Source organism: Lethenteron reissneri, chromosome 4 (assembly GCF_015708825.2).
Source record: "Lethenteron reissneri isolate LAM-NWPU_2019-01 chromosome 4, ASM1570882v1, whole genome shotgun sequence".
Lineage (NCBI taxonomy): Eukaryota > Metazoa > Chordata > Hyperoartia > Petromyzontiformes > Petromyzontidae > Lethenteron > Lethenteron reissneri.
In genome coordinates, this window is record NC_083782.1 from 7,508,042 (window position 1) to 7,580,130 (window position 72,089).

Below are 72,089 nucleotides of genomic sequence, written 5' to 3' on the forward strand. Positions count from 1 at the left end.
AATCACTCTACAGCGATTTAAAGCTTTCGTGACTGCAGGGATTAATCTTCTTGGTTCTTTCGGTAAAGTCACGTAGAATGGAAATAATAAAATAATAAAAATAAAACATAATAAAATAATTCTCACGACGAATGGAAATAATAAAATAATTTTTAAAAACGTCGTGAGAATAATTTTATAATGTTTTATTTTTATTATTTTATTATTTCCATTCTACGTGACTTTACCGAAAGAACCAAGAACATGCTACAACAATTAATACAAATACTCCCAGATTTGCATTAACCGTACAAATTCACGTTTTAGTGGCCGAGTCTTATCTTCCGTAAAATATAAAATAAAAACAGGGCAGCAAGGAAATGTACAACAAAGGTCACAATCCGCGATCCTCAGCGCGGTTCATTGTGTTTCATATCTCATTTTCCGCAGTGTGAACCCATCCATCACCGAGTGATAGGTTGTGATTAAAGGCGTCGTCTTACCCAGCCGAGATGCTATCTGCATGCGGGATTTCTGCGGTCAAGGCCAAATCCACCACGTGCCTTTCCAAACCCGGTGTGTGGTCGGTCTGTTAGCCACGGCTAAACACAAATTAGCCAGCTCGCTCGCCATCCCATCCACTAGCCACAGCTAAAACAGGCGAACTAGCGATCGATCCAGTCATGAACTACCATTGACCAGCATTCGATGACATTGTGCGTGTACCGTGCCTGGCACTCAGCACGTGTCTGGCGTCCTCGCAAAGGAACAACACAATGATAAAAATAGGAAACGGGTGTTTATTTTTTTTCTCTTTGTACCTTTGCGCCACGTGCCAACGCAATGTCGCCAATAACGAGATCGTGCGAGAATAGTTTAGAATAGGTGAGAATAGGTGACCGTGAGCCCGAACCATCAATATTGACGCGAAGCCCTGGGCGGCTTTGTCCTCATGGGACGGTCGCGCTTACAGCTCCCTTGCGCTGGTGGATTGGGCAAGGCTGGGAGAGCCTTGCGCGTGGCGTACGGGTGTGGGGCGTCTTTGCCGTGCTGTCGTTTGTGAGCAGCGCAGCCTTTTTCTTTGCGTTAAATCCCATTGCGCTGGTGCCGCATGGGCGGAGTTTGACTTCTATATTTGGGGGTTCGGCAGGGGAGGGGCAGGGGGGCAGGGGGGTGGGGCAGGGGTTCGCTTTGTCCCTCAAATTAGGAACAGCGGGTGCGTAAAATTAATTCGTATTTTCTTGATTGTAAAGTACTGAAAATAAATTAATTAAGGTGGCCAGCTTGGGGGTGGGGTGGGGGCACTGACACCCCCCTCCCCCCCGTGGCTGGTGGTCTAGACAAGGCTGAGAGATTAGTCCACGCAATGTGTTTGTCACATGACATGGGGGCGAGGCATACGAACGGGAGTCGTGTTGCCCCTGTTCAGCAACAGCAGCGGCGACTCACACATTTATTTGGGAGGAGGGGAGAGGGGGGGGGGAGTTGGCCGCGTGAAATAACATCACGGGACTGGCAACACGCAGTCGTGAGCGGCAAAGTGCACGGGCGGTCATAGGAATCAGGGGCGGACTAGGGGCGAGCCGGATGACCACCCTCAAAGGACCGCACCCGGGCGCAGAGAGGGGGAGAGGACCTGGGGACTGCAGGAGACGGAGGATGTGGAGGAGGAGGAGGAGGGATCGCTGTGCCATGCATCTCCTGCACCCCGAGGGCCGACACGGCTGCGGAATTGATTGACACGTTTTTTTTCTTCCCCAAAACTACGATACCATCAAGAAAGGGGGTGGTGGGGGGCAGGCGTGGGGTGTAGGGTGGGGGGTCAAAGAATAACCACCGACATCGAGTACACAACGTAGAATGTTTTGGTTTCCGTCGTCGTATTACATCGCTCTCATAATTAATGTTACAGGCAACCGTCTTGGCAGGACTATGAGCTCGTACGGCGATCTCGTGCGAGTGGAGGTGGGGGGGGGGGCAGGGTGGCAGGAGGGGGCGGGGGGGTTGGGCAGGGTGGCAGGGGGATGGGGCAGGGTGGCAGGGTGGCAGGGTGGCAGGAGGGGGCGAGGGGGATGGGCAGGGTGGCAGGGGAGGGGGCAGGGTGGCAGGAGGGGGCGAGGGGGATGGGGCAGGGTGGCAGGGGTGGCAGGGGGGATGGAGCAGGGTGGCAGGGGGGGGGGGGCGGGGGGGGTGGGGCAGGGGGGCGGGGGGCAGGGGGGGATGGGGCAGGAGGGCGGGAGGGCAGGGGGGGATGGGGCAGGGGGGGGCAGGGGGGTTGGGCGGGGGGGGCAGGGGGGAATGGGGCAGGGGGGCGGGGGGGATGGGGCAGGGGGGCGGGCGGCTTCGTGAGCTCACAGGGCCCGCACCAAGCCTACGTTCTGGCAGCAGTAATTGTTTTGCATCAAGTCGCGAGGAAATTACTTCTTCAGCCCTTTTAGGGCCTACACCGATTTTTGTTTGTTTGTTGTTGTTGTTGTTGTGGCATCGAACCCGCGCCCGCCGAGTCCGCGCACTGGCGACCGAGTCCATCTGTCGTCTCGCCGCCCACCCCGTTGAAGGAAGGGGGGATTCACAAACAAAAAATAAAGTCCCCGGTCTCTCCCCGGTCTCTCCCCGGGCTCTCCCCGGGCTCTCCCCGGTCTCTCCCCGGTCTCTCCCCGGTCTCTCCCCGGTCTCTCCCCGGTCTCTCCCCGGTCTCTCCCCGGTCTCTCTCCGGTCTCTCCCCGGTCTCTCCCCGGTCTCTCCCCGGTCTCTCCCCGGGCTCTCCCCGGGCTCTCTCCCGGTCTCTCCCCGGTCTCTCCCCGGTCTCTCCCCGGTCTCTCCCCGGTCTCTCCCCGGTCTCTCCCCGGTCTCTCCCCGGTCTCTCCCCGGGCTCTCCCCGGGCTCTCCCCGGGCTCTCTCCGGTCTCTCCCCGGTCTCTCCCCGGTCTCTCCCCGGTCTCTCCCCGGTCTCTCCCCGGGCTCTCTCCGGTCTCTCCCCGGTCTCTCCCCGGTCTCTCCCCGGTCTCTCCCCGGTCTCTCCCCGGTCTCTCCCCGGTCTCTCCCCGGGCTCTCCCCGGTCTTTCCGTGCTCTTTCTCACCGTCAAATAAACGGCCTGAAGGAAAAAAGAGAGAAAAAAAAGAAACCGCGTCCCAAAGTCGCACGCCCTCCTTCCTATTCGTGAGAATTTGTATTTCCCGCACGACCCTTGGGGTGACCACGTGGGTGCGTCGACTAATGCGTTCCAACGATATCATCGCTCCAGCGGAATACGTCGAAAAAAAAAATTTATATCGCGAAAGTCGACCATATATTTTTCACCCTTCGCTCCGCTCCGATTTGCGAGCGCCACACAACACGCTTTGATGACAGAGGAGGTTCAAGGATATATTTGTCTGCTTTGCCCCTTAACTACCGGCGAGCAACAGCAAACAAAAAGATCCCCCGCGTAGCCTCAACAGACTGTCGGGGCAAGTGCTGTTAGCGAGCACTTTAAAGGCAAGCACGGCACACGAGGGAGTGGGTGGCCAACATCACGCCCGGCCGCCTTTGTCTCCCCAGTGGCAATGTTTACGCACCGCATCAGGTACTCATTGGAGGCTGAGTCAACCTAGGGGAGGCCCAGGACCGGTTCGGATAATCGTCACTGGTGTTGGCCGTGAGCGGGAATCCAACTCTGGCGGGCGGGTTTCACAGAGCAACGCGCTAACCGCTACACTACCCCCCCCCCCCATCACTTTGATAACAGCGTAGAGATTCAAGGATATGTTTATTCGCCCCCTTAACTACCGGCGAGCAACAACAAACACACATACAACATGAGGGCGCACGCGGGAGAAGATGAGAGGCGAGCGTCTGCCTCCAAGACGTGATGCATGACATTAACGCTGCCGTTTGTGCAGAGGTGAACCTTGGTCAATGCCAATGGCTCTCTCTCTCTCTCTCCCCATCCCCGCCGCACCCCACTCGGCCACAGACAGCCTCAACCTCCTCCTCCTACTCCTCATCTCCTGCCCTCTTGGATCGATACCCATTTGTGGGAGCGGCAGTTGAAAATAGTTTCGTGTGGCCGCACGGACGGCCCCCCGTCATCACAAACGCCCCGTCATCACAAACCGCCAGGCTGACTAACGCCGCCCTTGTTGACCATGTGTTGTTGTTGTTGCTGCTGAAAAAGTGAAGCGAGACAGCGGGTTTTTTTTGTTGTTGTGTGCCCGGTACACGTAACGGCCCTTTGGGCCAATCCACTGCTGTATGAGGGCCTCCCCATGCCCTGCACATTGTGAGAGTTGTTTGAACATCTTACCGGACATCTGATGAAGCTAGTTGTAATTACTGGCGAAACGTCGTACTCAGATTGTAAATGTTGTGGCTTGGCTCTCCAACACACCGGTGTGCTGTACTAGTAAGGAATTGGTTTACGTTACAACCCTTACTATTCGGCTGTGTCGGGTGGTAGCGGGTAAACGACACATTTATATATTTACACGATCTAACCCAAAAAAAAACCTGTATTGTGGATGATATTGGTCGCGAAAGCCGCCTACGTGTTAAAAAAAGCCATTCTCTGTTAGGTATTCCTCTCTTTCCGGTCACTTCAATTTTTCTGAACAACACATTTTTTATTTCCCTGTTTTGTCCATCCTGCATGTGTCCAAAAAATTTACGAACTTACCTTCATAACCTTTTTTTTTCCACAGGTAATCCATATTGTTGTTTTTTTCGTTAAAGTCACGTAGAAGAGAAACAATAAAATAATATAAATATAAAACAATAACATTCTCACGACGTTTCGACTGCAACACAAGCAATCATCATCAGGTGTGAAAAACACAGCAAGAAAATTTTAAAAAAGTGGCGGTTTTTTCTAACGTCAGCACCACGGACAGCGATTTTGGGAGTTGGTCACATGGACGAGTCCATCTATGTTCGGAAAAGAGGAGGGGGGAGAGGAAGAGAATGGAATGCGGTCTGAAAGTCACCGTAAGCGTGAACACAATCAGTCAATGATTGCTAAGCCAGAATCCATCTTCTCGGTTAAAATTGTCTCTATGTTTATATATGTGGATAGCCTCATGAACGAATCTCTCATGGTAGCCAGATGACTTGCAGAGAACCTCTGTCTTGGAGAAGTCAATGTCATGTGAGCCCACTGAATTATAACAGTGATCTGCCACGGCCGAGGTGTTGGTCCTACCGTGTTTTAGGTCTGCTTTGTGTTAATGGGTACGGTCTGATACATGTCGTTTGGTTTCTCCAATGAAACTACTACCACAGAGGAAACTCAGTTTGTAGACACCAGGGTACTGTATGTCCGGAATCACATCTTTTACAGACGGAACCAGATCACGGATTTTATCTACTGTGTTGAATCGGACCTGGATCTTGTGTTTATTCAAGATTGTGGAGATATTTTTTGTGATCCCCGAAAGGTAGGGTAAGGTTATGGTTTTGAATGGCTCCTCAAGAGGGTCCTTCTTCATGGTTGGAGTGATGGCTTTGCGGATTGTGTAGACTACACAATCCGTCACCGCCACTTAGCGGCGAATGGCGGTTGCTGTTGTTGTTGTTACACCACGATGGTACTACTAGCAGCGTTGCGTCACGGGATAAATAATTCATTGGGATCTCTCGCAGAGTCGTACGAATCTCTGTGTTAGAGAACTGCCCACGGAAGTGGAGACCACAGAGCTACCCCTGAGATCTCTTCACGTCACTTCCGGTCCACACAGTAGGGAGCAGCTTTTCCTACCCTGCCGCCACAACCACATGCCAATATCGTTTGCCTCGTGGCAGACCTATTTATAAAAAAAAATCACAGGTGTTTAATTTAAGTGTAAACCCAAATTTAATGTGATGGATTTTTTTTTTGGGTTCATTTTTTGTTCTTCCGTGCAGTCCTCCTTGCGCGAGAGCTGATGCCATAAACTCGCTACACTCGGCAATCCGGTTTCGCCGCGAGCGTCCACAAGAAAAACCCTCGATTCGAAGCCAGGGACACTGCGAACCCTGCTCAGCTCTCCGACTTCTGAGCCAGTCCCGGGAGTGCTGTCTGGAAGCTCAAAATGTTTCTTTGGCACCAAAAAAAACTCAACCCTCTTGCAGGCTCCAGCACTCAAACACGCTCCGCTCAGATTTCTCCCCCAAAACAAATATCAGTGTGGCAAGTCGTATATATATTTTTTCTTTTGCATACCGGCAAAAGTAAGAGCGAGCGACGTGTATTTATCTATTTATTTATATATTTACTCAGACAAAAACATTTATTCATTTTTTTTGGGGGGGAGGGTGGGTGGGGGTGGGCACACGCGCGCGCTCGCATCGGGGCTTTAAAAGCAATTTTGTAAAAAAAAAGGAAGCGAGCGAGAGAGAGAGAGAAAGAAAGAGCAGGGTGGTGATGGTTGGTGGAGTCACCCCCCCTCCTCCTCCTCCCGGTGCGTCTGGCTGGAGCAATCGGACGCCCTTTGAAGTCCGCGGGACAGAAGCAGTGGCATGAAAAATGAGTCTCCGCAGAGTCACGTCGGGGCATTTTTCACCCGTGACGGCCAGAGTTGATTTCTTTTGACTCTTTTTTTATTCCTCCATAACAAAAAAAAATGCCAAGAGTTTGCGCTGGATGACACCAGCAGGGAGTTATTGTGGGGGGGGGGGGGGGGGGTGCAGGGGTGGATGATGACGGGGGAGGGGGTTGGTTGGCCACGATGGATGAGGTGAGGTTGCATGCGCAGCGAGAGGGTAAAGAAACGTGTACCGGAGATGGACGCTGACAATGACAGCGGCACTTGGCGGAGTTGCGCGCCTGAAACCCAGTTGCGATGAGACAGTTGAGAAGGAAGGCCATCGGTGATGTGAGATAATCGATTGTAAAAACCGTTGGCCATCGCATACTGGACTCCAGCTGAGCATGGCTTTGCCAATGGTGGGACACGTGGCACCCCCCCCCTGTTGACTCTTCGGCCCGTTTCCTTTGTCACGACTCCGGCACAAGCTTGGCCCCGGCTCAGAGGCGCGTTTAACTCGAGCCGGCTCTCCCAGCCCACGCTCAGGATTTCCACGAGCCGAGCCAGAGCCGAGCCGCTCGCGAATTTTTAGCGGACATCGTGCGAACAAAGAACTTCATAGCTCGTCAGATTCCTCCAGTCTAAATTAATAATCTGATCTCTGATCGTTGAAGGCAGCTGAGCGGCGCGCGCCGTGGCATGGGCCGCGTTGGAGCCGAGCCACGACTTCCGTGTTCAACCCTTTCCCGAACGTGCTGTTTGCCAAATTGATCAGAGATCTGAGCAAGTGTCTGGCGCAGTCATCTATGCATTACACGATGGGTCTCCCCCAAACCACCTGGGTGGTATCAGCATCCTGCCCTCTAATCCCAGGGCATGCTCCCGAAGCACACGCGCTGGTTGAATTTGGCGGAACCATCGGCTGTGAGTTGTATGAATTGTGATTATTCTTTGGGTCTTTCGGTAAAGTCACGTAGATAGGTTCAAAATGATAAAAGAAACAAATTGTATTGAACCTATCTATGTGACTTTACCGAAAGACCCAAAGAAGATGAATTCCTGCAGTCACGAAAGCTTTAAGTCGAGATTGAATTGTGATTGTCTTGATCTACGTATGAATCGTGATTGCGCTGTTGTTGTTTGTTTGTTCTTCATACCGTCGTTGTGTAGCAGCAGGCAAGCAGCATTAGCCACGCTTTAACCTGAACGGTGTCTCCCGCGAGCGTTGGGTTATTTGTCGGCGGTGAGAGCTGCAGAATTATGGGAAATCGTGGACAACAATGCGGGGGGGGGGGGGGTAAATAAATCAGCGGACAGACAATGCGCGCACAAATTCCTCGCGGCGTGCGCTTCTCTCTCCCCTTCCTGCACAATTTTATTTTCTTCGGAGCAGCGGGTGGGCTCGTTGGGACACGCACGCGGGCGCGTAACACAAATAATAAAATAAAAAGTGCTGCAGTTTTATTTTATCTTCCCCCCCCCCCCTCTCTCACCACCACCAATCCCTCCCTTTTCTTGTTTTGATGAATCACACCTCACTCTCTTCCAGTCATCTCATTCGCGTGCTGCCTCGGCTCGAGCGTTCAGGCAAAAGCAGAAAAAAAAGCTGCGTCCACGATCTCTGATGGCGCAAAGGCGCTTCAGCAATAGAGGGAGGGCAGCTTTCTCGCGCTCCGAAATTTTTTTAAAAAACGTGCACATCCGCTGCCACCGTGGTTAAGAGTTTCGGGACATGAAATAAAATCTCACGTAGACATATAAAAGTAACAGCTGGCTCGATCCCAGCGCAACGCCGTGTGCGTTGGGCCCACGTGTGTGTCGCGTACAGCAAGTTCCCAGCGACGCAGCCAGCGCCCACCAAATTGCTTTTGCCTCCCCCCCCCTCCCCCCCTGTCGCCAGACCTCCCCCGCCACCCTCCCCCAGAACTCCCCCGCATCAACCCCCCCCCCCCCCCGCTTCTCTAGTGCCCACAACCCCCAGTGGGTGACACGGTCGTATTTCATCGAAAATATTCTTGTAGAAAAATGACTGATTTATAGCAAAATCATCGTGGGGGGCGGGGGGCTGGGGGGGGGGCTGCCCGGCCGTTGTGGTGGTGGGGGAAGAGGGGGGCGGGTCTGTGTAAGTGTGGCCCTGACATTTGGCGACGTTTGTCGCAGCAGCTGAGCCGTGGGAGGGTGAACAAGCGGACGGGTGGATGAATGACTGAGTGGGCAAGTGAGGTAGTGAGTGAGTGAGTGGGCGAGTGAACGGGTGGGCGAGTGAGTGGGTGAGCGACGGAGTGAGTGGGCGAGCGAGAGAGTGAGTGAGTGAGTGGGCGAGTGAACGGGTGGGCGAGTGAGTGGGTGAGTGACGGAGTGAGCGGGCGAGCGAGAGAGTGAGTGAGTGAGCGGTTGTGTGAGCGGGCGGGTGGGTGACCAAGCTGCCTCGATTACCCATCCCAGTTTCACGGAAACGTTTGAACAACTCACATGCAGAGTTGCCACCTCTTCCAGGTTGTCCTGGGATCGGCCTCTTATTGAGTTAGCTGTTTTAGAGAATAAATACATCTTTAAAGTCCCGCTTGTTGCCAGCTGCGTAATAATATGCCCCTCGAGACGTTGCATTCACATGCATATCTGGCCTCCGCAGGTGTTGTGAGATATTCTTACGCCCATGATATGTCACAGTTTGTTTGTACCTCGAAGGTGGCAACCCAACTCGCACAACACGGAATTGCCCTCCCCCCCCTCCCCCCACCTCCGGGTTCCGAGTGGAAATTTCCATCGCCACGCATTTAGTCAAAGCCGCCAATGAATGCACGCGTGAAATGACCGCAATACTGTTGCGACCTCAATTGTATTCCATTTAGTTTTTTTTGCCGTTTTCAAAAGTGATAATGGCCAGGTGTTGTAGTATTGTTATACCGAGCGCCAAGCCTCTGCACCAGGTGGTTCCTGCTACATTTGTAGGTTTGGTCGATGCCATTCGCGTCGAGGATTGCGCGTGGCGGAGAAAACGAGAGAAGCCGAGGACGTGATCTCACGGGGATGGGAGGCGTGACGAGATGAGCAAAGGAGAGACACAGATGAGAAAGATATGTAAGTGACATTAGAAAGTCGTAGACATGAGACACATCAAGGAAGTTGAGAACATACATATCAGCATTTGTATTGATACTCTTAGTTCTTTCGGTAAAGTCACGTAGGTAAAAAATGAAATAAAAATTAATAAAAATAAAACAATAAAAATCACGACGTTTCGGAGGCAACACAAGTCTCCGTCATCAGGTGGTACCGTCATAGCCAGATTTGCTGCATCAAGTGAGGGAGAGATTCAAGGTGTAAGCTCTTAAGTACACTTGATGCAGCAAATCTGGCTGTGACGGTCCCACCTGATGACGGAGACTTGTGTTGCCTCCGAAACGTCGTGAGTTTTATTTTTATTCATTTTAATTTCATTTTTTTACCTACGTGACTTTACCGAAAGAACTAAGAGTATGAATCCTTGCAGTCACGAAAGCTTCAAATCTAGAAATATGTATTGATACTGAAGGAATCCGATGAGCTATGAAGCTCTTTTTAACGGATGTCCAGTAGGAGCGGCTCAGAACGTTACAAGCGTAGTGACGTTAAAGGGATCACTACGGCGCGTAGAGCAAAGTGCAATTTAAACAGGCGCAAAAGTCAAACACACCGTACAGTACCGTTCAGTGGGCCACTAGGGGCATGGCACTGGGTGCTAGCAGGAAGAAGCTTGATAATTGGTTTTTTACCCTTCTATCTGGCAACAAAACTGACACCTTTTTACAAGGAGTCATGTTTGCATAGACCGCAATACCTGCAGTCATAATACAAACAAAAGACATAACTCTGATAATGTATGCACTGTCCTTGAAGTTGATTGGTCCACACCCGAGACAGCTTTCCTTAGAGCCTAGTCTCACATGGGTTGGACCAGATGACGCCTTTTGGCGTATTGCGGTCTATGCAAACATGACTCCTTGTAAAAAGGTGTCAGTTTTGTTGCCAGACAGAAGGGTAAAAAACCAATTATCATATTTTTACTGGCAAATGAGGTTCCCATAGGAAGAAGCTTGACGAGTCCTCTGGACAGAGTTGGGGGGATTGTAGCCTCCACCAGCGTCGCTGGAAATCACCACAGAGTGCGCCACTGGAAGTGGTAGCGGCGGCTGGTGTTAGGGGCCATGTGAGGACGAGTCACCCCGGCACCGGGTTAAGCACGTGATGGGCCGGGGTGAGTAATGTGGGCCAAATGTGAACGAGAGGGCACGGGGGGAGGAGTAGTTGAAAACGTCTAGAAATCTTCTTGGTTCTTTCGGTAAAGTCATCACGTAGAATGGACAGAGACTCTGTCTTCTCGACAGACCTGTTCTCCACCTGAGGACGGCTGCTTGCTTTGTGGCCGAAACGTCGTGAGAATTATTTTATTATGTTTTATTTTTATTATTTGATTATTTCCGTTCTACGTGACTTTACCGAAAGAACCAAGAAGATGAATCCCTGCAGTCACTAAAGCTTTAAATCGAAACGTCTAGAGAGATCACAAAAGAGGCGTGGTTAAGGGAGGAGCCAGAGAGGGGACAGGTGCGGTGTAACCTGGAACCGTCGGGAATATTCTGGACGTAGGGCGTGGCCAAGGGTGGAGACAGGCCACGCCGAGGAGGATAAAAGGGAAGCCCCGTTCACAGATCAAGGCTGTCTGCAGGTGAAGTATAACCCAAGTGCTACGTCTACGTCTTCGACATCGTGGGTCAGGCAACACGTTCTCTGCTCTGACCCGATTATAGTTATCCCGTATGCAAGAGAAATAGGTGTATTGTGGTCCTATGCGTGACAAGAGTGAGAATATGTGTATTTAGTCCCGTGTGTAACGGCGTTGCGTAAAGCGTAGAATAAACGTTGTTGCCTCCTAAATAGTGTCTCTGAATGACTCACTACACAAGTAAGAACGTTGTAAAGGCTACACAGTTGAGCTGGAGATGATAGGAGATTAATGAGCTCGTTTGTGGTCATGGCCTTTTATGATGTATTCTCATATGGATTTGAGCTGCCCTTTGGTGACTCCATATGCGGTCATTGTTTATGAGTTGGAGTCCTTTCGAGCCGCTTGGAGCGCGACGCGCTATGCTTGGCTTTACCTCTGCCTGGCGCCACCCACTGCATGACGGGACGAAAGACGTTCCACCTGCTTCCAGAAATCGGGGTGCCGTTCAAATGCCAACGCTGATGGCGTATCAGCCGTCGCGGAGTGCCACGTCGCGTGCCAAGATAATAATTGTGTTACAAGGCCACATTTTGCAGCTCAAGGTGCGAAACTTAAAAGATTAACATTTTGTGAGTGTGTGTGTGTGAATAGAAGCACTCTGAAGGGGGAGAAAGAGAAAAAGAGACAGAAAGAAGCGGGGGGGGGGGGGGGGCAGAGAGAGAGAGAGAGTGAGAGAGAGCTTGAAGGTGAGTGGGTGTAGAGATTGGCGAAATGAAATATAAAAACGTTAAACATTTGAATTCATGGGAGGCATGCAATTCCATGTCTCCATTTCAATTCAGTGTCCCCATGGAAGCCATTTGAGATTCATTATCTTTTTTTTTCACCACGAAAACCTGGGTAACCGTCATTGTCTGAAGACAGCTTTCTTCTTTGAAATATATAGTGCGTAATTTTGTTTAAAAAAAATTTGGTTTGTGGATAATTATCACAATTGTATATTGTGTAGGCTGCGTCCCCTTGACTTAGGGCGTCTTTCCCCTTTAATTTCACTCGGATGAGCTGCGGAGGAGTAAGAAGACCCACGCGGCAGATGATGACTGCAGCAGAGCCAACGATGTGTTTGGCAGCCCGGTCACAACAAATCCTTCCACTCCGCGGTGAACCCACGCTCGCTCGCGATAACGTTACGCAGAGGGCACGCGTCCGTTCATGCAAAAAGGGAGGGAGTGGAGATTTGCGTGATCTACAGAAGATTAACAAGACTTCAAATCCAAGGTTAACCTTTGTCGTGGCATGTATTACGATTTGGTAAAATGCTACTTTCTAAATCTGCTGGGTTTTCATTTGCTCTCTGACATTAGGGAGATGTTTGACCAATTTGCTCATTTACTTCAAACAATTGGCGGAGGGAAAACGTGGCAAGGGAATTGCTATTTTAAAGCAACTCAACTCACGCTTGCAACCTCAGCTTTTCACATTGGAATTGTCGGATTACGGTACACCAATGAATTATTGAATCCATCCGTGAGGAGCTCTCGGTGTTACCATCCCTGGCATTGATGTAATCCCCCCCCCCCCCACCCTTCGCGTATGAGTGGGGTTTCTCAGGGTTCTATGGCGTTTTCCCAAGTGCCAATCGTTTATTTTTTTGGAATTGGCCAAACATCGCCTTGGAGGACCCTCCAGAAATGATCTTGAGACTTAGTGAGGCAAACATTTGCCATTGTCATATTATCAGCAGCGCCACGGTAGCCAAGATGTTAAATAACTCGCCTGGTATACAGGAGCTCGTGGGTTTGTGTCCCAACCCTGGGTTTCTCCGGCTATTCCCTCTACATTTAGAAGCATGCGTTTGGTGAATGTGGCTGCTATACATTCCCACAAGATGAGCCACTTCGTTGAGCTATAATTTGTGGCCAGGTCGCTTTTGAAAAATATCTACAATGGCTCAGTGGGCCTTACCTGGTAAAAAAAAAATATTTTAGTTTTCTGTATATAGTTCATAAATACGCATCATTGGCCACTGCCTCATGGCATTTGCCAACGTTTCCTGTGGCGGAATAATCCAACTCAAGTTGCTGGGTTCAGAGGGCATCGGTCCACCTCGCTCCAGTAGCGTCCTTCACGAGCCTCCTCCAGGGAGTAGTCCAATAATCTCCAGGTCCCTCGGCACCGCCTCTGCCCATCTCTCCCGTAGTCCATGCTGTGCCCGTTTATTCCCCTCTATCCAGTCAAACAGAAGTTGCTTGGGCATGCAGTGGCCGTGCAAGGCTAGGTGCACTTTGAGGGCATATTAAGTGCCCAAGGCTTGCTGGCAGCTCACAGGACAAATTCAGCCAAGTGTTATGGGTTGACTGATATGATTGGCAAATGCACCACCTGTTCTCTCCATCCTGTCACCTCGCCGCGTTGAAGCTGCCCGGCGCTCTGCTCGTTATTGTGAGCGACGTTGCTTCACCCTCCGTTGTTTGAGGGCGACTGCCTTCAACTGTCTGTAAGTGTGTTTAACACGTAGGCTTTCGCGACCAATGTTATTCATAATCAACGTTTTTGGATTTAGATCGCGTTATTTATAAATGTGTCGTAACCCTCCACCACCCGACACGGCCAATCAGTAAAAATGTGTCACGTTGACAAAGACAAATAGTTCACTGCTTGCGAATTGCCCGATGATGCTGGTTGCAATTACCAGCGAAACGTCGTACTACTCAAAAATTGTAAATGTTGTGGCTTCAACACACCGGTGGGCTAAAGCAGTGAACTATTTGTCTTTGTCAACGTGACACATTTTTACTGATTGGCCGTGTCGGGTGGTGGAGGGTTACGACACATTTATAAATAACGCGATCTAAACCCAAAAACGTTGATTATGAATGCCTGTAAGTGTGTTGAACGTCTGTCGCACCGCACATAGCCAACCGTGCTAATCGGAGGTGTGTGTTGAAGGGCAACAAACTAAACACTAAAAAACATTAGGGTCCTTCACGAGCTTCCTCTACTTGCACACACACAAAATACAAAGATCACCCACGTAGCCTTAACAGACAGTTGGGGCAAGTGCTGTTCGCAAACGCTTATGAAGGCCAACAACCCTATACGAAGGCGTGGGTGGCCAGCACCAAGGCTGACGGTTGTGGTCTCCCAGGTTCGTATTTGAGGCTGAGTCGACCTAGGGGAGGCCCAATACCGGTTCAGATAATCGTCACTGGTGTTGGCCGTGAGTTGGAATAGAGCTCGTGTCGCCGGGTTCGTAAGCGCAGCGCGCCAACCGCGACACCACCACTCCTCCGCTTGCACACACAATCACGCACAAACGCAGGGTCTGTACGATAATCGCCCAGCCCTGTTGCGATACACGAGTTCCCCATCCACCCACCCACCCACCACTCACCCCCCTCCTGCAATTGAACCGCTGATGGTGAAGCTTCAGAGTTATGAACGCTTTGTTAAAGGGCAGCTGGGCCGTGTCTCCACCACGCTCGGGCGTTGGGGAGTCGCGAGCCGACGGACTAGCGCCGGCTTTGGCTGTTCATCTGCCGAGGCTAACACAACACCGGGATGCACCGGGGGAGCCGTAAAAGTCAAGCATTATCGATTTCCCCTGAACCATGCATCTTATATCTAGGCTTTAACCCATCCGTTATTGGCTCCCCCCCTTGTCCTGCCAGCCGCAACAATTAACCTCATCATCGCTGCCTCGTGCGGTGACGGCTCCACCGAGCTGCACGTGGCCCGATTTGGTTTGTACTTCTCTTTTGATTGCCTCCCCCCACGTCGCTCTTTTACATGCACGTTGTTATTAAGGCGCACGCGGAAATTAATTTCAGCCGGAACAGCCCAGAACACCGTTCTGGGAATTACTTTGGGACGCCACATCCATCTCGCGTTAATTTGCGAGTCAACGCATCGAATTTCTATAAACCTTTTCATACGATTATATGAAACATCGGCTGCAATGATGCGATACTCTATAGGGCTATTATGGATGGACGTACCTTGCACTCTAGCCAGAGCCGTCCCTACGTTACGGTGAATCGGTGCGGCTGCCCCGGGCCCCGCGCTTTGGGGAGCCCCGCGCTTCCACGTCACGGTGTCAGATGTAATACCTCCGGTTTAGTTTGATGGCATGGGGGAGTCGACACAGTGTGACTTGCCCCGGGCCCCGCAACCTCCTATGAACGGCCCTGACTCTCGTGGTAGTGCCTTACGTTGAATAATCCCTACTCCAAGCTAGCCACGAGCAGCAGTGGTTCGTAAAAAAACACCAGTGGTCCGATTTGCGGTTGCGAAACTGCCGTTTGCCACCGCTCGGCCGGTGATCTGTTGTGGCGGGGAAATATTTTTGGAGACACTTTCCACTCAACAGCAGCGGCGAGAGGCCTGGGCCATCAAGGAGTTGTGGATGTAAAAGTTTCCCAGTCACCCACTCCGTCGATAGTTTCCGCCACATACATCTGGAACTCAACCGTTTCAGGTGAGCCTTCGGAAGCCCCAGAACATTATGAAACGTCGAAGGTTTGAACGGAGAGAGAGACTAAGCAAATATTAACCAGACGGGAATTCACGAACGCGCCTTGCCTCGTCTCTCCGTACTCTCGGTCATCCGTCTGAGTGGGCCATCATGGCTTGTGCCCTCGACGTAACCTAAAGAATACAAATCAATGTTTAGGGGTGTGGGAGGTGGCCGGGGTGGGGGGGGGGCAGAGCGGCTGGAGGGAAGGATGAAAACAAAACAAAAAACGCAATGTGTAAAAATAATTTTTTTGTTGGCAAATTGCTCGACAAAACATGTTTGATTTTTCCGCATCGGAACTCTAGACAACCAGCAGGAGACCTCACGAGCGGACTAATAACGCTTTTGATGGATTTTTTCCCCTCCTTTTTAAATGTCGATACTAAAAGAAAAGAGAAAAAGAGGGGAGGGGTAAGGGGGGCGGGGGCACGTATTGATGGAGTCCAGTTTGCTGAATTAGCCCCCAGTCGCCGCCACTAATCCCGCCACTCAATACGCAATTACAACTGTCGGCCATAATCCAGTGCACTGGCACTCAGAATCAGAAGCCCCCGAGCGCAATTCGCACAGTGCCAGGTGAGAGCCGGCGTGCAGCGCGGACAATGAAGGAACGAGCGGGGCACTGTGTTGTGCAGTTATCTCATTATTATGACTACGACTATTATTTGTGTAGAGATTTCTGAACCGATCTCCTGGACCATTTGTGAAAACTAATTGGACATCTGTAAAAGAAAGAGCTTCATAGCTCATCGGATTCCTCCAAGGAAGTGTTATTGACAATTGTCAGTCGACAGTCGTCAATAACACAGTCGTCAATAACACTGCCTTCCTTGCTGTGAAGAAAGGGTCATTGCCCGAAACGTCACCTATTAAGACATATTTTCCTTCTTTAAGGCCGCAGTGTTATTGACGATATGGGTTGTGTTGTTTTTTTGTTCACATCGAAAAGCTGCAGTGATTGCTTTTGCAGCCTAATCCGGCAATTTCAGAGGTGAGTGTTGGTGGATCCCGTAGATTTAAGAAAGGAGGAAAAAAACTCGCAAAACCCAGCCCCCCTCCGATAGGGCTGTGACGTCGTCACGAGATGGAGATAAAGGCGGATTTGTGAAAAGGTCAGTTTTTGCCAACGTGTATCGGAACCGACGGTTACACCACCACTAAGGCACGCGTACTGCTTCTGGGTGTGGGCGGTGAAACGGTCGGGGCGGATATGTGGCGTTCGGAAATGCGACGTTGAACTCGTATCTGTTGTTGTTGTTATTGTTATAGAGTCGCGAACCAGAAATAAGTATAACCCGTAAAAACAAAGTTTTTCACTCTAAATCCTTTATATGCGTGGCGGCTAGAGTCCTCTCGTCCTCTGGCTTGAGATGGCTGCCACCTATGGGTCAGATGATTGTCTGCAGTATTAAACAATTGGTAATTAAATATTTAATTTGTTTTCCCTAAACAGTGTAAAATTTTGGAAAAACATTTTCACGAACATTATTTGTCTCGCACAACGAGTCTGTGTGCAAAATGTCAGCTCGATTGGATCACGGGAAGTGGGTTTAAAAACGACCAAAAGGTTTGCACAGTCGTAAGCAAGCAAGCAAGCAAGCACGCAAGCAAGCAAGCACGCAAGCAAGCAAGCGAACTTAATATAAAGGATTTAAAAAGGGGCAGCGTTCCACGGTTGCTGGGGTCTCTTGTGGTGGACCGCTCGCAATAAAACGAAGGTTTGGTCACCGCAGGAGACCTACAAATTTCACGAAATATTCCACGATGCCCAGGCCGGACAAGGATCAGCGGAATATGTTGAGCAGGGAGCCGCGTCGAATGAGCACACCAATGAGTTTGCGAGATGGCGGGTTTATAAATAATAGAACAACATAGTTTTTCTCCAAATTATCTTCCCATTATTCCAGCAGCACGAGATCGCGAGACGCAGCGTCAGATTGCTTCATCCCTGTGTGTCGGAGAACGGCCACTGGAAGGCGACATCACAGAACCGCTTCCGAGATCCTTGCGAGTGGCCTGATACCCTGCACGAGAGGGCGCTGAAATTGACCACATTCCGGCCACAAAGAAGTTGTTCAGCGCATGGCAGTCCAAACCAATATTGTTAAATTCTCCCAACGAAAATCCATCCAACACGCCTCACACTCCAGAACCCAGGTCTTGGAGCGCGGCCGAGACGTGAATTCGAAACCCAGGATAACTACGTCGCCGGCTGAGCGTCTCCAAACCTTCCCGGCCACCTCTTTGCGAGGAGATTTTAACAGCGTGGATTGAGGCGGAGAGACTGCGTCTCCATCGCCTTCTGCGCTCATCCCGCCGGGCTCAACGCTGACAGTGGCCGTGATCCGATCTGCAAACCGCACGCGACTCCTCGCGCTCACGCAGCCGAGCCTGAGTCACCTTGACCCCGTTTTGTCTTCACCCCCCCCCCCCCACACGCTCCCCCCCCCCCTCCAACGCCATTTGTTGCCTCGAAAGCCCCAATGAAATTCTAATAAAGGCTCAGGCAAAGGGGGCTCGGAAGAAATGTCAGTATTTAATATTTTAATTTACCCTTTATTGCTCGGCCTTAGCCAAATCTGGCGGAGACGTATTCTGTCCATTTGCACAGAAATGTCAGGCGCAGAAAAAAAATTAAATAAAAAAAGTCGGGGTTGTAGCCTCTGCTTGGGCTCAGAATGAATTCGAGGGCCATTGAGATGCAGTGAAGGGTGCAGGGAGGGTATTGGGGATTCTTTTTTTTTGTTTTGTCTTCAAGAAATGTCGGCGCTATTACTGCATAGACGCACACTGGGATTGTATTGTATAATCACGTGTACGTGTGAGATTATTATTGCAGCGCACGATATGTGAATGTTATTCACCCTGCTGTATGCCATTCTGTATTGGGGCAATGTCAATTGCGAAGTTGGCGGTGATTGTGGTTTTCTTTGTACTTTTCTGTAGTGTACATACGTTTGCTCTGTTTGGTTGAGAACTAAAGAGACCGCAGGAGAAAGTCTCACTGGCAAGCGTGACCTGGGGCATTAGGCTGCCAATAGGGAGTGATGATTGCTATGTATAGTCCCAATTGAGTAATGTGCGGATATTTTTTGGTCATTTGATAAATGTCCCAGTATTGTGAATGACGTTCAGCGATCTTTAGCGACCACTTTTGAAGCCAGGCGGCGCGTGGTTATTATTACGGTCACTCCACTCACAGCGATAACCAGGGCGGCCGCTGGATTCAAACCGTGAACCTCTGCAGCGAGCGGTGACCACGCTACGGCTGGGCCGCCTCACCGCGCGTCTCGCCGAACACGGACACGTCGTGCGGTGCTGGCGCTGGCGGTTACGAACTTCGTGGCCTGAGTTAAATTCCCGGCCGCGGCGAACATAAGTGGCAACTGATTTATGGACCAGACCCAACGGTTTACTGACCGGCAGGGCGTGGATGAGGTGGGGGGGGGGCGTGGGTTGGATGGCATAACGCTGGCCCCGGCCAGGATATCCATCGCGGGGAGGGGCGGGTGGGGGGGGTGTGATGCCGACTCTGCGTTTTATCATTATTAGTAATGACTGCACATCAACGGCAATGTTCGGGTCCTGCCACGCGCAGCATGAACGCCGGTGACGTTTAATTAGCGAAGCCGCACGTTCGCGATGCGCGCTCGCCGCCTCTCCCAAAGCTCCAGTCACCACATTGCGCGGGCAGCATCACGAACGCGCGTTTTTGTTTCTTCGTTAATTTTATGTTTATTTCATTTTCTTCACGATATTTTGTGGCCAACATTTATTGCAATTGCGCTATACCAGTTGAAGGGGCGGCCCTGCAATTTCCCTATCACGCTCCTGCTAACGGGCGGGCCCCTTTCACGACTGAGTTCACTCTTACTGGGCGACTTCAATGCTCACGTGGGAAACGATGGAGATATCTGGAGACGCGTGATTGGGAGGAATGCCCACCCCCCCCCCCCCTGATCTGAACCCAAACGGAGAGATGTTATTGGAATTCTGCACTCGTCAATAACAACACCATGTTCGAAACAAGGATGCTCGTACGTGTACTGGGTACCAGAGCATCTTGGCCCGAAGGCCAATGATTGACTTTATAGTTGTATCATCGGACCTAAGGTCGTATGTTCTGGACACTCGAGTGAAAAGAGGGGCAGAACTATCAACTGATCACCACCTGATGGTAAGTTGGATCTGACGTTTGGGGCGCCAACCAGACAAACGTGGAAGGCCCAAACAAGTAGTGCGGGTTTTATTGGAACATCTGGCAGAAGACCCAGTGAAGAAAGATTTCAACTTCCACCTCCAGGAAACTTCTCCTGCAGTCCAGGGGAGGTCGCGGACATTGAGTCCGAGTGGACAATGTTCAGGACCTCGATTGTGGATGCAGCTGCCAAAAGCTGTGGCCTGAACGCAGTTGGTGCCTGTCATGGCGGCAACCCTAGGGCCCGCTGGTGAACACCAGTGGTGAGGCAAGCTGTCAAGTCGAAGGAGGAAGCTTTCCCCGAGCTATGCTCGGAAAAAAGTTTCCCAACTTGAGTGAGAGATACTGTCTTGCTAAGAGAGCGGCAGCTGCAGCAGTCAATTGAATTGAAAGCCCGGGCATGGGATGAGTTTGGACAGGCCATGAGAGGGACGACGAGGCAGCCTCAAAGATGTTCTGGCAAACCATCCGACGCCTTAGGAGGGGTCGACGGGACATGGCCCAGGCTGTTCTCAGTAAGGGTGGTGAAACATTGACCTCAACGAAGGAGATAGTTGAGAGGTGGAAGGAACACTTTGAGGAGCTCCTCAACCCGGTGGACATGCCCTCGTCTCAGGAGGCAGCCCTGGAAACAGTCGGGGGTGGGGGGGGGGGGGGGTCGGATCCATCACGACTGCTGAAGTCGCTGCGGTGGTCGAGAGCCTTCGCAGTGGTAAAGTTTCTTGGGTGAACGAGATTCGCCCAGAGTTGTTGAAAGCACTGGACAGTGTATGAGTGTCGTGGTTAACGCGCCTCTTCAACGTTGCATGGAAGGCGGGTACAGTACATCTGGATTGGCAAACACGGGGTCGTGGTTCCCATATTTAAGAAAAGAGATCAGAGGGTGTGCTCCAACTACAGAGGAATCACACTCTTCAGCGTCCCAGGTAAAGCCTATGCCAGAGTGCTGGAGCGGAGGCTCCACCCGGTGATGGAGCCTCAGATTCAGGAGGAACAATGGTCATGGAACGATGGACCAGCGCTGGAGTCTGTCGCCAGGTAAAAGGAAGCTCTGGACCGTCACGACTCAACACGCCGCTGCCGCCGTGACCCTCACCAGGACAAGCGGTTTGAGAAACGAACTCACGAACGAGCATCGTTCGTGCGTTACAAGCGTCCCCAGAGTTTGCGTTTAAAGTCCGTAGTCGTGGGAACTCGCGTGCAAATAAGAAAACGCAATTGTTGTCAATATGTTAGCAAAAAAATCACAAGCAATGAGTAATGTCAATACTGTAGTAGTAGTAGTAGTTATAATAACACGATGAACGAGTTAAACAATAGCAACCGCCCCCGTCGACAGTGCAGCGTTCTGCCATTATACATCAACGCACGCTCAAGAAACGCTTTGTCCGGATAGATTCATTTATTTCTCGGGCAGGCAGGCACGGTGGGTGGGGGGGGGTCAAGGGAACATTCCAATTGGGCGACTCCAACGTGAAATTAAGAAGAGCAATTAAAGAGCAAGTCGGAAACGCTGCGAGAGGATCGGGCGGCACTCAAGAATTAAACGGTGACACCACGCGACGCACGCGAGCCCTCCGCTGAACAGGGTCAAGGATAATTGACTCACGAGTCGCGAGGAAATCGCGAAAGTGCGCCTGGCGTTTTTCCTCTTCTTCTTCTTTCCCAGGCACTCGTTTAAACACCGTAATTAACTTTGATTACCGTTATTATGAGAGAGATGTTTTTTTTATACTGTAGACCAGATTTGAATTTTGAATGTAACAATCCCCTGCGTTTTTTTTTATCAACGGAAAAATATCGCTGTTCACAAAACCACACGAAATAATTAGAGACATACTCTTGAGAGGTTGTAACAATTCTACCCCCCCCCACCACCCCTCTCCCACCATTTTGCCATTGCTTTGACTATTATCCAAAACTAAGGTCACCATTCAATCGCTCTTTAGATTTTTTTTTTGACGATGAAACTGGCAATCGATGGTGGCGGCGGCGGCGAGTTGCGTGCAATGACGGTCATCGTACCGCACAACGCGCGTTACAACGCGCGGGGCACGTGCTCCAACAGCCAATCGACAAGTCGATGCAGGCCGACACGAACCGACATTGACGGCACGTGTTGTTGCACGCGCAACGGAGGAGCTGCAGTGGCGGCGAGCGACTTGTCTCATCACAATTCAACTTATTGGCACGTGAAACGCGACGTTCGGTTTGCTGCGCGTTCTGCTTGGTGCCATCTGCGCTCGTTTCCACCGCGGGCACCTCGCACGCCCCTCTGGCCTCGTTGACAACTTACACGCAAAGGTGTCGCAGAAGACCCATAACCCTCTTTGTTTGTGCGCGCTAATCACTCTCGAAGTAACGACGGCCATCGGCGCTTTACGCGCTCTGGCAGCCGAGCGGCCAGCCTGTGCCCGGCATCTCCCGCACTTCTCCGACAACGGCGCGGAGATTAACAACAACAACAACAAACAAACTTTTCACGACGCCGACTAAATTAGTGATTAGCCGGCAAATTAAATGTGCATCAGCACCACGTAACGGAGCGTCGCAAACAAAGTGCAGTTACACGCGGGCAGGGAGACGAGTGGCTGGGGGGGGTGGGGGGGCTCGGGCATCACAGCGTGTGTGAGTCGTTTGTAAAAGAGGAAAATAAACTAAGTAATAATAATAACAGCCATGCTGTCAAGCAGCATGTGATGTGCGCCTGAGATTAGTGCACAGCTCACATTAATGGCCACTTACAATGACAACAAGACATCTACCGCATAAGCCGTCCAGACTACTGCGGCGAGCGCTTGTTAGCGAGCACCTATTAATGCCAGCGCACGTCAGAGGTCGCAAACGGATTTTGATTCCTTACCCGTTCCCGTACCCGGCCGCACCAGGGTCGCAAATGGGTACCCGTACCCGTACCCGGCCGGGTACGGGTTCCCGTTCCCTACCCGTACCCTACCCGAAATGAGTGACAAACGGTTACTCACCAGTGACTCACGGCCTACCCGTACCCGTACCCGGCCGCACCAGGGTCGCAAACGGCTACCCGTACCCATACCCGGCCGGGTACGGGTAGCCGGGTATCGGGTAGGGTACTGGTATCGGGTACCCGATTGCGACCTCTGGCGCACGTGCCCGAGGGTGCCGTGGCGCCAGCATCGCCATCGGCCGCCTTTGTCTCCCCGGTGCCCTGATGCTCACGCAGGATGCCAACGTGCAACATTTTCAAGTGGAACCTCGGGGAGGCCCAGAAGCCGTTCGGGGTAGTCGCCGCCGACGTCAACCACGACCGGGAGTTGAACTCGTGGCCTCGCCGCGTTCGTAGCGCAGCACGGCGAGATCGTCGCCTGTCCCGGCGCTACGCGCGTCCGCACGCAACAAATACGCAACGTCTTCTTGGTTTTGTCGGTAAAGTCACGTAGAAGGGAAGTAATAAAATAATAAAAATAAAACATAATAAAATAATTCTCACGACGTTTCGGCTACAACGCAAGCAGCCGTCTTCAGGTGAAGAATGAAACACTGCCAAGCTAGGAGCTTATATATAAGCTGAGTTGGAGGTGGAAGAAGAAGAGAGCCTTAACCAAAAATGTGCATATCAAGAGGAATTTAGCATATTCATGGGGAATGCGTAGGAGGTGAATATGCTAAATTCCTCTTGATATGCACATTCTTTTTTGTTAAGGCGCTCCTCTTACACCTCCAACCCAGCTTATATATAAGCTCCTAGCTTGGCAGTGTCTCATTCTTCACCTGAGGACGGCTGCTTGCGTTGTAGCCGAAACGTCGTGAGAATTATTTTATTATGTTTTATTTTTATTATTTTATTACTTCCCTTATACGTGACTTTACCGAAAAAAACCAAGAAGATGAATCCCTGCAGTCACGAAAGCTTTAAATCGAAAAATACGCAACGGTAAAGCGCGGCGGCTTCGACTCCTCCGCTTGCCCCGACTGCGTCGTTGCCGCCTTCAAGGGCACCGGCGACGTTTCGCTTGCCGGCTCTTCCCACACCTCTGGCCCCTGACGTGGATGTGAAGCTTATTCGGTGAAACACATAGAGAGGGGCGCGCAAAGTGAATTAAGACGTGAAGTAACACGACCCTTTTCGGAGAATGTTACGCGGCAAACATGAGCCTTGGCATTTACAGAATAGAGATGACACGTTGAGCGCCGACACTCGGATTTCATGTTTTCCGGAGATTATTTCGAAGATGCGTTTTAATCAACGGGGCTGAGTCTTGAATTGAAAATATTTTTTTTGGGGGGAGAGGAGGGTAAGTGTGCCCCCCGGGGATTCCTGTGCAGACCCCCTCCCACTGCCCCCCACTGCCTTCCACTGCCCCCTAATGCCCCCAGGTACATTGATGCCTCTGATCTTGGGCAGCATACAGAGAGAGAGAAAGAGCGAGAGAGAGGAGGTGTTGAGTTTATTCTGTTGTAACCAGGGCGAGAGCTCAAGAGACCAGGATAAGTCTCATTTGCAAGAGTGACCCGCATCACCGAATTGGAAAAGGCAGCAACAAAAATCAATGAAGCAAAATACGGCAAAGAAAATACCGCAAAAGCAAAAACAACCGCGCTTCGTAGAAAACAAATTTATATTGACGATACGCATCAGTATTACGTGGACAAATATATATATATATATATCCTGTAACATAAGTTGTGTCGGGCAAATTAATTGTAAAGCATTTAAGAATATACATTTAAAAAATAAAACAGGGAGACACTTAGAGAGATAGAGAGAAAGACAGTCAGACACGGAGTGAGACACACGAGACACTGAGAGAGACAGAAAGAGACAGAGAGAGAGAGAGAGAGACACGCAGAGAACGACAGTGAAGGAGTGAGGCCAGAAAAGACGTGGAGAGAGACAAAGACAAATCCCTGCCTTTCTCTCCACCTGCCACAACCCCAGCTGACGACACCCCCCCCCTTCCCCCGTGCCGAGCTGAAGCACAGAGCTGGCCTACAAAGTGGCCCCCGAAATCCTGTTCATTACAACAGGCTGAGTGACATCTAAAATATGTGCCTTCGTGTTGAGATGCGGGCCCATTCGTATCACCGCCGACACATGCAGCACTTCGTGTTAATCTATACTGCTGGATGAAGGCCTACTCGCGCCGCGCGGGTGACAAGCGGTTGTTTGCCCATACCCCTTCCACGCCGGTGAGTGCGGGTTGGTGACAGAGGGCAGCATGGACATGCAGTGCAACAATGGCTTTTGCTGCTGCTGCTGCTGCTGCTGCCCACATAGCCTAATATAACCTCTTCTTGGTTCTTTCGGTAAAGTCACGTAGAAGGAAAGTAATAAAATAATAACAAAAAAACATAATAAAATAATTCTCACGACGTTTCGGCCACAACGTAAGCAGTCGTCCTCAGGTGAAGAACAGCGTCTGTCGGGAAGACAGCGTCTGAATGAAACACCACCAGGCTTGGAGCGTATTTTTAAGCTGGGTTGGAGGGGGGAAGAGCGCCTTGACAAAAAAAATTGCATCTCAAGAGAAATTTTGCATATTTATGGGAAATGCAAAAGTCGTGAGAATTATTTTATTATGTTTTATTTTAATTATGTTATTATTTTCCTTCTCCGTGACTTTACCGAAAGAATCAAGAAGATGAATCCCTGCAGTCACGAAAGCTTTAAATCGAAAACTAATAGAACCTGTGTTGTTTTTTCCCTTTGCCCGATGCTCAGCCAGGATGAACGCCGCTTAGCCTCCGAGATCTGACGATATCGAGGGCGCTCCAGCTAGTTTGCTCCACGGCGGTGATGCTGGATCATTCCAAATTGCATTGCGCTGTTTTAACGTAACCGCCATCGCTCATGCTACCAAGGTGCAAGTGATGGCAATGCAGGGTACGAGAGCAGCAACATCAACGATTTCAATTGACATTGGCATCGAAGAGCAACTGCATCTCAAAAACACTTTACTTTAAGAAGGTGAAATGAAGATGGCTGGCGGGGGTGGTGGGGGAGGGTGCAGACACACGTGGTAGAGAGGGGGAAAGAGCAACTCCATCCTTCAGTTATCCACCAACACCCCGCCACCCAGCATCGCGGATAATCACTCGGCTGATCAGTGAAATACATGATGTATTAAACAAAAACAAATATCCCCCATATAGCCTTCACAGACTATCGGGGCAAGTGCTGTTAGCGAGCACCTATGACACACGAGGGGGTGGGTAGCCAGCACCACGCCGGGCCGCCTTTGTCTCCCCAGTGGCGATGTTTACACACCGCACCAGGTACATATTTGAGGATGAGTCGACCGAACGAAGGCCCGTGACCGGCTCATACAATCGTCACTGGTGTCAACACAAAGACAAAGATCCCCCGTATAGCCTTAACAGACTGTAGGGGCAAGTGCTGTTAGCGAGCACCTATGAAGGCCGGCACGACACACGAGGGGGTGAGTGGCCAACACCACGCCCGGTCGCCTTTGTCTCCCTAGTAGCGATGTTTACACATCGCACCAGGTACTCATTTGAGGCTGAGTCGACCTAGGGGAGGCCCAGGACTATTGTGGCAATTGCTGTTAGCGAGCACCTATGACACACGAGGGGGTGGGTGTCAACACACACACACACAAGCACTCGCACGGTGTGTGTCAACGTTTAGTCCGCCAATAACCGTGCCTGTGATGTCCAATGGCGCGACTTGTGAGCGGGCTCTTGCAGCATGAAACATCGTCACCAAGGTTCACCGCATCGGATGATGAAAGAGGGCCCAGAGACCCGGGCAGTTCGAGTCGAACGTGGCCCACACGCCTCGCGTGCGCAGGCCACGTGGTTTGTTGCGTCGCGGGCAGCACTCGCGAGGGCTTTTGGGAGGCATTCATGGGGCGCTGGATTGATCGCGAGTTGACGACGACGACGAGACGTCCCTGGCGGTGTCGGTTGTCTCAAGCGAGTCGGAGACGGCATTGAAGACGAGCAAATACGCGATACAGTTCAACCCTTACCAGTTGGCTGTGTCGGGTGGTGGCGGGTTTAAACGACACATTATACCTTTAAGCGAATCTAACCCCCAAAAAACCTCTGTTATGGATTATATTGGTCGGAACGCATACAGGGTCTAATGCGACTGTAATCTCAGGACGCCGTACGGAGAGACAGAGAGAGAGGCAATCAGAGGCACAAGAGGACGGTTTTGAGACTGAACTAAAATGGGGGGGGGGGGGTAGATAGTCTATAGCAGGGACGGTTGGTGGAAGGAAAGGAGTTCCAGACAATGGGCACAGCAGAAGAGAATGGGCGACCTCTAACTGACCCAAATATCGCTGTGCCATCAGCGGCGCCGATTTTAATTTTTTTGGCGATTAAAAGTATCATTTTTGTTAACAATTATTATTGTTTGCATACAGCGTCTTGAGTAGCAGTGGCCCAATCCTGGATTGCTGTTGTGTGTGTATGCGTGTATCGTGATTGTACTCGGGGCTTCTTAATTCCAGGCGCTTCTGTCTGGGTCAGCACCCGGCACCCCACGACCAATCACGCCTCTCGCTCTGCCCGTGGACACGCAGTCACGTGTCTGGTTGATATCCCACGAGGAGTTATAAGCCCCCTTAGGGAAAATGATGTTGGCAAGCCTCACGCCTCGCTAGGAGTTGTGCAGTTTTTTTTAAAAACACACACACATGACCGCGAGTTCTGGCTTTTCTTGAGTCGCCGTGAATATGAATAAGTGAAATAGCAGCGGTAAATAAAAATCAATAAATGACGACAGTGGAAATTTATTGAATAACCCAGGCTATTGGAAAACCCATCAGTAAACAACAGTTGAAATGCCAAAAAAACTGTTGTGATAGAGCACACACACACAGAGAGAAAACTACCAAGAACGCTGCTAAACAAAACAGAGGCAGGGTTTAGAGAGTAAATCCACACTCGAGAAGTACTGTACAGTGGACTATTGGTAAACAATGCAAGTAAACAAAACAAACACAATAGAAGACTGCGCGGTGTACTCAGGAGAAAACCGAGGCTGTAGAAGTCGTGTCAGCGTGAACAAAAACTTCAATCGGACTCAGCCAGCGGTCGCGTACAAGTGCACAGGCGGTGCAACTGCGCCGGGACCCACGGGGGCAGGAGGAGGCACTGGCGTCGGGCTACGAAGAGGACCAACAGTGGATACGGGGGAAATGGGGGGTGGAATGGGGGGAGGGGGGGTCAAGGGGGGGGGGTTAAGGGGGTGGGGGGATTTCAGTCATGCACCACCGGTCAAAGTTACAGCGATCGAGCCGAAGTAACCAAAAGCATAAACATCTTCTTGGTTCTTTCGGTAAAGTCATGTAGAAGGGAAGTAATAAAATAATAAAAATAAAACATAATAAAATAATTCTCACGACGTTTCGGCCATTTTTATTATTTTATTACTTCCCTTCTACGTGACTTTACCGAAAGAACAAAGAAGATGAATCCCTGCAGTCACGAAAGCTTTAAATCGAAATTTAAAAGCATAAACAGTTGAACTCGTCGGCGGTCGCGACCAACATTTCCCGTACTCGAAATGTAAATGTCGCGGGTTTACTCTCCCGACACCACCGGCGGGGCTGAGGTAGTGACCCAATTGGCACGTGTTGTGTTCACGTGACAAGCCTCACCACATTGGCTTGCGTCGGGTGGTGGCGGGGTTTCACGACACATTCATATTTGCGCGATCTAACCCACGACAAGAAAAAAAAACAACGTTAATACGGAGAAGCAAAGTCAACTGGACGGACCGAAGCGTGCCCAACAAAAGGTCAAAGGTCATCGTGATCGTACCGCCAGATTCCGACTGCCCGTGCCCGCTGTGACATTGCGGATGCCGCGCTGATGGTGGAGCGGAGTCTGCAGCCGACGTGAGGTTTCCAGAGCATCGCCACTGCCGCCGCTAACGAATCGACCTTCCGAGGGAATACAGCAATCATACGAGTATCGCTACAGCGATGTTGTCTACGTGGCTCGAAGGGTGAAGGCGCTTTAGAATGAATCATTGCAATGTGGACCGCGGTGAGAGTTGGTACTCACTCTGCTTAAACTCAACCACTTGTGCGGCGGTACACGACGCGTTACTGCCAAGGCAGAATCATAATATTTATTTAAACTGGAGGAATCCGATGCGCTACAAAGCTCTTTTTAAATCCTTTATATTAAGTTCGCTTGCTTGCTTGCGTGCTTGCGTGCTTTTTTTAACCCACTTCCCGTGATCCAATCGAGCTGACATTTTGCACACAGACTCGTTGTGCGAGACAATTAATGTTCGTGAAAAAAAAATCCAAAATTTTACACTGTTTAGGGAAAACAAATTAAATATTTAATTACCAATTCTTTAATACTGCAGACAATCATCTGACCCATAGGTGGCAGCTATCGCAAGCCAGAGGACGAGAGGACTCTAGCCGCCACGCATATAAAGGATTTATAGTGAAAAACTTTGTTTTTACGGGTTATACTTATTATTGTCGCAGATTTCCGGCAGGGGCGCGTCAGAACGCCACAAACAACAAACAACGCGAAGACAAAAACAAAAACAATGACGTGAGTGTGAAGTATAGGAGAAGGTAGATACAATTACTTTAAAAAAAACAGTTGAGAGTGCATCATCGCAGGGACAACACAACATCTCGGCTCAAAGGGGGTTTAACGGCAAGGGGCCGTCCATAAATGACGTCACGCGATTTTGGACGATTTTTGACCCCCCCCCCCCTCGTCACACGGCGTCACAAAAAGTCAGACCCCCCCCCCTCAAATATGACGTCACCAAGCTCTGCCCCCCCCCCCCCAAAAAAAATTAAACATGCTTCAAATCGCTTTAAACTATTGTCATTGTAGTGCGTATTTAATGTGCCGCTGCAGCTCTGACGTTGTAGGAAAAAACACTTATTAAAATTTACATTTAATTAAGTAGAACGTGTTGTCTATATTTATTTTAAGTTGCGCATTTTGATGTGACGTCACATTTCTCAACCTCCCCCCCCCCCTCGTCACACATCGTCACAAATGTCTGACCACCCCCCCCCCCCTAGGTGCGTGACGTCATTTATGGACGACCCCCAACTTGCCGCATCGCGAGACATTTCTCTCCGCCGAGAACGACTTCGGCGCAGCTCAGACGCAGGCTCGAGACCGTGGCGGGCGCGCGATGTTTTCCGAGGCTACCGGAACCGCTAACGGCACCTTCGGAAAATGCTGGGTCGAGAAGCGAAACGTTGGACCAACCGCCAGTTGGTCGGGTTTTCATTTTGTTCATCGAAAGAAGTTTCACGTGCGTACACTTTACCATACACTATACGCTACACTTGACTACACCAGACTATACACCACCATACATTACCCTACACTATGCACGATTATCACTATACACTACACATTACACGAACCTAAGCACTACACCACCGATTAGCATGGTTGGCTACGTACGGTTCGAAAGAATCTTCTTGGTTCTTTCGGTAAAGTCATGTAGAAGGAAAATAATAAAATAAAAATAAAACATTATAAAATAAAATATATTATTTTATTATAATATATTATTTTATTCTTCTATTATTTTATTATGTTTTATTTTTTTTTCCTTCTACGTGACTTTACCGAAAGAACCAAGAAGATGAATCCCTGCAGTCACGAAAGCTTTAAATCGAGGTTCGAAAGAAGTTCAACATACATGCGACGCACGGCCACAACCCCAAAGCACGTGGGAGCCATGCAGGACAACCGCAGGCGATATTATCCATTCCACTCGTTGACCTCCCAGTGACCTTTCCTACAGTTTCAGGGTCGCCGTTAGAATTTTTTGACAAGTTGCGTTTTCTTGCCACAGATTGTTCAAGAGGGTAGCACAAATCCAGGCCCTTGCCTCGGGCAATGGGCGACCTCTGGGTTAGCTGCAGGAGTCACTTCAAAGATTTTTTCACTGCGATTTTTATTAAACTAAAAAAAAACTAAACTTTTTTTTTCTTTACCAGGTAAGGCGATCTGTTTTAGAAGCGACCTGCCCATCACAAATGATAGCTCAACGAAGTGGCTTATCACGTGGAAATATAGAGCAGCCAAAATACAGGGAGCTTAAAAAATGTTTTAACACTACTGAGAATCTGCAGCAATACCGCAAGAAATATGCCTCTGGGCTTTGGAGACCACCTGGAGAAGATTCCAGGCATGTGTTGACAATGATGGCGAACAAGTGGAGATTCTTTGACTGTTTGAAGCTATTAACATACATTTGTTGTCATGTTACAGTGTATTATCCATTCTTTTTCCATTAAAAACGATAGTCCCCTATAAGTCTTTTTAAAAAAATGTCAAGCACCCTGTACTTGATACGCATGTTGTTGATTCAAAATGTGGAGGGAAACCCGCAGGACCTGGAGAAAAAAATCAACGCGACCGCAGGGCGAGAGAGAGAGACACGCAAACTACAAAAATACACGCATTGTCAGCGTCGGCATCGAACCCACGACCTCCTGTATACCTGGCGAAGTAGTTAACATCTTCAGCAACGACGCCCGCTCGCTGCGATTTCTGCTCCTCTCTTCCGGCGTACGGCCACGTTTGAGAGGCTCCAATGATAAATCCAAACCGAGGTTGTTTAGCCACGAGATTGCTTGCGCGCAGGCCGAGCTAAGACATGCTGCTGCGCCCGTTACCTGCCCGGGGTGTCGCGCACACAGTCCGGTGGCGAGAATTGATTTGAGATTTGAAGCTTTCGTGACTGCAAGGATTCATATTCTTAGGTTTTTTTGGTAAAGTCACGTAGGTAAAAAATAATAAAAGTAAAAAAAAAAATCACGACGTGATTTTTATTTTATTTTATTTTTATTTTACTTTTATTAATTTTATTAATTTTAATAACGCAGCACCGGCCTGCAAGTGAGAATTAAGTCTGCTAGTAGGGGTGGCGGGGGTAGTGGTGTTGCTGCTGTTTGTTATTCTAATGGAATTATCTGAGAGTGATTTTTCACATTTTCAGTTTCAGTTCAGTTTATTTTGAAGTACCCTGTGAGCCAAGAGGCTCTTAAATCGAGTTTCATCAACAAAAACAACAACCGCCTCTTATCCGACAAAACCGCAACAAGTCACGGTAAAATAAATCAATAATAACCGAGAACATGTAAGAGAATAAAAAAAATATCTAGCAAATCGTAATCGCAAAAATAATAATACATATTTTTTTTACAATTTTATTGGAAGATGTGTGCTTCGCTCGTCGTCGTGGTACGGCTGTTCCTACGTCAGTTTCTGCCACATTGGCCACCAAGATTGCCCCCCCCCCCTCCGTTCCTTCTCGGTGATGTCCCCCCGCCACGTCTTGCGGGAACAGATGATCGGCGCCGAGAGCTTTCGCAGTAGGACGAGGAATCGAGCGTTCGTTTTAATTTTCGATTTAAAGCTTTCGTGACTGCAGGGATTCATCTTCTTGGTTCTTTCGGTAAAGTCACGTAGAAGGGAAGTATTATTATTGTATTACTTCCCTTCTACGTGACTTTACCGAAAGAACTAAGAAGATTCATTTTAATTGTTTGTTAACTCGGGAGCAGTGGCAGGTATTTCTGCCAGCGAGTTGTTACGCACAATATCTCGCTACAGAAAACGATAGGTGGTGGTGGTGGTGGGGAGGGTGGGAGGAGGTAGCATGCTTACTCGCGCTGTAAAATGCCCAAACTGAAGCATCAGCGATGGCTTGAGACACGTGGGTAAACACAAATTATACGTAACAATATAATTACCAGCGATCGGTTATATATTTTTTTCCCCCAATATGACGCTCAACATGATGTATGCCCATCTGTAGCCAATGAGTTGGTATTTGTTAATTATCAATGGGAGCCTTGTTCTCAAGCAGCTAATAACAGTGGCGTGTGATTCTATGACTTGAATGAAAACATGCCGCTAAAAGTCGGTACACGCGCAGCTTGTTACGCGGTCACATCGTCAAGACAACCTTGCCGAACCAGCCGCGGCAAGTTTCTTAAATCCTCACGACTTCTCAAAGCCGTGGGGCATCCCACCAATATTTAGTCATTCTTCTTTGGTTCTTTCGGTTAAGTCACGTCTAAAGATAAAATAATAAATTAAAATAATAGCATATTACGACGTTTCGATTGCAACACAAGCAATCATCATCAGGCATGAAAGAAATAGCAACAAAAATCTAACTAACTAGAACCAAAGAATAATTCCTGCAGTCACGAAAGCTCCAAAATTAAGAATATTGAGTCAAACAGATCGGTTGCATGTGGTGGGGTAAAAGTGCGAGTACGGTTCACCTCTTCCATCCGGACATGTGGTGTGTGCATGTATGTATTTAGAACTTCTTTCGCACCGTACAGAGGCAACCGTGTTTATCGGAGGTGCCCGGGGAAGGACAACAAACTAAATACTAAAAGCAGTTCCAAAGAAATTCTTGGCTCGACGGTGCAGGCAACTCCCTGTAGTGGAGTCGCCTTCCGCCCACGGTGGCGTGAGCAGGGAATTGCAGGGCTGCGCCTTTATCGATGTACCACGTTACGGGTCGACGACAGTAGGAATTATTTATATATATATATTTTTAAAGGCATTGAGATCCAGCCATCTCGCGCTGACGGCACTGAGAGGCTATGGCACACGGGAGAGCACTTACATACCAAACCCGCGGTTAATGGAGCAGCAAATTAATAGAACACATTTGCAGATAACTGCACCCACTGCCAGTCAAACACAGAGGCCACGGAGACTCGGAAGCACGCTCACGTATGCGCCGTCGCACACACACACACACACAAGACAAAGATCCCCCGTATATCCTTTACATACTTTTGGGACAAGTGCTGCTAGCGAACACCTATGAAGCCCGGAACAGCACAGGAGGGGGTGGGTGGACAACACCACGCCCAGCCGCCTTTGTCTCCCCAGTGGCGATGTTTACACACCGCACCAGGGACTCATTGGAGGCTGAATCGACCTAGGAGAGGCCCAGAACTGGTTCAGATAATCGTCACTGGTGTTGGTGGCCGCGAGCGGGAATGGAACTCGGGTCAACCGGGTTATTAAAGGAGCGCGCTAACTGCTACACTACCGCTTCCCACGCACACACACACCCGCGCATTACACACACACACACCACGCACACACACACCCGCGCATCACACACACACACCGCACACACACACCACGCACACACACACACAACACGCGCATCACACACACACACCACGCATCACACACACAGCACGCACACACACACAGCACGCACGCACAAACCGCACACACACACACACACCGCACACACACACCGCACACACACCACACACACACACCGCACACACACCACACACACACCGCACACACACACCACACACACACCGCACACACACACCGCACACACACACACCACGCGCATCATACACACACCGCACGAACACACACACCACGCATCACACACACCACGCGCATCACACACACACCGCACACACACACCGCGCATCATACACACACCGCGCATCATACACACACCGCACAAACACACACACCACGCATCACACACACACAGCACAAACACACACACCACGCATCACACACACAGCACGCACACACACACACCACGCATCACACACACCAGCACGCACACCCACCCCACGCGCATCATACACACACCGCACACACACACACCACGCATCACACACACCAGCACGCATCACACACACACCGCACACACACACACCACTCGCATCATACACACACCGCACACACACACACCACGCGCACACACACACCACGCATCACACACACCAGCACGCACACACACACAGCACGCGCATCATACACACACCGCACACACACAACACGCGCATCATACACACACCGCACACAGACACACACACCACATACATCACACACACCCCGCACACACACACACCACGCATCACACACACACCACGCGTCACACACACACACCAGCACGCACACACACACCACGCACATCATACACAGCACGCGCATCATACACACACCGCACACACACACACCACGCGCACACACACACCACGCATCACACACACCAGCACGCACACACACACACCAGCACGCATCACACACACCGCACACACACACACATCACGCACACACGCACACACATACACACACACGCACACACACACACACCACGCATCACACACACACCGCACACGCACACACAACGAGCAGCGATCCCATGGGGACGCGCTCGGTTTTAATTTTGTTTTGTTCCCTTGAAGCGTGAAATAGAACAAAATGCTGGAAAAATAAAATATATATACATACATAAATAAAATAAAACAACTACACACCGCTGGGGAAAATAAAATAAAAAAGGACACAGCAGGTGAATTAAAATGCAACATCCCACAGCAATATTCTTCTTGCATCGCAAGCTTTCAATAATATCTGCGTTTAGGATGGGTTTTTTTTTATTTAACCAGGGGGTAACGCCTCTCTCATAATATCATGCCATCAATAAGCAATGTCAAGCCCGTTCCGGGGTTCTCACCCCTTACTGTGCGGCCCCAAGCTCGCCAACCCGCACTACTCCCCTTGCTCTGCGTCGTGCACGCGCCGCGCGGACCTCAACCGTTTGCCTCCGACGCATCAACAACAACAACAACAGGGAGGGATCGATTCGCGTGGCGGTGCTGCCGCCAGCTGCAGAGGTGGCCACGGAGAGCGTTGCGGCGACAACGCGTGGCGCGGCGGATTATTAAGGAACTCTTAAATTTCGATTTAAAGCTTTCGTGACTGCAGGGATTCATCTTCTTGGTTCCCTTCGGTAAAGTCACGTAGAAGGGAAGCAATAAAATAATAAAAATAAAACAATAAAAATAATTCTCACGACGTTTCGGCCACAACGCAAGCAGCCGTCCTCAGGTGAAGAACAGGTCTGTCGGGGAGACAGCGTCTGACGCTGTCTCCCCGACAAACGTCGTGAGAATTATTTTATTATGTTTTATTTTTATTATTTTATTACTTCCCTTCTACGTGACTTTACCGAAAGAACCAAGAAGATAAGGAACTCTTGTTTTTATTTTGTTTATTTTACCAAGTAGGTAAGTCCCACTGAGCTATGTCACTTTTTTTCAGAAGCCACCTGGTCAATAATGATAGCTCAACAAAGTGGCTTATTGCGTTGAAATTTATAGCGGCCAAAATACTCTAAACAATGCAGCAGGCGGCAGGGTCGGGTTGGAACCCACGACCTCCTGTATACCAAGCGAGGTCGTCAATATCTCGCGGGTGGCCCTACTCGCCATTAGAGCTCCCGGTTTTGTCGCTGGTTTAGATGATCGATGCAAAGTGGCCCGGCATGCGCGAATGCTAACATGACCCTATGATTTGTGTTTCGATTTAAAGCTTTCGTGACTACAGGGATTCATAGTCTTGGTAGAAGGGAAATAATAAAATAATAAAAATAAAACAAAAATACATAATAAAACCTTCTTCATAGTTTTATTTTTATTATTTTATTATTTCCCTTCTACGTGACTATACCGAAAGAACCAAGAAGATGCCTCTATGAGTATCGCGAGGGTCTTTGTTACTTGACAAAGCTCTACGGGAGAACCAAATTACTCATTTGGTGGTGGTGGTGGTAATGATGATGCCACAGTCGCTGCTGCTGCTGCTGCTGCTGTTACGATGGCAGTGGTGCACACGCACAGACAACAACACGTATATAACAGCCGACGTTTCAGGCGACGGACCTTCGTCATAGCAAATACAAATGACGAGGGGACTGTATATATGTTTTACTTTCAAGGCCACGGTGTTTTTGCACGAATGTGTTGCGTTTTTATTGTTGTTCTGAGATTGAATGAGATCACTCTAAGTAGCAGATATCTATGAGAGTGAATGAGGTCACTCTAAGTAGCAGATATCTATGAGAGTGAATGAGATCACTCTAAGTAGCAGATATCTATGGGAATGAATGAGATCACTCTAAGTAGCAGATATCTATGAGAGTGCATGAGATCACTCTAAGTAACAGATATCTATGAGAGTGAATGAGATCACTCTAAGTAGCAGATATCTATGGGAACGAATGAGGTCACTCTAAGTAACAGATCCCTACCGTGACAATCCATATAAGGTTTCTAAGAGAGTGAATGAGATCACTCGAAGTAGCAGATCTCTACGAGAGTGAATGGAGGTTGCTTGAGCTCATATATTTATTAAATACTTTATGTTAAGTTCGCTTGCTTGCTTAGGACCGTGCAAATCTTTCGGTCGTTTTTTAACCCACTTTCCGTGATCCAATCGAGCTGACATTTTGCACACAGACTCGTTGTGCGTGACAATTAATTTTCGTGACATTTTTTTCCAAAATTTTACACTGTTTAGGGAAATTTGTTTAAATATTTAATTACCAATTGCTTAATGCTGCCAGACAATCATCTGACCCATAGGTGGCAGCCCTCTCAAGCCAGAGGACGAGAGGACTCTAGCCGCCCCGATGCCACGCATATAAAGGATTTATAGTGAAAAACTTTGTTTTTACGGGTTAATTTTTATGGCAGTAGATCAGCCGTGCTGTGGAAGTTACAGGTAAGCCACCAAAGAATGTCTCTGTGGCTCCTGGTTAGATTATGGTGCGGCAGATAACAGGAGTCGTGGATAATAGGTCCGCAGATAACTGGAGTTATAGGGCACGATAATCATATTAAATCTACGCAACTCATCACAGTGGCGAGATGTTAACTCCCTCGCCTGGTATGCAGGAGGTCGTGGGTTCGATCCCGACCCTGACGCCTGCTGTATATTTGGAGATTGCGTGTCTCTCTCCCCTTGTGGTCACGGGGATTTTTCTCCGGGTCCTCCGGTTTTCCCTCCACATTTAGAATCAACATCACGCGTTTAGAGTGCTTAGCTGCCGTGAATTTCCACGCGATAAGCCACGTCGTTGAGCTATCATTTGTGGCCAGGTCGCTTCTGAAAAAGAGCTACATAGCTCAGTGGGCCTTACCTGGTAAAATAATAACATTGTTGAGTTTATCTACGTTTATTTAATTTCGTGAATGACTCTTAAAATGTATTTATAATATTCTTTTCATGCTGAGTGTCTGCTGCTGCTGTGTCCTGTACAGCGCTTTGAGATCCTTTATGAAAAGCTGCTATATCAATGTAATTGTTACTATTACCCGCTTATTGACTCTGTGTTGTGCCGACTGTTTGCAGGCTACTGTGACACTCTATATGAGGTTTCGTCGTCAGCACAATCGTCGTTTACGTCTCCACGTTGAAGAGAGAAAAACGCAGACTTAAGAATACCGGGGGGTTATTGTTCAAAAATGTGCTGGGTGCCTATTACCCGTGTCAAACAAAAAATAATGGGGCCATACCGTGGAAGGCGGGTTGCGTGCAAAAAAAAAATCAAAAACCTCAACACATCCATTCGTCAGTAACGACGCCCTGAAAGGAAAACGGTGAAAGATTGAAAAAAAATCAATACTCGAGAACTATAGGGGACCGTATTGACAACGCAAGAAGCAGAAACAATACGACACGGCAAAGTGCGCCCAATGGAGATGCGATCTGCTGTAAAGAAGATAAACAGACAACGCGCGCGTCTCCTCGTGCAGTGCTCTCTCCACATAAAAAATAAAGGTATTGTTTTTGACACATCCCATTGGCCGCACAGCCATCTGCTAAACGTGACAAATATGGCAAGGAGGCCTTATTGTACATTTTATTACCGCACTTATATTCTACACAACGACGCGCATGATTATTTTGCGCTACGAAGAATGTTCACCGGCCGAGATGTCCCCTCTCGGAATTGTATTTCTCTGCGGGCCGCCGCAGCTGTTAGTGACGAAACGTTGCTCTGAATGTTTCGGGTTATACGGACACCCACGAAATGCACAGCGGCGGTCACGGCCCTGCCTGGCAGGAGCTCCCACCCCCCGACCCTTCAGTCCACCGCATGTGACCCGCTTCGCACAAAGACCGGACTCCCAGGCGCGACTTTAGTGCAGGCAGACGGATGCTCATATTCTTAGGTTTTTTCGGTAAAGTCACGTAGGTAAAAAATTTAAATTAATAAAAGTAAAATAAAACAAAAACAACAAAAAAATTTCACGACGTTTCGGAAGCAACACAAGCCTCCGTCTTCAGTTGCTTCCGAAACGTCGTTAATTTTTATTTTTATTTAAAATGTTTAACCTACGTGACTTTACCGAAAAAACCTAAGAATGTGAATCCTTGCAGTCACGAAAGCTTCAAATCTAGACGGATGCTCGTGTCGCCAGTTCAATGAGTCTGCGGTGCCCGGTCTGCACTGGGGTGGGCTGTCTTTGCTGGCAGTTCCGCCGTGGTCACCTCCACTAGTGGAGCACAGCAGCGAGCCCTTGGGGTGAAACGTTCACGCGCAGGACGCTCTAGACAACAACAAAAAAAGATTTATTGTCCGAGTCAATTACCGAGGTTTCCATCGGCGTTCTAAATTTAAATAAGTGCCGTTCACTCGAACAAAAGTTATTTCGAAAATCGATTAAGAAATAATTATAATTTACGGCACCATTGTCAATCCACTGCTACTTAAAGGCCTTCCCTATGCGCTGCCGGTCACGGGCTTGTTTGACCATAGCACAACCGTGTTCATCAGTGTGAGTTGGTGCAGGTTGGGTCCAGGACTGGTTCAGCTATTACTCGCTACGGATGTCAACTGTGATGGGTGAAATCATTACGTCACACAAAACAACCTTATCCTACTTGCGAACTGAGTTCAAATGTATAAGGCCTTGATATGTTGCCAAATAAATGCATTTCAGATTAATTGAATAGAATTTAAGTATTATTAATGGGGCAGATTTCATCCCATCTCAGCTGCAATTAGAACGCCGATGTAAACACAATGAACGCATTATTCAAGTACACAAAGCCAGTAATGGCTGTTAAAGAGAAAACGGTAAGCTCCTAAACTTATTAGCATTAAAACGGGGCATTTTTGTTATTTAAATAAGTTACGTCATTTGTCACGGTTCTTATTATATTCCCATTGCATTTGGCCAATTGCGGCATTGGCACGAAACTATTAAAATCTAAACTATTTATTTTTTATTGTACCAGATCAGGCCCATTGAGCGATGTAGCTCTTTTTCAGAAACGACCTGCCCACAAATGATAGCTCAACGAAGTTTCTCATCTTCTTGGATCTTTCGGTAAAGTCACGTAGAAGTGAAGTAATAAAATAATAAAAATACAACATAATAAAATTATTCTCACGACGTTTCGGCCACAACGCAAGCAGCCGTCCTCAGGTGAAAACCAGGTCCGTCGAGGCGACAGAGTCTGAATGAAACAGCACACGAGCTTGGAGCATATATATAAGCTGGGCGCCTTGACAAAGGAATTTGCATATCAAGAGGAATTTAGCATATTTATGGGAAATGCAGGAATGTGATTAGTACTGCATATGCATGTGTATTATGCAGGATTAACAGCATCAAAGGGAGCTGCAGTTTCTGCTGCTGCTGCAGTTTCTGCTGCTGCAGTTTCTGCTGCTGTTGCAGTTTCTGCTGCTGCTGCAGTTTCTGCTGCTGCAGTTTCTGCTGCTGCTGCAGTTACTGCTGCTGCAGTTTCTGCTGCTGCTGCAGTTTCTGCTGCTGCTGCAGTTTCTGCCGCTGCTGCAGTTGCTGCTGCTGCAGTTTCTGCTGCTGCTGCAGTTTCTGCTGCTGCTGCTGTTGCTGCAATTGCTGCTGCTGCTGCTGCAGCAGAAACTGCAGCAACTGAAAGCAGCAACCGAAAGAACCAAGAAGATGAATCCCTGCAGTCACGAAAGCTTTAAATCAGAAGTGTCTTATCTCGTGGGAATGTATAGCAGCCAAATAACTCTAAAGGCATGCCTCTAATGTGGAGAGAAAATTCGGAGGACCCGGAGAAAAATCCACGTAACCACGAGGAGATCATTTAAACTCCAAATATGCAGGCATTGTCAGGGTCGGGATCGAACCCACGACCCCCTGTGTACCCGTCGAGGCAGTTTAATATCTCGAGACCGTGGCACATGAGCACATTTCACAAAGGCGTAGGGACCCCCCCCCCCCCCCAATGGCTCAAGGGGTCAGCAGATTTTGGAAGAAAAAAAAGAAAGTATCAAATATTATCTCAAGTTCAAATCCTAACAAACGTAACAGTCCCAATCACATAACAAGCCAATATATCTCTGATCCCGATATTGTCAGCATCTCTCTACTCTCATTTCACCACAAGTATATTTTTCTCTATATTTTTCTCATCTCACTACACCTATAATTATTCTTTGTCTATATTTTTATCATCACACCACAACTAGATATTTGTTCTCTCTACATTTCTCTCATCTCACTAACGTCTGTGTTCCCCATCCACATCACTTCTGTCGCCCGCCTATGATTTTCTACGTTGAAAGGGAGAGGAGAAAACATTACTGAGAAAACATTTCTGCTTTGGGCCCCACCTGCTGAATGGGGCCTGGTGGTGATGCCACCACTCCAATGCGGTGGCAATCCCCGGACGAACGACACCTGATAGATGGGTGTGCCCAGGTGTCTTCTCTGGCCAATTATCTTTGCCGCCGTCCCTTTTATCCAGGTCGGTTATGTAACATATGTATGTGTATGTCTGGGGAGCGCTAGTGTAGCGGTTAGCGCGCTGCGCTACGAACCTGGTGACCCGGGTTCGATTTCCGTTCACGGTCAACACCAATGACGATTATCTGAACTGGTCCTGGGCCTCCGCTAGGTCGACTCAGCCTCAAACGAGTACCTGGTGCTGCGTGTAAAAATCGCCACAGGGGAGACAAAGGCGGTCGGGCGTGGTGTTGGTCACCCACCCCCTCGTGCCCCGTGCCGGCCTTCATAGGTGCTCGCTAACAGCACTTGTCCCCAACAGTCTCCAACACACCCGTGGGCTGAAGTAGTAACTAATTGGCGTTTTGTTTACTACTAATTGGCTGTGTCGGGTGGTGGAGGGTTACGACACATTTATCCTTACGCCATCTAACCCAAAAAACTTTATTATGAATAATATTGGTCGCGAAAGCCTAGGTGTTAAACTGAGTCTGTTCATTGTCTTTGTGTGTGTCTGCACACACGCACCCAGGCGCGCAGACGGTAACGTCTAGCTCGTAATCCCAATAAATTATCTCAATCTTCACGACGTGGCTGAGCGGAGCCAACGCGTGCGCAAGTCTTTTTTGTTGTTGTTGTGTTGGTTTCAGTCGCGGGGATCACAAATTCTGCTGTCGCGTTCCCTCGGGGCAATTGCCACGTCCTGTGCGCGTTGCCAACGAATTGTGGGGACTTTTGTGTAGTGGCGCCCGGCAGCCGCCTCTGCAAGCTGCTCCTTCTCCTCCTCCTGCTGCTGCTGCTCCGACTTTTGACATCCCCGCAAGCCTCGAAGGCCGTTTGGCGCTCAGACTGCGCGCATTTCATTTCTCAGTTAAACACGGAGGCTTTGGCTCTCCAACACACCGCTTAGTGCTGTGCTAGTGACGAATTGGCACGTTTTGTTTACGTGACAACACGTTAATTCTTAATTTGGAGCTTTCGTGACTGCAGCAATTACTCTTTGGTTCTTTCGGTAAAGTCACGTATCAAGAGAAAATAATAAATTAAATACTAATTTCTGTTAATACGTGACTTTACCGAAAGAACCAAAGAGTAACACGTTAATAGTTGGCTGTGTCGGGTGGTGGCGGGTTTAACGACACGTTTATATATTTATGCGATCTCACCCCAAAAACAACCTCTATTATGGATCTCAATTATCACCGCGAGTTTGTTGTGTGTGTGTTTTTATTTTCTTTCCGTGACACAGATCTCGTAGACGAGGAAAGAGGCTCGGGAGAAAAACGGTTGCTAATAAAGTTGCTTTAAAAAAAATTTAATTTAGCGACTCTTTGACTTTCTTTCAAGGTGGGTGCTAATGGTGAAGTGAAATCTTCCTCGCTCTCTAAAAAATGTAATCCTCTCATGGGCGGAATTTACGGAGGGTGGGGGTGACACGGCGGGGATGGGGGGTGCAACGCCCCGTCCAAACTTTATTAATTTATGTTCAGTATTCTTGGTTCTTTCGGTAAAGTCACGTAAAAGGGAAATAATAAAATAATAAAAATAATAACCAATATTTTATTATTTCCCTTCTACGTGACTATACCGAAAGAACCAAGAATATGAATCCCTGCAGTCACGAAAGCTTTGAATCAAAATTTATGTTCAGTAGTTTACAATTAAGATAGAAAATATATTGTGTGCACCCTCGATTCCTAACGTGAGGGACAAAGCGAACCCCTTCCAAATATACAAGTCTAAACACCGTCTATGCTTTCCTCTCTACCAAGGCACAGGGCATTTCAATTCTCAGTGCTCGTGTTTCGATTTAAAGCTTTCGTGACTGCAGGGATTCATCTTCTTGGTTCTTTCGGTAAAGTCACGTAGAAGGGAAGTAATGAAATAATAAAAATTAAACATAATAAAATAATTCGGGGAGACAGCGTCTGAATGACCTGGTCTTCACCTGAGGACGGCTGCTTGCGTTGTGGCCGAAACGTCGTGAGAATTATTTTAATTATGTTTCATTTGTATTATTTTATTACTTCCCTTCTACGTGACTTTACCGAAAGAACCAAGAAGAGTGCTCGTGTTGTTAACTCGGCAACCGACTGAGCTGGCACATCGGCGTTCACGTGGAGGTATTCATCAGAGAGTTCACCGTTGTCAAAGGGCCTTTTAGTGTGGACATTTTATTTATTCACCCCCCCTCTCCCCCTACACCGATTTCTGAGCACGAGGATAAGCGAAGCACCGTCCCCCCTCCCACCCACCTCACTTCCCATTGGCTCCAATCCCTCGGACTGGCCACGCCCATTCCACATCGTCCAAAAAAATTCTCGTCGTAAGCACGCAGCACCGTACACACGCGTGTCCGAACCTCTTTCGCGAAGCCGCACGGCGCAGCCAACCGTGCTAATAATCGGAGGTGACTGCATGATGGCAATGCCCCGCCAACCAATGGCACGTGCAGTCTGTGTGCTTTTCCAGGTTTGCGTTGCTGTTTCTTTAAACCAAGGGGAGAGCTTTAGAGGCCAGAAAATTGTCTCGTTTGCAAGAGTGATCCGGAGGTATCAGCCTGCCAATCGGGGGGTGGGGGGGGCGATGATTGCTGCTGCATACAATCCCAAATTGGGTAAATTTGCGGTGCAATTTTCAATTGGGCAAATGTGGGCCATGACGCTGGCACACAATGGCATCACCCTTGACGATTGATGATGTCAGTGGATTTCGAACGTCCCCCGTAAAGCAGACAATGAGCGGCGGTGGAAATAATAAAATAATAAAAATAAAACATAATAAAATAATTCTCACGACGTTTCGGCCACAACGCAAGCAGCCGTCCTCAGGTGAAGAGCAGGTCTGGCGAGTAGACAGTCTGTCGAGTAGACAGAAACGTCGTGAGAATTATTTTATTGTGTTTTATTTTTATTATTTCATTATTTCCATTCTACGTGACTTTACCGAAAGAACCAAGAAGATGAATCCCTGCAGTCACGAAAGCTTTAAATCGAAATTTAATGAGCGGCGATGTTCGTTTTAAATTTTGCACCCACAGTGATAACCAGGGCGGCCGCTGGGTTCGAACCGTGACCGTGCGATCGCTCGGCCACGACCAGGCTCACGTGAGCACTGAGGCACACTGAAGATTTTTTTTGAGGCGTCGTTACGAAATAGAAAATGACCCTAATAATCCCTGGTGGGCAGTGTGGAACCTGTTGTTCCTACCTGTATAAATACAAATTGAAACCACGTGTTGTTTTGGAATTGATCTTGTAATGTTCATTCCACGCAGAAAGTGATGCCACTTCAACGGTGTCAACTGCCACTTTTTTCCCGCCAAAAGTGACAACACGTGACGCCAGTCAAATTATTATTTTTAATGTTAAAACTCCCACCCCACAAATTACAAGATGGGGGAAATTGGACAAGGAGTCCCATTCCATTCATTGCACCGGGGGACCACGTGTTGCTTATCTCCTCTACAATAATGCTTGGGAGTTAATGCGTCGAGCTAAGACCAATAACAGAGACGGCCCTTGCATATTAACATCTGGCAGATGACCAGCACTGCTTTGGGCAAGCCTGACTAGTTTATAATGCACTTAATGCCGAAACCAGCCCAGGGTTTTGCTTATGTTAAAAAAAATGCACGCCCAGAAAGCCGTGCGGTTATTGGGTTGTTTTTAAAATTGCCTTCATTGTTTAGTGCGTGGAGAGATGGACATGTAAGGGAAGCGGCGAGGGGAGGGGATCCTATTGCCACCCTTCTTGTTTTGACGCCTGCACCCCGAGTGAGCAGCTGTAAGCCAATCGTAATTCGCTGCTCTGATGTGCTACCATTCTGACCCCATCCCAGCATTGGCAGGCCTTTCACTCTGTTCCCATTGTTCCATTGTGACCAAACCTTTATTTACCCAAGTTATAATCCATCAAGACGCGATATTAATTCGCGACTCGGTTTCTAAGTCTGTGCAGTTGTCGTTACGCCAGGGCGGGTGGTGCATGTTTTACGAGCACACATTTAGTTTGGACATTAAAAGAGTGCCCTGAAAAACACATAACAGAGAATAGTAAAAAAAAAACTGTTTTTAATGAAAAAATATAAGCAAATAAATAATTCTAAAAAGGTAGGAAGGAGAGTAAAAGTTTTAAAATTCCGGGGCACAGTGGTCAGAAACGGAGCATGAAATTGCTCCATCAGAGCCACCACTGCCCCAGACCCCACTTCAACTCCCGTCAATTTCACAACAATTCCCATTTCAGATCCAAACAGCCAGGAAAAATCAGAACATGTAAGAAGAAGAAGAGCGACACCGTTTATTTACCTATGGAAATATCTTTGAGCCTCTCCACTCTGTTCCAGGAGGGCCCTGCTACATGGGGGATGTTTGGCCACAAATCCCTCGAATGATGAGAGTTTAGCTCAGTGTGGTCATGTGGTCATGTGTGGTCATGTGGTCATGTATGGTCATGAACTGGAGACCCCAGAGAACACCCAGCCTCGTGCTGCAAGCAGAGGTCGCAACCGGGTACCCGATACCCGTACCCTACCCGATACCCAGCTATCCGTACCCGGCCGGGTACGGGTACGGGTAGCCGTTTGCGACCCTGGTGCGGCCGGGTACGGGTACGGGTACGGTTAGGCCGTGAGTCACTGGTGAGTAACCGTTTGTCACTCATTTCGGGTAGGGTACGGGTAGGGAACGGGTACCCGTACCCGGCCGGGTACAGGTACCCATTTGCGACCCTGGTGCGGCCGGGTACGGGTACGGGTAAGGAATCAAAACCGTTTGCGACCTCTGGCTGCAAGACGTCTCCTGGCTACTTCACAGCCCAAGCCGAGAACACCTGACAGGCTCTGGCAATTAGTTATCCAATTACCAACGTAGTCTCACTCTGCTTAGCTTCTGAGATCTGATGAGAGGGCACCTATTCGATGTATTTGGGAATGGTCGTGTGGGACATTTAAGAGCCAAAGCCATTTTTAAATGCACAATATGAACCTTATGGCGGTACCCCGGGGTACCAAATAATACTAAATGGCCGAGGCAATTAAATATTTTATTTCTGGGACACTATATTTTCCAGAGGTGTACTTAACTACGCGACTGGGGTACCAATCAATCCGAAATCGGTGCTACTTCGCGATGTCGAAACGCAGCGAGGACGAATGCGCAAAAACCCTGAACGCTCGCGGTACGTGGCACCGTGGTGGTGCATCGTGTACAGCTCGTCGAGATGAGTCGATTGCCGCATCGCCGACCATCAACAGACTATAAATGACTGCATCACGAACATTACGCGAGAGCCGGGGTACTATGGTACCCCGGGGTACAGCAATACGTTTAATGTTGTTCTTTTAAACTGGTTCCTCCAGTGGGGAGAAGTGGCACAGTGGTTAGCGCACTGGGCTACGATTTCAGCAACCTTGGTTCATTTCCAGCCACGGCTAACATCGGTGACGAGTTATACTTGAACCAGTCCTGGGCCTTACTTAGACCAACTCACCTCACCGATTCACATTGACCAGTGTGGTGAAGTATGGTCATACAACCAACCATGAAACGACACAGCATAAGGGAGGCCTTCATCTAACAGTGGAGTGACAAAAATCTGCAATTTAAACCAATTCCTATTCACTTCCATGGAAACAGATGTAGAGTTCCATTCACAGTCATTTTATTTCACGAGACACATCTGCACATAGATGGCATGTACATCAGCATCGCAAATATATCGGTCATTTAAATAAATGTGTGTAATATTACAACTCGGAGGGAAACGTCTGTAGGATTTCACTCTATTGTGCATTGCACACACCCAGAGTGCAAGGTCAGGGTTATAGTTGGGGTCACTGCACTGACAAAGGCGCGATAGAGTGTTGTGTTTGTCCCTTAAAAGGATCTCGGAGTCAAAAGAATAGCGGTCGCTATAAAAGACTCTTAATGAAACTGAACTGAGGTCACTTCGGGCACGGCACATGTTGCACCGTTAAAGATTTGGGGCTTGCACCGCGAGCCCAGCAGCTCACGACGGAATGAATGGGTGCGCGCGTAAAGCCGAGCCTCGCAACAATCCCACCACCCACCCCCCTCCGTGTCAGATTTCACAATCTCAGCAGGACTTTGAGGCAGCACGGCGCACGGATGGTGTGAGGTGCTATCGGCTCTGTGGGCAACAGCAGCAGTAGCAGAGGGCAGTGCAGGTCAAATGAAATTGTATTTGTATTCATTTTTTAGGTTTTTTCGGTAAAGTCACGTAGGTAAAAAATTAAAATTAAAATTAATAAAAGTAAAATGAAAATAAAAATCACGACGTTTCGGAGGCAACACAAGCTTCCGTCTTTTTTTGTCTTTTTTTTTTTACTTTATACAGCTGTCGGGCTGTGACGGTTCCACCTGAAGACGGAAGCTTGTGTTGCCTCCGAAACGTCGTGATTTTTATTTTTATTTTACTTTCATTAATTTTAATTTAAATTTTTTACCTACGTGACTTTACCGAAAAAACCTAAGAATATGAATCCTTGCAGTCACGAAAGCTTCAAATCTGTATTTGTATTGTCGCGCTATGGCAGGGGTCGACAATCTGCGGCTCGTGAGTCACATGCGGCTCTGCAATAACTGCTTCGTCGTTAATTTCCACCGTCTCGTAATCACACGCATTGCAGGAATATTTTATTTTTTACCGAATTCCACGAAAAAATGTCTCTTCGTCTCATTTTCACTGCCGAACCATTCCACTATACGATGCTTTCTCGTCTGTGCGGCCAAATGACCCCTTGCGCATCTTATGCGTGCACGGGAGAGACCCGGACACTGGCAGATGTCGGCTTGTAACGCGCCGCTGGCAGCACAGCATTCGCTCGCTCGCTCGCTCTCGAAAAGGAGAGGACGGCTCAGGGGGCGCGAGGAACCACGGACGAGCCGGTTGCCAAGTTCCCTGTCGCCCAAGCTCTGCAGTCCTCTATGTATATTAAGGTGTTGTCAGACATTTATTGTGCGAGGAAATCGGGGCACCACTAGATTCCAACGAATGGAGTCCAATATATAGGAAGGACCTTTCTTGCCAGTAACAAAATATAACGATAGGTTTTAGTCTTTTTTCCAAAAAACAGGCGTTCAGATGTTAAAAGACCAAATAAAATCCCTTTTTCAAGGAATCATGTCCTCATTAGCCACACGTAATTGTAGTGAACATGCAAACAAACAAAAAACATTGCGTAAACATCAGATAATGTTTTTTTAGTAATATATGCATTGGCTTTGAAACTGATTGGTCCACACCAGATACAGCTTTCTTTTGAGCCCAGTCTCAAAGTGTTCGACCAGAGAACGCCAAAAGGTGAACAGCACAAAGACGATGCCACTATCAGGGCATTTATATCTCGGGGTGAGCAGCTACATCATGGGACCTGTCTTGCCAGTATCAAAATATAACAATACAGTAGGTGTTACCTTTCCTGGCAATAAACAGGTGTTAAGATGTTAAAACACAAAACAAAAGACTTTTTCAAGGAATCCTGTCTGAATTAAATAATGTACTTGTTCAAAGACAATTCACATGCTCTGATATGTTGATTGTCTTTGAAACTGATTGGTCCACACCAGAGACAGCTTTCTTTAGATGGAGTCCACGTTTGTTTGGTTCTTTCGGTAAAGTCACGTAGAAGGGAAGTAATAAAATAATAAAAACAAAACATAATAAAATAATTCTCACGACGTTTCGGCTACAACGCAAGCAGCCGTCTTCAGGTGAAGAATGAAACACTGCCAAGCTTCATTCTTCAACTGAAGACGGCTGCTTGCGTTGTAGCCGAAACGTCGTGAGAATTATTTTATTATGTTTTATTTTTATTATTTTATTATTTCCCTTCTACGTGATTTTACCTTACCATATTAATAAATAAAAATAAAAAGTGTGCTGCACTTGGCTCTTAACCCCCCCCCCCCCTTCTCCAACCATTATATAAACGGAGTGGTAGCTCCTGCAATCTCTCATTTACTTGATACAGCTGTCGTGGTTGTGACGGTTCCACCTGAAGACGGAAGCTTGTGTTGCCTCCGAAACGTCGTGATTTTTATTTTATTTTACTTTCATTAATTTTAATGTTTTACCTACGTGACTTTACCGAAAACACCTAAGAATATGAATCCTTGCAGTCACGAAAGCTTCAAATCAAGAAGATGAATCCCTGCAGTCACGAAAGCTTTAAATCGAAATGGAGTCCACGTTGTGTGTTTGTTTCGCCGTACCGCCTTCTCCTGGTGAGCAGGGGCTCATGGCTCCCTCCTTGACTTCCACGGAAAGGGAATTTCAAAATGATGTGCGCGGTCCGCTAACCCTCGCCACCTCCACGATGCTGGATTGCAGGTCACGTGCACAGCTAACCACCGCCTTTCATCCAGCAGTGGCTTGACGAAAGGGCAGTGACGTGCACGCGTGGATTGGGAGCAGGCTTGGCTTTGGTGCCAGACACGTTACTGCTGGCAAGGCACGATGGGTATTAGTCATGGGTGTGTACGAGGGCTCGTGTAATAACACTGATGTTCCGTTAATTGTATAGGCAGAGTACACAGACACTTTCAATTAATTTCCCTCTCTTTAGGACAAAGCAAGAGAGAGAGAGAGAACTGGTCCAGTTTTGAAATGAAGAAAACCATTGTTTCTTGCTTACCTCGTGTTCACAACATAACATTTTAGGATGTGGGGGTGAATAATCCATAAGTGGATAAAAAAAATAACCCAAACAGGGTTGTGTGTGCGCGCGCACGGGGAGTGGTAGTGTAGTGGTTGGCGCGCTGCGCTACTAACCTAGTCACCTAAGTTCGATTCCCGCTCAAGACCAGTTACGATTATTTCATTCCTGAGGTCAACTCAGACTCTAATTGTCTAGTCCCGTAAACATCAGCAGTGGAGAGACATTGAGCATGAAGGCATGTTGCTGTTCACACTCCACCTACTAAATACTCACTCAGAGCACTTTAGCAGCAGCAGTAGTAGTCTGCTGAAAGGCACACGGGGAAATCTGCGTCATTGCACGGGACCTCTCTCCATGGATTGGCGTGTGCACATCGTGCCGCTGTGTGTGCGTGTGAGCGCACTGCATAGGTGTGAATGTGCGTGTGAGTGAGATTGCTAATGGGCATTGTGGGGGGGGTAGTTGGAGAGACGGCGGGGGGTGCGGTCCGGGAGGTGGGGGGGGGGCAGTCTCTCATCGTTAAGAACCTCATCTAACGCGTCACGTTGCTTGCCTTCCTATTTAGTTTTCCGTCACGGCTGCTCAGAGACCCTAGGTCCACTGGGAAGTGGGTGGGTGGGTGGGTAGGTAACCCCCCCCCCACCCTTTCCAGATGTGGGCATGTGGCCACTCCGTGGAGGAGAAATTAATTACGCGAGAGTTAATCATTAGTAACGCGTTGCTGGCCGTACACAAAAGCAGCGGTGCTCGCTTGGAGCCCGTGCCCAGCTAAGAGAGAGAGAGAAAAGATCAGACCGTGGACACATACACACAGACAATAACCGTGGACACACACACACAATAAACCCATCCCTGCTTTAATTGATTGTGATAGGGACAGGGAAAGGTGGGTTGAGGGAGTGGGCGTAATGCAAAGCGGCGGTGGTTGTGTGTGTGTGTGTTTATCTCCCTGTGTGTGTGGGTGTGCGTCTGTCTGTATGTGTATGTGTGTGTGCGGTGGGGAGCGGTAGTGTAGCGGTTAGCGCGCTGCGCTATGAACCTGGCGACCTGGGTTCAATTCCCGCTCACGGCCAACACCCAGTGACGATATTTTGAACCGGTCCCGGGCCTCCCCTAGGTCGACTCAGCCTCAAATGAGTACCTGGTGCGGTGTGTAAACATCGCCGCTGGGGAGACAAAGACGGTCGGGCGTGGTACTCGCCACCCACCATCTCGTGTTGCGTGCTGGCCTTCATAGACCCTCGCTAACAGCACTTGTCCCAAAAGTATGTTAAGGCTGTAGGAGGATTTTTAAATCCTTTATATTAAGTTCGCGTGCTTGCTTGCGTGCTTGCTTGCTTACGACCGTGCAAATATTTCGGTCGTTTTTTAACCCACTTCCCGTGATCCAATCGAGCTGACATTTTCCACACAGACTCGTTGTGCCAGACAATTAATGTTCGTGAAAAAAATTCCCAAAATTTTACACTTTTTAGGCAAAAAAAAAATATTTTACATATATTCAAAAGAACTCATTCTTGGCTTTGGCTGAACGTCACAGTATAAGAGCCCAGAGCGTAACCCCCCCACAGGCCTTGGCGGAGTAGCGCAGTTGGTAGCGCCCTCGCTTCCCATGCCAAAGGTCGCGGGATCGATCCCCGCGTCCTCCATAGGCGAATATATTTTTAAATCCTTTATATTAATTTCGCTGCCACGCATATAAAGGATTTATAGTGAAAAACTTTGTTTTTACGGGTTATACTTATTCTCTTTGCAGCTGACACCTGACGTGAAGGCTTGGTGAAATGTGAAACGGAGGTTGGAGCTAGCGGTTTGGATCTGCAGAACGTCAACCTACCCCGAGCACAAAGCACCTAGTCAAGCAGACATCATAGTACCTTAGGGGCCGTCCATAAATGACGTCACGCGATTTTGAAAGATTTTTGACCCCCCCCTTCCGCTTTGTCACACGACGTCACAAAAAGTCAGACCCCCCCCTCAAATATGACGTCACAAAGCTCTGCCCCCCCCCCTCCAAAAAAATAAAACATGCTTCAAATCGATTTAAACTATTGTCATTGTAGTGCGTATTTAATGTGGCGCTGCACTCTGATGTTGTAGGAGAAAACATTTATAAAAAAAAAGTCTATTTAATTAAGTAGAACGCGTTGTCTATATTTATTCAAAGTTGCGCATTTTGATGTGACGTCACATTTCTCAACCCCTCTCCCCCGTCACACATCGTCACAAATGTCTGACTCCCCCCCCCCCCCCCCAGGTGCGTGACGTCATTTATGGGCGGCCCCTTACCTGAGGTCGACCCAACCAGCCACAAGACGAACCCCTCACCCGAACCAAATGAACGAGACAGCCACCAGCACCACCCTGTCAGAGACCCTAACCCCTACCCATGACCTCACCTGCGGCATATATTGATCGTTGTGTTCAATGTCCATTGTTGGCGTTCACATTACAATGGGTCACGCGTACTACTTTCAGAAGCCAGTTACCTGGGCTTGCTTCCCGGCTGTGGCCAACCATCCGGTATCTGTACCTACCGAGGACCTCCTCTAGGTCAACTCAGCCTTGAATGAGCACGTGGTAGCGGGGCAGTGCGTGGACATGGATAGACAAAGTCGGCCTCGTGTCGTGCTGGCCAGTGGCGTGACAGCACGGTTGTACGGACGCATGCTGATCTTCTTTCACACCGTACGTAGCCAACCGCGCTAATCGGAGGTGCGGGGGAAGGACAACAAACTCAACACAAAAAGCACTTCTCAAAAAATGAGTTTTAAATCTAGATGATGATTTAAACGTGCATCGCTCCAGAGCGTTCCAGACGGCCGCAGAAGCGCATCTGAAAGTGCGCGGTTGCCATAGGTCCCGGTGCAACAAATGAAATATTTTGGGAGGTATCCCCTGTCCTATTTCTCCCCGCGCTCTCTTCATATCCTGGTGTGTGCCCCCTGCACCCCCCACAACCCATGGGTCTCGGCGCAGTTGCACCGCCTGCACGCTCCATAGCGACGCTCCTCGCACGTCGTCCCAGCAGTGAGATGGACGCTCGCTGTCAGTGCTCGACCCCCCGACAGCACTGCACTTCTACTTGATACAGCAATCGTGCTGTGACGGTTCCACCTGAAGACGGAAGCTTGTGTTGCCTGCGAAACGTCGTGATTTTTATTTTACTTTTATTAACTTGAATTTTATTTTTTACCTATGTGACTTTACCGAAAAAAACCTAAGCGTATAGTCATTGCACTCGGCTAAACTTCCGGGGTCTATCCTCTTATTCCTCTTCCATGCCGGGATCTATCCTCTTATTGCTCTTCCATGCCGGGATCTATCCTCTTATTCCTCTTCCATGCCGGGGTCTATCCTCTTATTGCTCTTCCATGCCGGGGTCTATCCTCTTATTGCTCTTCCATGCCGGGGTCTATCCTCTTATTGCTCTTCCATGCCGGGGTCTATCCTCTTATTCCTCTTCCATGCCGGGGTCTATCCTCTTATTCCTCTTCCATGCCGGGGTCTATCCTCTTATTGCTCTTCCATGCCGGGGTCTATCCTCTTATTGCTCTTCCATGCCTGGGTCTATCCTCGTATTGCTCTTCCATGCCTGGGTCTATCCTCTTATTGCTCTTCCATGCCGGGGTCTATCCTCTTATTGCTCTTCCATGCCGGGGTCTATCCTCTTATTCCTCTTCCATGCCTGGGTCTATCCTCTTATTCCTCTTCCATGCCGGGGTCTATCCTCTTATTGCTCTTCCATGCCGGGGTCTATCCTCTTATTCCTCTTCCATGCCTGGGTCTATCCTCTTATTGCTCTTCCATGCCGGGGTCTATCCTCTTATTCCTCTTCCATGCCGGGGTCTATCCTCTTATTGCTCTTCCATGCCGGGGTCTATCCTCTTATTCCTCTTCCATGCCTGGGTCTATCCTCTTATTGCTCTTCCATGCCGGGGTCTATCCTCTTATTCCTCTTCCATGCCGGGGTCTATCCTCTTATTCCTCTTCCATGCCGGGGTCTATCCTCTTATTGCTCTTCCATGCCGGGGTCTATCCTCTTATTCCTCTTCCATGCCGGGGTCTATCCTCCTTGTTCGAAAGGCGCGTTCGTTTTTTGCGTGGCCGTTACGCGCGCCCTGAGTTGTATCTCTCGTGTTGGCGCATTGCCCTTGAACTCGCAGTCAATCCTCCTGCCGGTTGCCTGGTCCGCGTCCTTGTTGTGTGTGTGTGTGTTGTGTGTTTGCGCGCTGCGGAGTGGTCATCAATTCATAAACTATATTTTGGTATCGGGGTATATATTTTTGAATCAACCCGCAATGATAATGACACTGTCACGGGTGATGTACTGAACCATAACATCGCAGTGGTAACCCGAGCCTGCTATAATGATCGCACCGTTATATATTGTTTATATACAGCGCGGTGATGACCTGCATGTTGACACTTTAATGGGCTGTATCATATGCCATATGTGTCTTGAAGAAAAATAAAATCGCCCTCGGAGCCGCTATAAGCTTGTGTTGTAGCCATGGGCACGCAACCGGCGTCAATAATACATTACATTTGAATGCGGAATTGTGCGTTAGACTGGAGCCGCGTGCTTGCATGTTGTTTCTGTGCAGAATCCTGATATGCGCCGTCGTACAGATGGGATGTTCAGCCAAATTATTATCTCCATCATCATCATCATCATCACCAGCCACAGTCATACCACTGACTGGATGAAGGCCATCCTAATCATACACCCATTTCTCATGACCCACATCGCACCCACACACGAGCTAATTCTATCGCTTCGTCTTCTCATTGGACGTTCTTATCGGATGCATTCCACTTGTTGGCATATAACACATCACTGTAGAATGCAAGTTCTTACATAGCGTCCGTATGTTTGTTGCATTTCTTTCGCACCGTACATAGTCAGCCGTACTAATCCTAGATGCTAATCGGAGGTACTCTAAATCAAAATAATCTACTTCGTCATTTGTATGTCAAAACGTCATTTTAGAAGTTTCACTTTGGATGATTTGACCAATTATTTTCATGGATGTGATGCAATAATTTAATTTGAGATGTTATGAAGCTCAAAGCGGGGAGTGAGGGGGTGGCGCAGTGGTTTGTCCACTGCCCTATAAACCTCACAAATCCGAGTTCAATCACCGGCCGTGGCAAACATCGGTGGCGAGTATACATCTGATTTGCTCATGGCCTTGCACCCCCCACTGACCAACCCGCACTCACCAGCGTGCTGGCGTGAGATGGGGAGGACGGGGGGTGGGAGGGTTCATCCAGCAGTGGATCGATAAAAGGGGTGTACATTATTTATTTTATTATGAAAAGTGTTTCGTGACGGGTAGAGGTGGTTACTGAGCAGCAGCCGTCCGTCTGTGCCCCTGAGTGTTTCCTGTGAGTGAGGGCTTAAAGCCTCATGACATAAATATTTAGACGTGCATTACTGATAAACCGCACTGCACTTAAGTCATTCTTTGAGTTAAAATGAAAAAAAAACTCAACTCCAATCTGTCACCCGTGCCAATTAATTAGGGTTACAAAAGGAGACTGAAACTGCTTGATGCTGACTACTTAGATGATGATGACGACTTGCATTGTTACTTCATAACGTATTAACGCGTGAAAGTCTATATTTGTTGCCTCAATCGTACGTAAAGAAGGCTATACATTACGGTTCATTTTAACAACGGAAGGAAACTGCGTGAATATTCAACACCCCCACACCAGCCCCCCCCCCCCGCCTTCACCCCCCACCACCCCTCCCCTCCGCGTAATTGTGAAATCCGTTTGGCATTCACTGCACAAATCGGAGCGCGCGCACAAATCCGGACAGAACATTTTCTTTTCTCTCCACCGAATCGGAGAAAGGAGGCATCCGTAATGCGGCACGCGGACCGGCAGACAAAGGTGTGGGGGGGGGGAGGGGGACTTGCCAGGGCTTTCAATAAGGACGGGCTTAAAAGCCTACTGTGTTTGGAAACGCAAATGTGGCGTGAACGGGCACAATCAACGCACCAGGTATGCCGTCCGCGAGTCGGTGGGGGGGGGGGGGAGCTCACCGCCGTGAGGGATGGCCGCCGCTTGCATTCCAGACGCCTCTAATTAATTACAGGTACCCCCCCCCCCCCCGCCCCGCCGCCGTCACGGACCCCTCGTGGCACGGCGCATGAGTAATTGGCTCGTTTGTGGCGCTCGTGATGTCGACGGTTGGTGGTGTTTGGAGACGGTGGGCTGGGGGGTGGGGGGGGGGGGGGGGTGGTGGCAGTTTATGGGGAGGGGGCAGTTTATGGGGAAAGGAGGGGGGGCATTCATGGGGGGGGGTGGCAGTTTATGAGGGGGGTGGCAGTTTATGGGAGGGGGCAGTTTATGGGGAGAGAAGGGGGGGCATTCATGGGGGGGGGGTGGCAGTTTATGAGGGGGGTGGCAGTTTATGGGAGGGGGCAGTTTATGGGGAGAGAAGGGGGGGCATTCATGGGGGGGGGTGGCAGTTTATGAGGGGGGTGGCAGTTTATGGGAGAGGGGCAGTTTATGGGGAGAGAAGGGGGGGCATTCATGGGGGGGGGGGTGGCAGTTTATGAGGGGGGTGGCAGTTTATGGGGGACCGGGCGAGGAAATTGCCTGCAAGATCCGAACCGGCCCAAGATGTGGCGGTAACTTTGTAAGACACCTGAACGGCAAAAGCATTGTTACTTTAAAATGTAATTTTCGGTCGATTTGATAGTTGAGATTCCATTATAAAATGCATTATTGCGTCGCATAAAGGCCCGCGTATAAAAAAAAAAATCTACTGCTTAGCAATGCATTTTTTTTGCTCCGCAAAATGTAAGTGATAAAAAAAGGTGTGTTCACTTTTGCAGAAGAAAAAACAGTAATTCAACGAGCAATAAAAAAATACGACAGCAAAAGCATTAAAATGTATTATTCACTGAGAGGCAGCATCCAGCATTCATTCATTGATGTGTACGAATTATCGCATCACCAATGTACGGTTCGTCAAAGTGATGTCCTGCTTCAGTGAGCATTGAAGCATTGGTGCTCATCTCCTGTTGACAGCCCTTGAAGCCAGTGTAGGAAATTCCACGCCAGAAGGATGACGGACTGAGTCACCCCCTACCTACCCCCCAACCAGGGTTTGAACTCGCAACCTTCAGATTGCGACAGGGGCGGTTTCTTCATTAGGGCGATTGGGCGACGCACCACCAATGTCATTCAACCACAGAGTCACGCTAGCCGTCACTGTGCCTCTGGATATAGTCCAATCAGCGTCATGTCACGTTCTGTGGAGTACCGCCTCTTTTTGGGCGATTTCACTCCGGCTGAGAATCGCCCCGAGTGGCCCCATAGACTTACATGCGAAGATGTTTTTTTTCGAACGGCGGGCGCTCCAATGCATTCTCTATGGCTTCCGAGAGGGCTTGCACTAACGTGCTTACGTCATCATACGTGCTAACGTCATCATACGTAAGCACGTTTCATCCAACAATATAATTTATCGCCACCTAGTGGAATCTTTAATAAAATAAACTTGAGTGGTTTCTTTTAATAGTGAGTATAGAAACAAACAAGATATATTGTAAGAGTCACTTTATTTTTCATTAATATTAAAGAAGTGAAGTTGCCTTTACATGCTTAAGCTGTTAATTTATCCATTGCATGGGTGGACCTTATCCTTATCAATCATCCAGACATTTGCCCCCCCCTGAGAGATTTTGCAGGAGCCGCCACTGGATTGCGAGCCGCTTGCTCTAGCGCCGAGCCACACGAACGGTTCACGAATGGTGACCCAGCAACCGTGTTATATGGTCATTTGTAAACACTCATTGATTGGCCGATACAACCTTAATATGTGGAGGATCACAGAGCTTGGGCAATTGTTGGTTGCGCCGGCTTCTTGCCACGTGGCTGCTGGCTTTCTTCTCGCCTGTGGTTCCTCGCGCCCTGAGTCGTTCTCTGCCACTCTTCGAGAGCGAGCGACTACCGCGCAGCGATGCGTTACAAGTGGAAACCATTATTCTTATTATCAAATTTAAATATGTATTTATACTGGAGGAAATCGGATGAGCTATAAAGCTCTTTTTGACAGATATTCAGTAGGGACGGGTCAGAACGTTACAACAAGAAACAAAAAAACACATCCCTGTCGCACCCCAAGGTGCACACACGTTTCTTGAAGTCCGGTAGTTTTTAAACCGAGTCTGAACCACAGTGGTCATTCAAGGCTCACAAACATCTTGACGATTAAATAAATACATACATGTATCAATAAACAATTCAGAAAATGGTTGCTGCAACGATGACCCGGCTGGACTTGTCACTCAACGACTGTGATGATGACCTTTTTATATATTTATAACTATGCGGTAGACACATCGTTGGTGGTGGCACATTAAATCTTAAATGCTTAAATTGTTGATCATTGGGCGGCGGTGCCGCTTTGACACGTAACAGAGGTCGCAACCGGGTACCCGATACCCATACCCTACCCGATACCCGGCTACCCGTACCCGGCCGGGTACGAGTACGGGTAGCCGTTTGCGACCCTGGTGCGGCCGGGTACGGGTACGGGTAGGCCATGAGTCACTGGTGAGTAACCGTTTGTCACTCATTTCGGGTAGGGTACGGGTAGGGAACGGGTACCCGTACCCGGCCGGGTATGGGTACGGGTACCCATTTGCGACCCTGGTGCGGCCGGGTACGGGTACGGGTAAGGAATCAAAACCCGTTTGCGACCTCTGACACGTAATGATCAAAATATGGTCCCTGAGAGGGCATCTAACGGCGCGCGGGTTGCTTCCAACAAAGGTGCCGCACGATAGGCATCGGTCTTCACGGCTGCTCCAGCGAGGGCCTCGAGATCCTTGCCTCCTTTTAGCCGAGAATAAAAGGAATTTGTTGAATCGTCGCGGTTCAGCTGAAGCCGATCCATCCATCAAGGGCGTGCATAGAGCTCAGCCGAGCGGAGCGAGCGAGCGAGGGAGATAAAGAGAGAAAGGGAGAGGGATCACTCGATGGTTACGTGTTCATTATAAAAAAAAAAAAGAGATTCAGGCACGGCGCTCGGACCAACGTTTCCTTCCAAACGAGTTGACGATGCTGCCGCCCGATTTCCACTGCTCTCGCGAAGCTCCCGAGTCTACATATGTATGTACGTACCGAATGTTGAATTTCTTTTGCACCGTACGAAGCCAACCGTGCAAATCGGAGGTGCGACAGTCAGATTGGACAGGCCCACGACGGTCAAATTGGACAGGCCCATGGCAGTCAGATCGCCACCGGATGAATGAGTGCAGAAGCACCCGGTAGCTGCCGTTTGCGATGTCTCACACAGCCACACGTCCCCAACGATGCTACGAGTCGAGCTCGGGATTTTTGATGACGCGGGATATTGTCTTGAGTCACGTAACACTGACACGTAATGATTGATCTCTGGGAATATGATGTGATGGCCTTGGCTAAAATAGGGCATGTGCCCAGACCAGTTATTTCACTTGTCAGTGCCACTCGTGTTGGCATTACTCTGATGGCTGCATTGTGCTTCATGTGGCCAATAACAATGATGCATGCCCATTTGAAATGAGTGAGCTCTGAATAATTTACTCTTATTGGTCGTATAAATAAATCGGTGCTAGTAAAGTGTTGCTACCTCAGCTGGTACTGATTTCTGTTCCGGTCCATTGATTATGAACCAGATGTAATTGATTTCAGGGGATTAAATGGACAAAAAATAATTATTCCTAAAATGTGTCGTAATTACAGGAAACTGGAGACGCCAGAAGAAAAAAAACCACGTGCAGAACAAGGGGAGAACATACAACTCCACACACTCACATCTTGTCGAACTCTCACACTCACTCACACACTCTGCAGAACATGGTGGAGAGTATACTAAACTCCACACGACTTTTTATTTTACCCGGTAAGGACCACTGAGCTACATTGGTATTTTTCAGAAGCGACCTGGGCTCTAAATGATAGCTCAACGAAGGGGCTTGTCTCGTGGAAATTAAAAGCAGCCAAATAATCTAAACGCACGTTGATTCGAAATGTGGAGGGGAAAAATCCGGAGGACCCGGAGAAAATTTCACGGGACCACGGGAAGAACATGGAAACTCCAAATACACAGCAGTTAGCCTCGGGATCGAACTCACGACTTCCTGCATACCAAGCGGGGGAGTTAAAATCTCGCCACCGCTGCGCCCATACGAACTCTCCTCGCGTACACAGACTCACATTTTGCAAAACAGAGGAAGAACACACAAACTCCACACGGTAAAGCCACCCGAGTCGGGATTCGAACCCAGACACGCGTGTCGCTATGAGGCCATCGCGCCACCCACAGTCTGCAGAGCTTGTACGACGAGAGCGAGCCGGGCAGGGGCACATTTAGCCGAATTAATCATTTCCATACCTTCTCCGTCGTATGTACGTATGTTGAATTAATTCATTTCGCACTGTACATAGCAAACCCTGCCCAGAACGTTCCGTCACGTATGGGGTGGGGGGTGGGGTTTGCGTGAAGCGGACGGAAATTGCATCGCAAATAAGTATAAGCCGTAAAAACAAAGTTTTTCACTATAAATCCTTTATATGCGTGGCGGCTAGAGTCCTCTCGTCCTCTGGCTTGAGATGGCTGCCACCTATGGGTCAGATGATTGCATGGCAGCATTAAGCAATTGGTAATTAAATATAAAAAATCCTAAAAAGTGTAAAATTTTGGAAATAAAATGTGACGAACATTAATTGTCACGCACAAGGAGTCTGTGTGGAAAATGTCAGCTCGATTTGATCACGGGAAGTGGGTTAAAAAACGACCGAAAGATTTGCACGGTCCTAAGCAAGCAAGCAAGTGAACTTAATATAAAGATTAAAAAAAAACACCAAATGAAGCGTCGTTGTTACATCGCCAAAAATGCATTTCGTGGTGAAGCGAACAGAGCAACCCCTGGCCGCGTTTTGCTGCTGCTGCTGCAGGTTGCGCCTTGAGTTCTGAGAAGTCGCCCAGACACGCGACAGGGCGAAGTCGCCAAGGTGGATTCCGTATCGACCTCGTGCGCGATTCGGCCTATGATCGGCGATGTGACGTGACGACGATAAACCGCAGTCACGATTAAGACTCAGAGACTCAATTCGAGACCCAGCAGTAGCCGTAGTCACCGTCGTGCTTGCTTCGTCCGGTCGTAGTCACCGTTGTCTGAAGTCAAATAAATGGTTAAGCACTTTGTGAATCATTTCGTTACTAAATGTGTTGATAAAAGTGAACGCTGTTTGAATCTTCATCATTCAATGCCATAACCGAGTGGAATATTTAATCTTCTTGGTTCTTTCGGTAAAGTCACGTAGAAGGGAAGTAATACAATAATAAAAATAAAACATAATAAAATAATTCTCACGACGTTTTGGCCACAACGCAAGCAGCCGTCCTCAGGTGGAGAACAGGTCCGTCAAGTAGACAGAGTCTGAATGGCACGCTCCAGGCTTGGAGCAACTATTTATGCTGGGATGGAGAACTAAGAAGATGAATCTCTGCTGTCACGAAAGCTTTAAATCGAAAAATGGAATATTTCAATTAATGATTCAATCTGATGGAGATGCGATACAATTATCTCTCCCCCCCCCCCAAATCTCCGACTGACAAGTGTGCAAATGGAATATTCTAATCGGTCTGGTGTAGGAGACAATCTTCCCCACCCTCTTCTCACAACAAACTAATGGAATAATCCAATAGGTCAAATCTGTTGCAGGAGATTAAGGCCCCCCGCCGCCCCGCTTCTCACAATGAGCAAGTGGAACATTCCAATAGGTCAAATCTGGCGAAGAAGATAAAAGCCACCCCCACCCGGCCCCCAACCAACCCCCTTCTCGCAGTGAGAAAGTGGAATAATCCAATAAGTGGAATTGGATCGAGGGGGACAATGCGCTCACCCCGGAGATGAAGCAGTGGGGAAGCCACACCCGCGGAGGGTAACCGGAGCTCTCCTGAGAGGCCCCGAGAGTGTGCGGCATGCAATGACTCACAGATCCAGATTTGTTTCAATTATTTATTTCTTCGCACGGACAGGAAGCTGGGCGCCATTAAATGCAAAAAAAATCATCATTGTCGGGTTCTCGTGGTGGTGGTGGTGGTGGTCGAGCACGGCAATCCGGCACCCTGCCTCTCCTCTCACGATTGGACATTTGGGGCGAGCGAGCGAGCGGTGCCAAAGACGCGGGTAATTGTGAGCCATTGTTCGCAAGTCCCCATTGTGATTTATAATTAGGAGACCCGCGCACATTTCCATGCCAGAGCAGCAATAAATGCCTGTTAAGTTGTTAAATCAGCTTGTGGAATACATGCCACACTTCTGCCTAATTGCAAGCGTATTATTTAAGGCACCTGTGCATACAGCCTGCACCAATGAATGCCGCTACGAAATGTATTCATTTTGTATTTTTTTTGTTTGTTTTTAAGCCAACAAAAAAAAACTGTGCTGGTAGTGCTGGTAAGGTCGTGAGTAAATATACTCATGCTTCCTGTTGCCACCTCGGAGATACAAAGACACCAGGACTTATCGTGGTAAATTGAATATCTCCCAGTATCAGAAGGGGATGCTTGCATGTAAATGCATCGTCTTGGGTGATGGATTATCATTATGAACTGTCAAACACCAGGATGTTGTATTTCATTGGGAAGACTGACGGATTTCCCAGGACAGCCACTCCCAAAAAGAGGACGATCCTGGGAAAACCTGGACAGGTGGTAACCCTTCCCCCCGCATTTACGCATGCATACAAACATGACGGAATACATTTCTACACACACAGTGGCATAATACAAAACCACACGCACGCACGCGCGCGCACCAATTGATTTTTCCCGAATTCAAACTCCGTGGGAGATTCACGTTGAGCAAATAAACCAGGGAGCATCAGCAGCGGAGGGGGGGGGGGGTAGGTTGCAGGCGGGAGGAAAGAACATGTAAATGAATATTAGCGCGGCATGCGGTACAAAAAGAGGAGGAAATGAAATATTTCCAGCGGTGATGACTCGAGGCCGGATCTCGCTGTATCTCGCGGCGGGGGGGGGGGGTCGCCTCCTCCCTCCCCCCTCATGGCTTTGAAGATAACGGAGACGTCACAGCCCCCCCCCCCCTTTACTGCCCCCACACCCCAGCCGCTGCGATCACGAAGGAGAGAGGGGAGAATCCTCTTCGTTGAGGACGCTAATCTCAACATCGCTGCCAAAACTCATTTTCCGCAAAGCCAAATGAAACCGTTTCACAATGTTTCTTTTTTTATAAATTGAAGGCCCGAATCAATGTTGGGTTTGTTTCAGATTATACGGCTTTGTAGATCACCCACAGATATATATATATATTTTTTTGACGGTGATCGTCTGACCATCTGCTCGAGCGAATAATGGAGCGCGCCACAAAGGAAACGGCAACCAACGCACGTGATCTCTCTCTCTCTCCCCCCACTGGAAACACGTTTGACATTTATATTGACATTGCATTTAAAAAAAATCACGTCAATAAAATCGTGGACAAGTACATGGGCTAATGTTGGCAGTCCTCTGTACATATCTACCCGGCCCATAGCCTCGAAGCCGTAAATAAGAAAAAATATTCCTCCCACTTCAGTTAACGTCCAGGTAGAAGGCAGTAAAACACGCGATTATATATATACATATCTGTTGTTTATCCTATTTATACTAGATTTGAAGCTTTCGTGACTTGCAAGGATTCATATTCTTAGGTTTTTTCGGTAAAGTCACGTAGGTAAAACATTTCAATTAATAAAAGTAAAATAAAACAAAATAAAAAATCACGACGTTTCGGAAGCAACACAAGCCTCCGTCTTCAGGTGGAACCGTCACAGCCACGACAGCTGTATCAAGTAAATACAGCTGTCGTGGCTGTTACGGTTCCAGCTGTATCATATACAGCTGTCGTGGCTGTGACGGTTCCACCTGAAAACGGAGGCTTGTGTTGCTTCCGAAACGTCGTGATTTTTTATTTTGTTTTATTTTACTTTTATTAATTTAAATGTTTTACCTACGTGACTTTACCGAAAAAACCTAAGAATATGAATATCCTATTTATAGTAATTTATGCTACGATGCCAAGTGCGTTGCGGTGATGATGATTATTATTATTATTTTCGAAGCAGTCTTTTCACAGAGTTGCTGATCATTAATTAGTAACATTATGTTGTTGGTGTTTTTGCCGCTCAGCACTTACTGGTGAAGTGCACGATATTCTCTTAATGCGGTCGTCAGCAAACGCGACGCTAACCGTAAACCAACGAGTTCCCTCATTTTCATCAATTTGACGCCATCGCCATTGAAGGGGGGAATGCAGCTTTGGGGTTTTAAATCCTTTATATTAAGTTCGCTTGCTTGCTTAGGACCGTGCAAATCTTTCGGTCGTTTTTTAACCCACTTCCCGTGATCCAATCGAGCTGACATTTTCCACACAGACTCGTTGTGCGTGACAATTAATGTTCGTGAAATTTTTTTTCCAAAATTTTACACTTTTTAGGACAAAAATATTATATTTAATTACCAATTGCTTAATGGTGCAATGCAATCATCTGACCCATAGGTGGCAGCCATCTCAAGCCAGAGGACGACAGGGCTCTAGCCGCCACGCATATAAAGGATTTATAGTGAAAAACTTAGTTTTTTCGGGTTATACTTGTTCTTTCTTTCTCCAGCCGCACCGCGATTTCGATTATGTTGCTGCTATAAATGTCCAAATGATGGGGACCCACTTTGCTGAGCTATCACTTGTGGCCGGGTCGCTTCTGAATTTTTTTTTTTAATACCTGAGTGGACTTTGCCCGGTACGGTGGGGATGGCTTAGGTTGATTTGTTTGTGTTTTGGTGATTTATTTACCTATCTTAAACGTTGCACCACTATCGTGTTATTTTCTCCATTGCTTGTTGTCGTAACGTTCTTGCCTACTAGACGTCCGTGGTGTAACAAAAAAAAACTGCTTCATAGCTCAATCTTGAATTTGGAGCTTTCGTGACTGCAGGAATTACTCTTTGGTTCTTTCGGTAAAGTCACGTATCTTGGTGATATCTGTCTGCTTATATGTCTGTCTATAGTTTTCTGGTTAGATTTTTTGTTGCTATTTCATTTATACCTGATGATGATTGCTTGTGTTGCAATCGAAACGTCGTATGTTATTATTTAATTATCTATTTTATCTTTATACGTGACTTTACCGAAAGAACCAAAGAGTGCTTCATAGCTCATCGGATTCCTCCAGGGCAAATATTCCGAGTGCGTATAAAGCAGCGCCTCCAACAGCCGCCGCCGCCGCCACCGCCGTTTTCATCGCCTCCTCGCGGGGCAGATTTACCGACGACGATCTGCGACTTCAATTTCTCCACGTGGCGGTGAAGCGGAAGCACCGTCGTCTGCGCGCCCTTTGCGCCCAGCAACGTAGCCACCGAGGCGATGGGCGGGGGGGTGGGCGGGGGGGTGGGTGGGTGGGTGGGAGGTGGGGTGGGGGGGGTGGGTGGGTGGGGGAGTGGGCCCCCCCTAAATCCCGCATCAGCATGCAGGGCCGCGACGCCCCGCCGAGGCCGTGTCGCGGTGACCGCGCTGTGCGTGCGTGTCTGTGCCGTGGAGCAGATGACACGCGAGGCGTTGAGCCGTTGCAAGCTGGCAGGGGTGGGAATATATATATTTATTATTAATAATAATAAAAACAACCCTTGGATGTGCGGCCCAAAGGGAGGCACAAGCCCAGGTGAGGCTGCAGCGACTGGCGGGTGGACCGGGCGGTGGTGGCAAGGGTTGTGTTGAGACAATCGAGTTTCTGGGAGGCTCAGCGGGAACGCACGGCCAGTTGGCAGCACCGCGCACTCATACACAGCCACGTCCAGTCTTGCGTGAACACGCCCACTGTTGCATAGCCACGCCTACTGTTGCATAGCCACGCCCACTGTTGCATAGAGACGCCCACTCGATCACTAGCGCCCCGCCCGTACCGGGAACAGCCTCCACGCACTTCCTGCATGCCTATTGATTGTTCAAAGGCCCCCTGTAACCGATAGCAAACCGCGGGTATGCTTACCTACAACTCGCGTCTGTGGCTCGCTCGCATCGAGGTAAACGTAAATGTATTCCTCCATCAGCCGATCGGTTGTCCGATTCGATATCGTCCAGCTGCTGCATTAGTTTGAGAGCGCGCAAACCACGGACCGTTTTCGTGCGGAGCGAATTGTCGGATGTCACAGCGGACCGCGCGCGGTAAAAAACCCCCAAAATGCACAGCACAATCGCGAAAATCAAAACCCCTGCAGATTCACCTCCCCTTTTCCACCTGCGCTTGAACCGAATTCATTGCCCCAATCTCGCCGTCGCGTGCGTCCTCTCGGACACGTTTTTGTTGGCTTGCGCGCTTTCCAGACGTTACCGGTTGTCTGTCCGCACGGCTTTGGCACGGGCCACTCGGCTGCAGCGATCGCGCGAGAGATGCTGGCCAAGCTCGCGAGTAGAGCCCAGGTGCGTGCGGTGTGGTGCCGCGCGGACGGGGCTTTTGGCCGGGGGGTTTGTTGTTGCTGGAGGGGGGAGGGCATCGAACGCAGGCAGCGGACAGACGGGTAAAGGTCACCCACAGGAGAGGCAGGCGCCCCACGTTTCCAACGCCGCCCGCCAACACCTCCTCTGCTTCACGCCGCAGCCCCCCCACTGTGATGCTAAGAAGCAGATGGGTCGAGTCACGGCACCGTGTTGCTTTCCGCTCGCGACACCGCTACCTTGTTACGGATTTCACGGCGTGAGAGAGGTGCCCTTAGATTTGTGGAGAGGCGGATTTCTCCGTCGCGCGAGCCCTCTGCACAGGAACGCGCCGAGACAAAGAGTCCCCGTGGCTCAAACAAAGTATTGGGGGCCAAATGCGGTTGCCACTTGTCCGGGTTTAACAAGTACAGTCTGGGATTTGGCCTTTTTGTTCGGTTGGCAGCAGGCATTGATTTGTATCGAGGTCTGGCACTGGTGTTGTTTGCCGTTGTTGTGTTGAACTTTATTGAGGCGTCCTTCACAGTGGTGAGAGCAGACCCAGGTGCTGACGGAGACACACGTGCGGATTTGGTCTGCAGTGGAAACGGCGGTGACTTTATCGCTCTTGGCGAGCGTCCATGAAGGCCGGCACGGCGGACGAGGGGGGATGGTGTGACCAGAAGCCACTCCAGGCCACCTTTGTATTCGTTTTTCCCATATTCGCCGCTCACTGATGACATTAGAAAAAAAACACATTCTGGCAAATTGCATAATTGGGGAACGCAAAAGCGATTGTTACAAACTCAGGCGAAACTCAGCAGGGCCCTCCTGAAAATATCTCCTTGAGACTCACTGTGAGAATTTCCTGGCTAAACAAACGTTAAGCAACACAAAACTGTATCCAGTACTTTCGCATTTTTAAGGATGAGTCGACCTAGGTCAGCGAATCTGTACATAGACAAAGACCCCCCCCCCCGCCCCTCCTAGTGTACACGCACACGCGTGTGCACATGTGTACACACGCTGAGGGTGATTTGACAATGACCCCCCCCCCCCCCGGATAATCACACACAGCGCCTTGGGACCCGGCACATTGACTTTCATTGAACATTCAATCCAGCTGCGTACTTGGCGTTTGTCAATGCATCTCCACGCTGTACGTGTCATAGATACAACACAAAGACAACGATCCCCCCGTATAGCCCCGGCAGACTTTTGGGGCAAGTGCTGTTAGCGAGCACCTATGAAGGCCCGCACGGCAAGCAAGTGGGTGGGTGGGTGGCCAGCACCACGCCCGGTCGCCTTTGTCTCCCCTCTGGCGATGTTTACTACACACCGTACCGGGTACTCATTGAGGCTGGAATCGACCTAGGGGATGCGCTAACCGCTCCACTAGGTCAGCGGATCGGCAACCTGCGGATCAGAAGCCGCATAACAATAATCATAAATTACATTTATTTGTAAGGCGCCTTGTAATCAAAGGTCAAGAGAGAAGGAGATCTTCAGAGAATGAACGGACTTCAGAAGATGTGTTTTTAGACGAGACTTAAAAAATATCCACATAATAATAGGGGTTTTCCCCTTTTTTCTGGCAACAAAACTGAAACCTTTTTACAAGGATCCATGTCTGCATTAACCAACAATACTTGCAGTCAAATGCAAACAAAAAACACACTATAATAACATATGCATTGTCTTTGAAATTGATTGGTCCACACCAAGGGACGGCTTTCGTTTAAGCCTCGATCCAATTGGTGCTCGACCAGAGGACGCCAAAAGGCGTACAGCTCAAAGACAATGCAATATCAAAGTAATGAGGCCTCGGGGTGAGCATCTACATCATTGGACCTCCTTTGCCAGTACCAAAATATAATAATAAATATCCACATAATGTGGATGCTTTTAAGTCGTTTATCCGATAATCTGGACCGCATTTGTCGGTTAAACGAATTTCCAACGGCGCTTTAAGGAACTGCTTCGTTGCGCTATTTATTAAGGCGTCACCCTCTCGTATTGACCACAGTGCATTGCGGCTCTGGAAATAATTTTTGGAAAAAATTTACCGAATTAGAAACAAAAAAATATTCTCCTTGTTATTTCGGGTTTCCAACCCCTGCACTTGCTTCTGGGACAAAACAAAAATATGGTGCACTCCTCGTGATAAAGAATCCGCATTATTGTAAATACAAACACGCAATTTACACGCGGATGGAACGTCTCTGCCATAAGAGCTTTCGCGGAGTCTCGAGACGCTTGCGTTCAGGAGGGTCCCGCCTACCGTGCGATCTTTGACCAGATCCCACGATAATTGTTTTTTTACCCTTCTATCTGGCAAAAAAACTGACACCTTTTTACAAGGAGTCATGTTTGCATAGACCACAATACCTGCAGTCATAATGCAAACAAGAAACACAACTCTGATAATGTGCACTGTCCTTGAAGTTGATTGGTACACACCCGAGACAGCTCTCCTTAGAGCCTAGTCTCACATGGTGTTGGACCAGATGACGCCAAAAGGCGCACAACTCAAAGATAATGCACCATCAGAGTATGAGAGCTCGGGTAAGCATTTACACCATTGGAACCTCATTTGCCAGTAAAAATATTATAATTGGTTTTTACGCTTCTATCTGGCAACAAAACTGACACCTTTTTACAAGGAGTCATGTTTGTCTTCTTGGTTCTTTCGGTAAAGTCACGTAGAAGGGAAGTAATAAAATAATAAAAATAAAACATAATAAAACAATTCTCACGACGTTTCGGCTACAACGCAAGCAGCCGTCTTCAGGTGAAGAATGAGACAATGCCAAGCTAGGAGCTTATATATAAGCTGCGTTGGAGGTGCAGCTTATATATATAAGCTGCGTTGGAGGCGCAGCTTATATATATAAGCTCCTAGCTTGGCATTGTCTCATTCTTCACCTGAAGACGGCTGCTTGCGTTGTAGCCGAAACGTCGTGAGAATTGTTTTATTATGTTTTATTTTTATTATTTTATTACTTCCCTTCTACGTGACTTTACCGAAAGAACCAAGAAGATGAATCCCTGCAGTCACGAAAGCTTTAAATCGAAATTTAAGAGTCATGTTTGCATAAACCACAATACCTGCAGTCATAATACAAACAAAAAACACAACTCTGATAATGTGCACTCTGATGGTGCATTGTCTTTGAGTTGTGCGCCTTTTGGCGTCATCTGGTCCAACACCATGTGAGATTAGGCTCTAGGGAAAGCTGTCTCGGGTGTGGACCAATCAACTTCAAGGACAGTGCACATTATCAGAGTTGTGCTTTTTGTTTGCATTATGACTGCAGGTATTGTGGTCTATGCAAACATGACTCCTTGTAAAAAAAGGTGTCAGTTTTGTTGCCAGATAGAAGGGTAAAAAACCAATTATCATATTTTTACTGGCAAATGAGGTTCCAATGGCAGATCCCACGAGTGAGAGTATTCCGAGGGGAATAACCCCGCCGGAGCCGGAGAAACCCCACGACAGGCACGCGCGATTGGGCAGCACGCCGCATCTCGCAAGCCGAGAGCAAGAGTTGAGCGTGGACAGCGCATCGCTGCGACAGCACTCCAACATCTACGCTCCCACGTTCATTCCCAAACGCCTTCACTGACTGGGGTTCATCATCCAGCAGTCGATCTAAAGGAAGCCGTCGGCATGCCACGGCGTCGAAGTAACGGGCAGGAGACTCAAGTGAGGATTCTAGATTTGAAGCTTTCGTGACTGCAAGGATTCATATTCGTAGGTTTTTTCGGTAAAGTCACGTAGGTAAAAAAAAAATTACAATTAATAAAAGTAAAATAAAAAATAAAATAAAAATCACGACGTTTCGGAGGCAACACAAGCTTCCGTCTTCAGGTGGAACCGTCACAGCACGATAGCTGTATATACACGAAACGTCGTGATTTTTCTTTTATTTTTATTTTACTTTTATTAATTTTAATTTTTTTACCTACGTGACTTTACCGAAACAACCTAAGAATATCGAGTGAGGATGCTCGCTCTGCCGGTTGCGGTGTTCGCCTCCAGGCCGGCATATCTTTTTTTTCGTCTCATTTTTTTTTTGGCGTGTGTGTCACCACGCAGCCGGAATGTAAATGATGCGATCACGTCAGAAGCGTTACAGTGACCTCACGCATTCTACTTTGATTTACACGAGAGACAATATTTGACTTTTGTGTCGGATGCGGAGTCCATTTCGGGACGAGGCTCCTAATTCGCAGATTTGAAAGTTGGAAGCCACCGATTGAGTGGATTAGCCGAGTCGGTGTGGTGGCGGTGACATCATCTTCGATTCGCTCATGATGTCAAGGTTTGTGATAGCGGGCACTCTTAAGCCCATCCCTGTGAGTACATTAGCATGTACATACCCTCTCGGGGCGTGCGGTTGGTCCAGTACGCCTCGCCGTTTGTCAGTGATTTTTTTTCTTTAATCCAAAGCAAATAGGGTTAGGGCCAGGGGTTAGATTTAGAGATTGCTCACAGAGACTGCGCAGGGGACAGACTTCGTCTCGGCCTTCGATTGGCCATAGTCCCCCTCCTCCTCCTCTTCAGCGGCAGCGCAGCGTTGTCAAGCCCAAACACAACGCGTGCAGAACAACTTCCATTAGGGCTTCTTGGTTATTATGATGATGATTTTTTTTCTTCTAAATACATTTCAAGCGCGCGTAATCAATAGCTATTAGCTTTCGAGCACGGGTGCATTAACTTGTAATCCTATATTGAGTTTTTGGCGTCTAACCCTCTCTTTAATGCAATTATGAATTTTTGCCCGGGATGATAAGAGGGCACGCCCAGCTCACGAAAGCGGAGGGGGGTACGCGTGTAACGCTTTCGAAGATTAATCTTCCTCCGATTTATCTTGATGCGCCGGGGATGTTTCGTCAGTGGCGGGGTGCTGGATATTAATTTCCTGAAGATTTGAAAAATTCGGCACGTGGAGCGAAACGTGGAGACATCGTGCCAAACAACACGCGACACGACCCGAAAGCAACACCGGAGCGGCGCAACCACCCAAAAAAACCGACGCATTTTAAAAGGTCATTGTTAAACCGTACGCGTTACCAACGTGAAGACGTTACACACATTCTGTATATATGCTGTACAGTTGCATTTACAGCCTCCTCCGTTCGTCTTTCGTTCAAGAAAGGGTCAAGGGTTAAGATAAATGTGCGTGTGTGTGTGTCGTTTTGTTTGTTTGTTGTAAATGTGCCCGGTGCATTAGGCAAGATGGGATGCTGGCGAAGTGCTCCATCAGCGCTCATCAGCACTACCGCACACTGTCTGGCAGCGGCAGTCCCCTGGCCCGGCGCTTGAAGGGCGAGGGAGGTGGGGGAATTCACGCATCTTACACCTCTCTAAATATGAGTGCTTTTCCATAGTAAAGGTTGTTGGGTTAGATCGCCTAAATATAAATGTGTCGTAACCCTCCACCACCCGACACAGCCAATTAATAAGGGATTTGTCACGTAAAAAACA

At 48.6% G+C, this 72,089-nt stretch overlaps 1 long non-coding RNA gene across 1 annotated transcript; it reads right to left on the bottom strand.

Annotated features, from left to right (window-relative positions):
• Positions 1 to 27,776: 27,776 nt before the first annotated feature.
• LOC133350160 (uncharacterized) lies at positions 27,777 to 44,669 on the bottom strand. The gene is made up of 4 exons (XR_009756019.1): positions 44,636 to 44,669; positions 28,656 to 28,777; positions 28,493 to 28,550; positions 27,777 to 27,997 (listed from the first exon to the last, which is right to left on the bottom strand). It is a non-coding gene; the product is annotated as an uncharacterized LOC133350160 (long non-coding RNA).
• Between the last annotated feature and the right edge of the window lie 27,420 nt (positions 44,670 to 72,089).